We start from the raw sequence: 70,866 nt of genomic DNA, 5'->3' as shown, positions 1-70,866 counted from the left end.
CATCCAGATGGTTGCTCCAGAACCAGATCCTCTTGACGGAGAATCCTTCAGCCCCAGCTCTCATGTGCTACATCCTGAGCTTTCGTCTGCGTTGTCTCCGAGCAGTGCAGCTCTCGTGGAGTTTCACAGGTTCACCATCCTTCCTGTAGCTGGGCTTGGAGCAAGTTAGGACCAAAGGCCTAAAACTGGGATGAGACGCTAACTGGGAGCCAGTGAAGAGAAAAGAATCCAGGTCTGATACGCTCTCAGCAGCCTTAGCCAAGGAGAAGTGGACAGTAGCAGACTGTACCAGCTGAGGCCTGGGCATCATGGGTCCATTCGGCTTCAGACACAATAAATTACAGTGGTCCAGCCCAGCAGGGACGCATGCCGGGATTGCAGGGGCCAGGGCCTCGTGAGGGAGGAAAGGAGGAAACCTTTCCTAGCGAGCTGGAGGAGAACGGAGCTATTGGGAGGAACTGATGCTACCTGAGGAGTCCGACACTTGGCTGCACTCTGACAAATGGGAGCTGTGCAGCTGTGATGGGAGGCACAGGCAGACAACGTCTTGCCCAGCTCTTGGAGGCATTCCCATTTCCAACTAGCATTGCTCGGTCTTGCCTGGGTTCAGCTGCAGCCAGCTGCTCTTCATCCCAGTGCTGATTTCCTGTAGGCATCCTGACACCCAGCAGTGGCTGCTCTGGCAGCCAATGAGATGGCCAGCTGAGCCCAGGGCGTCTCATTGTCTCTCCCAGCCATCGCATGCAAATGTTAAAGAGAAGCGGAAAAAGTAATGAATCCCGCTGGGAGCTCCCAAGCTAGATCCTGCAGAGATGAGGCGCAGACGCCCATCAGCAGGCTGAGTTGCGCTGGGGTCCAGTCACCCCAGCCGCTATAGCGCTGGGCCATCTACTCCGATGTCTTGTAGGCAGGTTGTCAGTGTCTCATGGACATGGACTCACAGGTTGCAGAGAGGCCTTCCTGCGTGACCAGGGAGATCTCCCCATGACCATGACCATGACAGGCCATCTTCCAGTGTCTAGTAGCCAATGACGGCCGCTATACCCCGGCAACGTCCCCTGACTGGTACCTTGTGTGAAGTACGTCCCTGCGTTTGTCTTAAATCTGCTGCCTCCTAATTCCATCGGCGACTCCAGCATAGAGGCCAGGCATGCCCTGCCCCAGCAGCCCCTGCGCTGTGGTCTGTCCCAGGCAGCAGAAGACTGCAGTTGGTTTAGAGAGATCGATAGTGCGAAAGGGGGAAGCTCGAGTGACCAGAGCTGTGGTACGTGTAGTGCAGGAGAGGACGCCCACAGACAGACTGGGACAACATCACTGAGGGAGCACAAGAGGAGGTGTCGAACCTGTGGTGCGCTGGTCCCCAGGTAAACCAGAAGGGCGTGCCACCATTGTGAGGGGAGTGAACTCCACGCTCAGCCCTTCCTGTCCCTAGCTGAACAGACCCACTCTCGTTCTCATGCCTAATATGGAAGTTGTTCCAGACTCTTAATCAGTTTCGTGGTCCTTTTCTGTCTCTTTTCCAAGTCTAATATGTTGTTTTTGAGATGGGGTGACCGGCACTGCACACAGTGTTCAGCTGCGGGAGTGCCATGGCTTTATATAGAGTGATATTTATGATATTTACTCCCTTTCCTAGTGTTCACAACATTCTGATTATGGGGGGCAGGGGATGGTGACTGACGCTGCAAAAAGTGGATGTTTTCGGAGAACTAGCCAGAGGACTCCAAGCTCTTGAGCGGTAACAGCTCGGTTAGACGCCACCATTTTCTACGTCGAGGTGGGATTGTGTTTTCCAACGTGCATTACGTTGCGTTTAGCACCACTGAGCGTCATCTCCCGTTTTGTTGCCCAGCGATGTGCCTTTGTAATTCTGCACAGTTTGCTATGGACTTAGCTTTCCTGAGTAATTTTGTATCACGTGCAAACTTTCCTTCTTCGCTGTTTACCCCTTTTTCCAGATCACGTATGAATATGTTGAACAGCGCTAGTCCTAGCGCAGGCTCCTGGGGGACACCACTGTTTACCTCTCTCCATTCTGAATACTGACCATTTAGGCCCACCCTTTGTTTCTATCTTTTAACCAGTTGTCAACCTATGAGAGACCCCTCTTATCCCATGATTGCTTACTTTGATTAAGAGACTTAAGAGACATCATCAAACGCTTACTGAATCTCCAAGTACACCGTATCCACTGGGCATCCTGCCTCGACCACCCTCAAAGAACACTAAGAGATTGGTGGGCCTAAACGAAAGCTGCTCCCCCAACAAATCATGTTGCTTATGTGTCTGATAATTCTGTTCAACCAGTTTGACAGGCATAGAAGTAATTGCCAGGATCGCTTCTGGAGCCCTTTTAAAAAACTGTCATCGCATTAGCTCTCCACCAGTCCTCTGCTATGGCAGTGATTTACGTGTTAGCTTATATGTTCCAGTTAGTAGCCCTGCAGTTTCATATTTGGGTTCCTTCTGAGCTCTTGGGGAATGCCAGCCAGTCCTGGTGACTTACGGCTCTTTAATTGTGTCTATGTGTTCCAAGACCTCCTCTATGGATGCCTCAGTCTGAGCTAGTTCCTCGGATTTTCCATCTAAAACGTACGGCTCGGGTGTGGGTCAGGGCCGACAGGGCCCAGCGCTGGCACAAGCCAACCACTCACCCAGCTTCTTCAACCAAGCTCATCTCACCTAACGCCAGCTACATCTTGGCACTGAACAAACCACTGCAGTGGGAGCAGGAATGAGCACAGGAACTGGCCAGATGGGCAGAGGGATTGAGGCTTGCAGAGAGCGGGTCCTGGCAGACATCCAATGAGAAGCAAGAAAAGCCTCTGATGTACCAGGCGGGGCCAAGCACTGGCCTCCCCATCGCCATCTTGGGCTGGGTTGTGTGTCTGGGGCTGTCATTGGGCCCCAACAGTCTATTTTATTTGCATTTCAGCTGCCAAAAACAGAACTAGTCACTGGAGCCACAGGAGATGGGTGCTGGGCCTGGCACCCTGCCCAGCTCAGGTGCCTGGGACCACGCACTACAGAACTCGAAGCATTCCTGTGCACCATGAAGAACTCACCACTGGACATAGGGCCACGGTGGTGGGGAAGGTGCAGCAGAGGCAGGGAGAGGAGAGAGGCAGTGGTGAGGGGGCCTCATTTACCACAGGAAGAGTAGAGCTATTTAGAATATAAAAGAACGCTACCTGTGCCCCCTGCTGAGCTGCGCCCCTGGGGCCCTGGGGACACGGGAAGCAGGGCAGCAGCGGGTCAATAGCAGAGCAGGGGGCATGCATACGACAGAAGATGTGACGGCCCTGGTGGGACAGAGGCGTGAGGGAGGGCAGAGACGAGAAGAACCTCCACGAGGCCTGGGTGAGAGTGTTGTCAGACCTGGGGAATGTGAGGAGGAAGAGGAGAGAGTATTGGACCTGGCGGGGGCAGGAAGGGGCCAGCGAGGCCTGTGTTCAGAGGGTGGGCACGTGATGGGTGCCTCTTGGCGGCATTACAATTCCTATGCAAGCAGGAAGGCCTGGGGCAATGAAGGGGTGCCTGGGCCGCACAGAGGCCCGGGCAGCGGAGAGACAGAGCACATGGTGGGAGGTGCTGAGGCCTGGTCCCCAGTCCGAGCAGGAGGGATTAGTGCAATAACAGCGCATGGAAGAGATGCTGAGCGTGGAGGGGGGGGCGAGGGCTGGGCACCTCCCGAGGAGCCTGGATGAGCCCTTGAGAGGGAGAGGAGAAAGACAGCGTGGGTCGGGGATGTGTGGGGAGGGGAGGCGGGAATGGGGAGCACCGTGGGCTCTGTCCTTGCGCTCCTGGGGAGACCGAGAGGCCAGTGCTGGGGGTGGCTGCAGTACCAGCTGGCCTGGGGGTATCCAACCCGCGCCTCCCGGGGGCTCGCTCGCTTTGCTCTCTTCCATGGCGCACCCGGGTCCCCTGCGCTCCGCCCGCCATTCCGCTGCTGGTGTGCGGAGGAGCTGTCAGAAGGCATCACATCAGCACATGGTGCAAACCACCCGGGAGGGCCCAGCGCCATCAGCTGAGCTCACCTCTCTGAGCAGCCGTGCCCTTCCTCGCCATGCACGCAGCCCGGCAGGGTGCATACACGGTGTGCACTCACCTCACACGCTGAGCCCACCGCGGCCCGCAGGGAGAGTCTGCAGCGGAGGGACAGCTGAGGCTCCATTGCTGGGCGAACTTGACACAGGAGCGAGTCCTGCACTGGGGCCAAAATCTTGCAGCAGGGAAACATCCCAGGGTGGCAGATTTGGTGGCCGGAGGAGACGTGTGGGGGAGGCATTGGGCGGGGTTCTGCAGCAGTGTTACACAATCACTCAGGAGTCTTTGCAATTCTGCAGGTGCACCGCCGGTGAAATGCCCAGCGGTGTACAGCAGCTCTGGCACCGGCCCGCAGCAGGGAGCTCCTGGCGCTGGGGCTGGCCGGGGGCGTGCCGCCGCAGGAGTCCAGAGCCCGCGGGGGAACACTGTCCTGAGCTGGGGATGGTGATCTGCAGTGATCTCTTGGGCTGAGAGGCTGTAGCTCCCTTCCCGGTGGCTCAAGGATGCCCTGTACTTCAGATGTTACCGGCAGGTGACCAAACACACTGACAGGCAGGGATGCTCCCACATTCCCAGTGTCTGAAAAGAAACCCTCCGGGACAATGGAGCACCCAGACTTCCCAGGGCCCGGGCTCAGGGCACTGACTCGCTCAGAGAAGGATGTGCCCACAGTGACACCTGGGTCTGTGTGGGAGAGCCTTCGTCCTCTCATGCCTACAGGTGGCCCGGCAGAGCCCGGGTGGCAGAGGCCCTGGCTGTGGGCAAAGTCTGTGATGAGAATTACCTCCCTACCTGGCAGACCAGGCCCTCCACCAAGAGCACAGGGAGCTGAGGCCTGTAGGCTGAAATCAGAGACACCAGCACTGCCAGTCTCTCCCAAATCACCTGGGATAGCCCAGTCCTGGCTGGAGGCTCCCAAGCAGGTGAGATGAGATAAGAATTACAGATGATGACACGGTTAGCAAGAGCCTGATCCCCATTAGGCCACCGGCCAGCACCTGGAGGGGTGTCCGTGTCAGGCACTTGATCAAAGCCAGTGCAGGGAGCTGAAACTACATGAGGAAGGAGCAGGGGCAGTGGAGAAGGGGCCTGGGACCAGAAGGAGAGCCAGGTGAGAGGCAGCCAGGGAGTGTCCTTTCTTGGGCTGAAGGCAGAGAGCTGCCTGGGCCAAAGGCGGCTTATCCTGAGCCAGGAGAACGCTGGCGGCAGCGATGGAAAAGCCTTGCAGGTGTTTGAGAATGAAGAAGGGCACTGGAGAAAGAGAGAAGGAAGAACTCCGCAGCCTCCCTCGGGGGCAGAGCGTGGAGAGGCCGACAAGGTCAAGGGGGAACCTGTGGGGGTGTTGCGCCCTGGATGTTCTAAGCAGCCGCCCCAGTGGAGAGCCCTGAGGCAGGGCAGGCACTGGACTTTCCGGGAGCGAACCCAGGGAAGGGGTGAGCTGCAGAACAGAGGGAAAACTCAGCGTGAGGAGGCAGCATGAGCTGATATTTTACCTGTGCCTGGGATTTTGCTGGGAGATTCTCAGGGGAAGCCTTGGGAGATGTGGCCCTGAGGAAACTCCCCCTACAGAGGCTGTGGGGAGACGGCCTGAGCAAGAGATGACAGCAGGAATGGAGGGGGTGGCAGCTGTCAGCAAGCAATGTGATGCAGCAGACCTTGGGACACGGTCTGCCACTCGGTGTAGCGGGTGGCGCTCGGTTCCCACACTGGCCACCAAGGAAGGAATGAGGCCCCCCTCAAGGACACTGGAGAGCCCTGAGAGATGGGCGTGAGGATCACGAGTCCTGAAGGTGGAGCCAGCACGACTGGGTGTTGGATGCTGCTCACCAGAGGGGCCGCGAGGTGCTCGGGCCAGAGGGCCAAGTCAGGAGAGGCGGTAGGGCCGGTGTGACCCTCAGCAGCAGAGCCCATCACCCCACACCCAGCCACCAGGGGCAATCTGCTGGTGAGTCAGATCTGCCACAGGGGGCCAACAGTAAAACCTGGGGAGCTGGGCAGGGCAGCCACGACCCAGCCAGTTTTCACCCAGACACTCCGGGTTTCGGCCGTGCATCTGGGGGATGCCCCTGGACCGGCCCTGAGCAGTGTTCTCTGTATGCTGGGCATTTGGGCGGCCACCCAGCAGGGAGTCAAATGCCACTCAGCTGATTAGCAGAGCTCCTGAAGACGGCAGTATGTTTCTACCGGCGGTGCTCATCCCCACGTGCTGCCGCACACAGAACAAAATTTATTCCACACATGGCTGGGAAAAATTAGAGGAACATTGGCCATGATGTCCCTTTGTGGGGAGGGGAGCTCTGTGGAAAAGGGGATTGTGATGGGGTTCCGGGGTCCCCATGCACTGCACCCCGTCCGCAGGCAGGAGTGACTCTCACTCAGCAGGTAGAACACGAAGTTGATTAGGCGACAGATGCCCAGTTTCTCACAGAAGAGTCAGTGCAGCAGTCAGAGACAGTCATTCCAACCCGTCCTGGGGAGAGGAGCCCGAGGGGTGCCCCTCTGGGGTGTAGCTTCCCCCCCTCGCCAGGCTGGCTGCCTTCCAGCTCCCTCTCCCCTCCAGCTTCTAACTGCCACCCCAGAATCGAACCCAGCTCGGCTCCTCCCTCCTCTTTGTTCAGGGCAGAGGTGTTACCTGCCCGCCTAGGTTATAGCCCCAGGGTCATCCTTAGCCACTGAGAGCTGCTCTGCTTGTCTCACCCACATCCAGCCTGAGTCTCGCACATGCACTCCCCCTACTCCATCACAAGGATCTCTCAGCAGAAGAAAGGAGCACGAGGTGCCGCCTGTGGGCCAGGCTGTTCTTGTGGCCTGTGCAGGCTCTAGGTGCAAACCAGGCAAGCTGGGCCAGGCTGGGGAGGAGGAAAGCAGGGCCAGGGCCTTGCTGGGGAGAGCGTGGGGCCTTGGAGGTCTGCTTAGCAGCTATGAGAAAGGCGGGAGCCTCAAAGCCAGGCCATGTCTGGAAATGAAGAGCTCACTGTGCTGCAAGGGAGATCTCTGGCACGAGCGGGGCTTGACACAAGCACCCAGGGTGTGGCCCTCACCCAGCTGGGGGGCACTTTGAACAAGCACCAAACATCAGCTGCACTTTGGAAGTTGTGCCCCACCCAGCCTGGGCTGCTCTGGGGCTCACCTGGGGGGGCAGGTTCCAGGACCATCAATCCACCCACTTTCACCAGCAAGGGATTCACTTTGAACACGACCGGCACCCCCTTCCCTGCAGGGAGATCCAACCCTTCCCTTCCCTTGCAGCCCTCAGTCCCGAGAGAGACCCCCGGTTCCCCGAGGGGGACACGCTGCTGGGGAGAGGCACAGGGGTACAGGGAGGCTGAGGGGCCCCTCACTGCAGTGGCAGCCGCGCTCCTTCTGGCAGAGAGCCGACTGCATTCCCCAGGGGATGGAGAAAAGCTCCTGCCTGGGTCCTCACTTCCTTAAAAGGGGCGGCCCGTCACTCCCACCCCATCTGGCTTGTCTCAGCACTGGGGGCCGCGGGTGGAAGGAACTTGGAATCGCTCAGCATTGGCGGCGGGGTGGGCATGCCATGCTCCCCTCCCCCAGTGCCGCTCTCTCGGCTGGGGGCCTGGGGAGGCAGAGGTCACCTTATCTGCTCCCTGTCCTTGGATAACAGAGTGCTCAGAGCCACACGTCCCAGGGCTGGGACCAGCATTCCCAGGGTGTGGCTAGCACCGCTGACCATCCAGCCGCGGTTTGTGCTAGAGACAGGCGCTGCCAGTTTGCTTAGGGCAGCCAAAGCTCAGGGGGAGGGGGGTGAACAAAGCACCCGCAGAGCCACGGCCCTGCACGGGGAGCGGTGCCCCAGGGCGCTTGCCAGAGAGGCCGTGCCTGTGAAAAGGAGGAGGCTCCCCTCTTGCTTCCTCTGGGGCTGGGCAGGGAGCGAGATAGTCACACCCCAGGAGAGCAGGTCTGGAAGAGGCAGAAGGGGCGGGGCCTCTGGCAGAAGGGGCGGGGCTAGGGACAGCCAGCCCTCCACACTGCTCAGCCCAGAGCACCCCTTCCCCACCAGCCCTTAGCATTGCTTGGAGCAGGCTATGTGACACTCCCGCCGTGATTTAAAGGGCCTGGGGCTCTGGCCCCTGCCGCTGTCGCAGTAGTGGAGGCTGCAGCCAGGAGCCTCAGGCTCAAGGTTCCCTCTTATATTTTCCCCATCCATGTGAGGAGTAAATTTTGTTCAGTGCACGAGATGCATGGCTGTACATCACCAACATAAACACCTGCTGCCCCTGCGGGCATGGTGCTCACTAGCTGGGCAGCGCCGGAATCTCTGCTGGGCTCCGCTCACAGGGAACGCTGCCCCTGCCCCTTTGAATGGCCAGGCCATGGGGCAGCTGTTGCCCCATTTCCCCACCCGCCAATAGGCCTGGGCAGCAGTGAGTACGGTGCACAGGCCATGGTACCAAAAACCACATTAGCTCCTCACAGGGATGGAAGAAATTGAGGCTGTAATTTTGGGTGTAACCAGAGCTGTGCCTGCGCTACAGCCGAACGCTCAGGGGCTGTCGCAGAACACCTGGAAAACCCCACAGCCCCAGGGAAGGGCGGCGCCCCGGGCCAGCAGGGCAGCCCAGGCTCTCAGGAGAGGAGCGTGGCTGATGGAGGGAACGGGGAGCCCGCCGATGGCAACGGGGGAGCATCTGGGCCCTCTCCCGGTTCGGACAAGGCTGTGGGACAGCCCAGCTCCCGTTCCTGGTGATTTCCTCGGAGCTGCCCGCACCACCCCCAATTCCCTGAAGCCTTGCAGGAGCCAGTGGGGTGCCGCAAACGGGGGCGGGGGGGGCGGCTTTTATCAGGAGGAGGCGGGGCTTTCTTCTGACATCACCCCTCTCCGGATGGCCTGGAGCCTGGCCCCGGCCTTGGCCATACACGGAGCCGCTCTCCTGGGAGCCCCAGCGCAGGCGTCCCAGCTCCTCCTGGCCATTGGCTGGGCACTGCCGAAGGGACAGGCAAGGCTCACGTGTGCATGAACATGGATGGTAGGCGGGAGAGGGCCTGGCTGTGCTCCTGTGCCTTGCTGCAGAGCCTCCCCACTCTGCTCGCCCCCCCAAAGACAGCAGAAGAGTGCAATCTTCCGCTGCACGCCTGGCTGCAGCCGTCACATCCCATAAGCATCAGGCGGGCGCGAAGCACTCACTCTCTACTCCCAGGGCCCCGGCTTCACCAGGGAGAGCTGCTTTCCAGCTCGCAGGAAACTTCCTTGGGCTGGTGCAATTAAAGGGACAGGCCCATCCTTGGCAGACTCGCGCGCCCCCTCCCTCAAGCCTCTTTACAAACCCAGAACCAGCTGCAGCTGGCTCAGCTCCTCCAGCGTCGGGGGAAAGGCAGGCACTTGGCTCGGCCCGGCCCCTACCAGCGCCTCGCGCTGGTTTGCTGTCATCCCCCCATGCCCAGGGCTGGGCTCTTCACAGGAAGTGGCACAACGCCCTAATGGGGCATTAGAAACTTGGACAGTCTCTGGGGCCCCCCTGCCACAGTGCCATAGCCTGGCGGGGCTCAAGAGGGGCCTCGGAGCCCCAGGAATGGGGTCGCCCACCCAACAGCCTCCCTTCCTGGCCTGGCCGGGGTCGCGATCAGCACAAGGGCCATAAGGGTGCAATGCCGGCTGCTAACACCTCCCCGGAGGCGCAGGTGGGAGGGACCATCCAGAGAAGGCCCAGGGAGACGTGGGCACAGAGCTGACTTGGACAAGGAGCGAACCCCTCCCTGGGAGAGAGGCGCGAGTCATCGAGTCACCAGGAATACAGGCTGCATGGCCCCTGCACTCCAGTACGTTGGGGCAACGCTCCCAGGGACAGCTCTGGGGCTGGGGTGATTGGCCGTGGTCAGAACTGATCAGTCCGTGTCCCAGGCAAGCACTGGCCATATGGGTCCACATGGGGAAGCGGGGCTGGTCCCGCAGGACACCCAGGCTGCTGCGATGATGGCAGCATGTTAAACTTGGGTCTCGATCACTCTTGAAACACTGCCCAGTGCAAGGAAAGGCTGGAGACCTGGCCAGCCTCACTAACTCTAGTCCACTGACGTGTATCCCCCCTTCAATCTCCAGCAGCTAATGTACTCACATCCCATTGCTAGGAGCAGTTAAACAGCCGCGAGGTTCCACCCCAGAAGTGGCTGCATTTTGGCCAGCAGCAAAGTGGTTCTTGCGCAGAGCCTGTAAGCTGCTTTGGGTCACTAGGAGGACGCCACTGGGCACAGCCGCCGTAAAATGATTGGAAATGCTGAGTGTTTCGACCTTCCAGCCTTTCGGCTAGATGTGGACACGGAAACCACTCTCCCTCCATCAGCGGCCGGTGAGCCGGCTGGGGTCACCGGGTCACGGGGCTTGTGCGGTTCAAGGTGGTAATGGCTGAGGCAGCTCCGTGGGCCCTGCAGCAGGCGAACACCCCCGTGTGCCATGACCCACTGGGGAGAAGCAGTCCTTGCTGGCCTAGGAGGGAGGCCCAGCAGCACACAGGGGCTCAGTGGAGACTCTCCTGTGTGACCACAGAAAGGGGGACGCCCCCCCGACCAAGATTTTCCGGAGGGGGCCAAACTTGAGGCAATGAGGGCACAGGGTGCTGGGTGCTGCCTAAGGGCCTGGCTGCTGCAGGGGAGGGGGATGGATGGTCAGCACCCTCTGCCAGTGAAGCCCCTTTCAGGGGTCTCAGGCTGGGCCCCCAAAGTCCCTCACTGCCGTTGAGAGCCTTGGCCAGGTGTCCAAGTGGAGAGCGCTGGAGCTGGACTGCACCCCTGGCTCCCGCCAGCTGGGGCTGGCACTGCCATCCCGTCCCCAGAGGGTGGCGCTCCGAGGCCCCCACCGTGGCAGACTGGGGCCTGTGGTGGCAGGACCCAGCTGGGGTGGGAGGTGTCCTGCTTCCACTGCGGCCACCTGCCAAGGCGCTGCCAGTGCAGGCCGGGTCAGGTTTTATCCCTCCCGTGCCCCCTGCCTGGCTGCTTCCAGCTTACAGGGTCTCCACGCGAATCCTTCCCATCCAGCCCTCTGCAAGGGACAGCCCGTGGTGTGTCCTTGGCCCTCAGGACCGGGGGCTCTGCCAGCCCCATCATGCCTAGTGCAGCCAGGCACCCTCCTGTCGCCAGAGCAGGTTCCTCACCCCGAGTCCACCTCCGCCCCCTTTACTGGCTGCCTGCCTGCTCCTTCCCTGTCCTGCAGGCCCCCCTCTCTGCAGCTATATCATCCCCTGCCTGACTGCAGCAGTAGAAGCCTCTTGAGGCAGATGCCCCTGCTCAGCTGGCTCTGGTGGAGCAGAGCCAGGCTAGCTGGGGGAGGCATGGCCTTGGCACAGCTGGCCTGCCAGCCAGCAGCCACAAAGGAGCCCTCCTGCACGCCGGAGCGCTGGGACATCGGGCCAGTGGCCAGCATCAGCTACACATGGCCTGCATGGGAAGCAAGCGGTATGAATTCATGACTTACTGCGTGAACCAGGCCAGCTCCAGGGCCCAAGGGACGCAGTGGGGGAGAGGGCATCTCCACGGGAGGAGGGGTGCAGGGGAAGGAGTCCTCACCACCGGAACAGCCCGGGGGCTCTAGGGTCTGGCTTCCAGCTCTCACCTGGCTGGGTCATTGCCTACTGCAGGCGAGGCTGGGTTGCGAGTCCCCCTCCTGCCTGGCAAGCATCACTGCCAGTCTGAGCCTGGGCACCAGGCCACTCATCTGGCCGTTTACATGGCAGCCACCAGGGGGGAGATTCGGGTGCCACCCAGATGCTTAGCAGAGTGCCCAGAGCTGGCAACAAGTATTGCAGCTGGTGGTTCACAGCCGCACGCATGCACACACGCCTCGGCGCACATCACAAAATTTATTCTGCCCAGATGGACAAAAGTCAGAAGAAACCTGGCGGCTGATGGCAACGCCCCTCCCAGGTGGCCCACTGACCCACACGCGTTCGCATGAAGCGCTGGCTGAGCAGTTACAATTGAGGCCCGAGCAGGTAAAACCTGAAGGTGGATCAGCTGCCTGGGGCTGGCATCCATGTTACAGAACAGGCCGTCGGGGAGCTAATCCAGGGACCCCAGGTGCTGAGCTCCCAGAGCTGGGGGTGCGGTTCCTCTTGGCTGAAATGCCTTTGCTAATCCCAGCAATTAGAGCGCTCTCTCGTTTGCAGCTGGAATGGTGCTAACTCGCCCGTCACTCACGCCCCTGCTCTGAGCCTAACCTCTGCACAGCAAGCAGCAAATCAGCCTGGCCGGGGCCTCTCTGAGGCCAAATAATATTTAGTCCAATGCTATGGTTACGTGACTGCCTGAGTTACTGAATAATCTGGCAAGCATGTGCCTGGCTGGAGGAAGAAGTGACGGTGACTTTATTCAGCACAGAGACCCCGATGGAGAGCAGTGTAACTAAGCGGCACAACAGCCGTATAGGGCACCCCCTCCCCTCCCTTTGATGCCCAGGTTGCATGAAGTGTTAGGAAAGGGTCTCAGTGTGAACCTACTGGATCCGTCCTCTCGGCCTCAGCTCCAGGAGCAGAGGAGAGAGGAGCATGCCTGAGTCCCAGAGCCTCTCAGGCTGGTGGTTGTCCGTGAACGGGGAGCTGGCTCAGAAAAGCTGCAGAGCTGGTGTGGCCGGGAGGGAGGGCAGGCCTATGTGAGCAGGGCCCCGGCCTGCAGACTGCAGGAGCCAAGCACAGAGAACTGGCTCAGGCAAAGCCAGGCGGGGAGCGAACTGGAAAGGGTGGACCTGAGGCTGAATAACTGACGGATCGGCCAGCGCAGGGAACAGTGTCCCACGGGACAGACAGGCTGGGAACGCCCTTGCGCCAGTCCTGCAAACCAGGCCTGCCAAAGCCCTGGGGACCACAGCACAGAGGAGACAGCTCCCAGGGAAGGGGAAGGAGCGAATGCAGCCGGTGCCTCCAGTTCCCAGCCCTGCTTTCTGTTGAGAGAAGGCAGGAGGCCCACTCCCGGGTCCCTGCCATGCGGCGGGAAGGACCAGGCCTCTCCCCGGCCAGCCGTGGTAACAGCTGATTCACGCCAGCTCCAGGCTGAGCAGTCAGTAACAACGCAAGCGTGCACACCGGCCCGGCTCGGGGCTGCACGGCTCCGAGGGGGCAGCTAACCTGCGGGGGCCGAGCCAGCTGCCGGAGCGCCTCTCCACGGCATCGCCGGCGCACGAGGAAGCTCAGTCAGTAGCTGCCATCGGCCTCGCCGTTCCCCTCCCTGCTGCATCTCCTTCTCTTCTCTGCCCTAGGCTGGGCCTCAGAGCTCTGGGAACGTCTGCTTGGAAAGGAGCACGGCAGAAAGGGCAGCACGCCCCCCCATTCCCCGAGGTAGGGCAGAGTGCCCCCGCCACGTCCCCATTCCCCAGAGCTGCCTTTGGGCTAACGGCAAACAGCCCCCAGGGCTGGAATTAACTCCCCAGGCCAGCGCCAGAGGAGGAGCTGGGGACCGACTGATGAGGGACAGGCTCCCCGGGGCTGCTGGGGGAAAGGGGCAGTGCTCCACTGGGGCCACCCTGGATTAGAGACCAGCTGGAGGGCCGAGCCGTGACGGGGAAGCTGAGATGAGGCGGTGCGGAGGGCTGCAGACCCAGCCCGGTGTGCGGGGAAGATGCCCTGGGAGGGAGAGCACAAGCTGGCAGAGCTAACACCCCGGATGGCCAGCGGGAGGCGCTGTGAGTGGCGCGCCCCATGACAAGGGAGAATGGAGGCTTGCGTTGCTCCGCTGCCTTGGGGCAGGACTGGGCAGGGGAGAGCTGCCTGTCCTGCCTCAGCCCAGCCCGTGCAAAGACAGAAGGCTGGTCTCCCGCCCAAGCCTTGGCAATCCATGGCCTGGTCCGACCTGCCGCACTCCCGCTGCAGGGGGCTTGGCTCTTGGGTGCACAGGGCCTGCTGCTCTGCCTGGGGCCCCCAGGCCACCCCGCCATGCCCGCTAGCTACGGAGCTCAGCTCCAACGCGCCGGCAAAGGGCAGCTGGGCTCACGCTGAGAGAGGGGCGCTCGTGCCCCCAGCCACCCTGACTTCGGGGGGTCACAGGTGCCACGCTCCTCCCAGGGACGCGCATTGCTCAGCCGCCTTCCCCGCTCTCCAGGCCGGGGCCGGCCAGGCTCTCCAGCCAGCTCTAAATTTGGACGCCCAGCCCCCGCCGCACTGGCCCTGTTACTGATTCCCATCGCAGGGCCCCCCCACCTTCCCGCCCCCACGTTTCCCTCCCTTCCCCTGCTGCCGGGCCAGGAAGTTCCCAGATTGTCTCCCTGTGCCTCAGGCCCGATTTCACACGTGACGTCAGGACGGCCAGAGCCCTCGAGGAGCCAATGGGGCTGCAGCCAAAATCCCAGCCTGCCCGGCCTCAGCTTCCTGCTCCCCTGCAGCCAGAGAGGCAGCTGCTCAGACCTGCTGGAGGGGTGGGATCTGACCCTGCAAGGCCAGGTCATTTCAGTCCTGGCCCATAGCCCAGTCCCCCTGCCTGGGCACCCCCCAGCTCTGCCGGTACCCCCTGTCATGGCCCACACCCCCATTACTCCAGCCCCAGTCGCCCCTTTTCTGCTGGAGCTCCTCACTCCCAACCAGCACCCCCTGCTAGCCCAGCCCCGCATGGCTCAGGCCTGCGCAGCACATCCCAGGCTGCTGCTACTCCAGCCTGTGACTCGCAGCAGCCTGGCTGCCAGGGGCTGTCACGTGCTCCCCCCAACACACACACACTAATGGTGGTCACAGCACACCCCTGGCAATCTGGGGGTCCCCCAGCTGGGCTGTGCCCAGAGGGATGTGCTGACACACTCACCCTGCCTGTTTATGCTGGTGATTTCACGCTCAGGGCTCCACAGGTGAAGGCTGCTCCATTAACCCCCTGGGTGCCCTGCAGCATTCCTGGTCCCGCTTCTGGTGCTCCAGTTCGTTAGCATCTGCACTTGGCTAGAGGGTCCCAAGGCCCGTGCTCACGCTCCCACTCGCCCTGTGCCCGACGGTTCCCAACCCTGCTGAGCATGGCTCGTCCCCCACTGACTCGCCCTCCAGGGCAGCAGCTCCCAGCCCCCCAGGTTAGATAAACACCCTGCTCCTGTTTATCCTTCTGGCAGGTTTTAATGAAAGAACAACATGGGCGTTCGCACAGCCCCTCTCGCAGCCCCTGACTGGCTGGGCTGCGGACAGGCCTGCCTGGCTGGACTGAGCTGCCCGCTCCTGGCTGCCCGGTTACAGAGCAGCTCCCAGGCTCAGGAGAGGCAGGAAAAGTGGCCGCCCATGTGGAGGAGCTTAGCAGAGAGAGGGCTTGGGCTGTGCCTCTGTGGGGACCTGGGTCTCCAGGGCCCTTCCTGCTCCACGCTCATGAGCTCAGCGGAGGTTCCTTTGCCCCCAGCGTCCTGTGAAACAAACCCCCAGCTCCGCAGCAGAGGCGGGCTGGTCCTTACGGGCTGTGCGCTCAGGCTGCGCCAAGTAGCGTGCTCTTGTGTCTTCCGCTGTCGCACGCCCGCCAGGATGGTGATGCGGTGCCCGGGCAGCGGGTGGTGTGGCAGGGGAAGGCATTGCCTGCCCAAACAGGCACACCTAGCCCTGCCCCTGCTCCACCGAGCCTCTTCCCCCACCCTGCTGCAGCAGAAGGGGCTGGGCCTTGGGCCCAAGGGCTGGAGCCGGGAAGCTTACCTCCCCAAGCCAGTCACCCACTGCCCCCATGGGCTGTGACTTTGAATGAGCTGGGCCCCTGCTCACTGGCACTCCTAAGCCAGAGGGCCAGGCCTGGCCAGTGCTGGGGTGGAGCTCTCTGACCCCAGGAACTGATATTGGGGCCACAGTCTGGTGCCAGGAGCAGGGCTGTGCCAGGGAGCGGGTCACGTTGCGATCAGAGGTCAAAGCACGACCTGGCCCATGTGTGCTCCTTGAAGGTCCTGACACACAGGCTGCCAGGCTGGGAGCGCGGGGCCCACGGCCCTGCCAAATCTGGGTTCCGGGGGTTGCGCTCCACCCCTTAAACTCCCCCTAGACTGACCTGGACACAGGCGTGCTGCTGGCTGCGGGGCACCCTGGCCCAGAGAGCTGAACAGGACAGAGGTCAGGTCCTGGCCTTTTAATCCTCTTGGGGCCACCTGCTGTCTGTGCCCTCTGCAAACCCCTCCACTTCTCTGCCTCAGCTTCCCTGTCGGTGACGTGGGGGTAGGGGAGCCCCGACTTAGCAGCGGCCCCTGAGACTCCTGCTCCCTTGCCCCGGCCCAGCTGCTGGGGAGGCAGGGGCATGTCACAGGGGTGCTGGCTGAAAGGCAGCGCGTGCACCAGGTAGCCGCAGGCCAGGCAGGAACTGGGCCATGAAATATTGAGCAGGCTGAGGCCTCAGTGCAAGTGGGGCTGATTGGATGTGACCAGTGACAGTAGCGCGGGCTGGAGAAGGAGGGGGCACCTGGCTGTGCTTCCCCCTCTGAGCTCAGCCCATATCCCCCACCAGACTCCTCCTGGATCCTGCCCACATGCTGTGCGCCTGGTAGCCAGAGCCTTCCCCCTGGCCCACGGGGCTTGTCCACTGCATCAAGGCAGCAGCCAAATCTGGCCTGGAAACTGCCCTGCGCGACAGGCAGGTAGATACATTGGAGGGTAGGGACAGGGTCCAGGTGACCTGGATAAAAGGGAGGACTGGGCCAAAAGAAATCTGATGAGTTTCAATAAGGAGAAGCGCAGAGTCCTGAGCTTGGGACAGCAGAATCTCAAGCACTGTTACAGGCTGGGGACTGACTGGCTAAGCAGCAATGCAGCAGAAAAGGACCTGGGGATTATGGTGGATGAGAGGCTGGATATGAGTCAACAGTGTGCCCTCGTACCCAAGAAGGCTAATGGCATACGGGGGTGCATTAGGAGGAGCATTTCCAGCAGATCTAGAGAAGTTATTATTCCCCTCTACTCAGTACTCGTGAGGCCACGTCCTGGAGCATTGCATCCAGTTCTGGGCCCCCCAGTAGAGGAAGGAGGTGGATGCATTGGAGCAGGTCCAGTGGAGGGCAACAAAAATGATTCGGGGGCTGGAGCACATGAGCTATGAGGAGAGGCTGAGGGATTTGGTCTTGTTTAGTTTGCAGAAGAGAAGTCTGAGGGGGGATTTGATAGCAGCCTTCAGCTTCCTGCAGGGGAGCTCTAAAGAGGATGGAGAGAGGCTGTTCTCAGTGGCAACAGACGGCAGAACAAGGAGCAATGGGCTGAAGTTCCAGGAGAGGAGTAGGTTGGATATGAGGAAAAACAATTTCCCCAGGCGGGTGGTGAGGCGCTGGAACACGTTACCCGGAGAGGTGGTGGAGTCTCCATCCCTGGAGGTTTTTAAGTCCTGGCTTCACAAAGCCCCAGCTGGGATAATTCAGATGGGGTTGATCCTGCCCTGGACAGGGGGCTGAATTGGATGACCTCTTGAGGGCCTGTCCAGCCCTGGGATTCTATGATTCTACAGGGACTTGCCAAAGGGCTCAGGAACCCCCCCGGTGGCACAGAGCCTGGCACTGTCAGCCCAGTGACCGAGGGGAACAGCCAAGGGCTCAGTCACAGACAGTAAGGGCTGCTCTGTGCGCTGGGAGAGCCCAGGGGTCTGCTTAACCCCATATTGCCCAGCATGGGACTGGGGGGAGCTGGGTTCTCTTAGCCCATAGGTCCCACGTTTTAGCTTCCAGCTGCTGGGTGTTTTAGCCCTCAGCTAGCCTGACAAGCCCATTACGAAACATTTGTTCCTTACAGAGCTGCTTACAGACTCTCAGCAAGTCACTCCTTTGCCTGCTCTGGGAGCACAGCGTTTCCCAGGGCCTCTGCTGGCTTCCCACAGGCCCAGCGTCTCTAGGCCTTGCAGGGCCTCTGCTTTGGTGCTGTGGTTCTCATTTCGAGGCAGGGTGAGGCTGAGGCACAGCCCGGCAAGCTGGAAATTGCCTGCCCAGGTGTTCCAGCCCTGGCAAATCTGGCCAAGTTTCTCATTGGACACGAGGTGGGGGGGGGGCGGGATTGCCACTGCAGCCTGACCTGTCACCCCTCTGCCATGGGCAGCAGCGACCCCCTTAAGCCCTAGCTCTACTTGACAGGACGAAGCTGGGGGTTGGGATGGAGGGTGTTGGCAGAGTGGGGCCTACTAGGACAGCAGGTCAGGCTTGAGGGGCAGCAGCAGAACTCCTGGCCATGTGCACAGGCCCTATGCTGCAGGCGTACCCCGAGCAGGTGACGCAGAGCTCCCTGAAATGCTGCCAGCTCCGAGCCAGGATCAGGTGTGTCCCCTCCTTCGAGGCCAGGCACCACTCTAACAAGCCCCAAGCATCACCAGCCGGGTGGCGCCCTACTCTGACACCCGCCCTGCATGGTCTTCTGTCTCGGCCACGCATCTCCCCGTTCCTGCCCATGCCGTGGGGCAGAGACATCCCAGCGGGTAGGCCTGCAGGGCTCAGCATCCACCCGCCTGGCCAGCTGCCCCGTGCGCCTGGCACAGCTGGGGAAATAGGGTTGACAACAGTGCCACCTGCTGCGGAGACAGGGCAGCTGCAGTGTCCTGCCCACGTTCCCGGCTGCTGCCGGGCGCCTGATTTCAGCCTATAGTGTCTTCTCCTCCCTGGCATGGATGGGGCAGGGACCGGCCACGTTGGGTCTGTAGAACTCGTCCCCAGGGGTTGCCAGCGTGCAGGGCAGGTGCTGGGCGTGTAGCTGGCACATGGAGGCATGGGAGGAATTCGGAGCCTGCACGGATGCGCCTGGGGCTTGCAGTGGTTCCCACAACTCAGAGATTGGCAGCGCTCGCAGAGCCCTGGCCAGGAACCCCGCTCCCCCATGCCAGCTTCCCCCACCCACTGCTTACATTTCCAAACACACCTACTGGTGCCACCTGCCAGGCTGCCCCCAAGGCTTGGGACCTCCACGAGGCCACCTCAGCAAGTCCCTCTAAAGCCCCTGAAAACTCCCTTTGCCACGACCCCTGCACAAAAATAGCCACGGGCTGGGCTGCTGAAACCACAGCCTGTCCTGCTGCCTGGTACCCATCCCTTGGGCTCCACTGGCCCTTTGCAGCTGGTGTCGTCTTGTGTCCTTAGCCGCACCTGGCACACTTGGGCTGTGGGCCACGACTGATGCTTTGACCACCTACAGAGTTATTAACAGTGGTTTGTAACCTATCCTTTAAATCCACTTTGGTACCAAATGACTGGAAGACGGCCAATATAACACCAATATTTAAAAAAGGCTCTAGAGGAGACCCTGGCAATTATAGACCGATAAGTTTAACATCAGTACCAGGCAAATTAGTAGAAACACTAGTAAAGAATAAAATTGCAAGGCACGTAGAAGAGCACGAATTGTTGGGCAAAAGTCAGCATGGTTTCTGCAGAGGGAAGTCGTGTCTAACTAATCTATTAGAATTCTTTGAAGGGGGTAATAAACATGCGGACAAGGGGCACCCAGTAGACATAATATACCTAGATTTCCAGAAAGCCTTTGACACAGTCCCACACCAAAGGCTTTTATGTAAATTAGGTGGTCATGGGATAGGAGGAAAGATCCTTTCATGGATCGGGAATTGGTTAAAAGACAGAAAACAAAGGGTGGGAATAAATGGTAAATTTTCACAATGGAGGAGGGTAACTAGTGGTGTTCCCCAGGGGTCAGTCCTGGGACCGATCCTGTTCAACTTGTTCATCAATGATCTAGAAAATGAGGTAAGCAGTGAGGTGGCCAAGTTTGCAGATGACACCAAGTTGTTCAGGGCAGTCAAAACCAAAAGGGATTGTGAAGAACTACAAAAAGATCTCAGCAAACTGAGTGATTGGGCAGCAAAATGGCAAATGAAATTTAATGTGGGTAAGTGTAAGGTAATGCATGTTGGAAAAAATAACCCAAATTACACGTACTACATGATGGGGTCAAATTTAGCTACGACAGATCAGGAAAGGGATCTTGGAGTTATAGTGGATAGTTCTCTGAAGACATCCATGCAGTGTGCAGCGGCAGTTGGTAAGGCAAATAGGATGTTAGGAATTATTAAAAAAGGGATCCATAATAAGACAAAAGATATCATACTTCCCCTATATAAAACTATGGTATGCCCACATCTTGAGTACTGCGTGCAGATGTGGTCTCCTCACCTCAAAAAATATATATTGGCATTAGAAAAGGTTCAGAAAAGGGCAACTAAGATGATTAGGGGCTTGGAACGGGTCCCATATGGGGAGAGGCTAGAGAGACTGGGACTTTTCAGTTTGGAAAAGAGGCGATTGAGGGGCGATATGATAGAGGTATATAAAATCATGAATGGTGTGGAGAAAGTGAATATAGAAAAATTATTTACCTTTTCCCATAATACAAGAACTAGGGGACACCAAATGAAATTGATGGGTAGTAGGTTCAAAACTAATAAAAGGAAATTTTTCTTCACACAGCGCACAGTCAACCTGTGGAACTCCTTGCCCGAGGAGGCTGTGAAGGCCAGGACTCTATTAGGGTTTAAAAAAGAGCTTGATAAATTTTTGCAGGTTAGGTCCATAAATGGCTATTAGCCAGGGATAAAGTATGGTGCCCCTAGCCTTCAGAACAAGGGCAAGAGATGGATGGCAGGAGATAAATCACTTGATCGTTGTCTTCTGTTCTCCTTCTCTGGGGCACCTGGCATTGGCCACCGTCGGCAGATGGGATGCTGGGCTCGATGGACCTTTGGTCTGACCCAGTATGGCCATTCTTATGTTCTTATGTTCTTACATAATAGTAACGATTACCAGGAGTGCCTCGGTGGGCCGGCAGTGGAATGGGGCACATGTCTGAATGCTGCACAGGTTCCTCCCCAAGACAGTGTGCTCAGGCTCTCTCTGCTGAGGCAAATCCAGGTCTGGAATGGCAGGAACAGAAGCGCTATGTGGCAGGATTGAGGGGCAGCAGCAAAGGGTTGGGGGTAATGCAGGGGTGGGTCTGCAGGTCCTGAATAAGAGTCCTTAGTAGAGTAGTACATAGGGAGCCCCAGGCTGGGGCAGCTGGGCTGCAGATCAAGTTCTGCTGGGAATGGCTGGAAAGTGGAACATTGGCCTGGGGCCTTGATGCCCTGAGCAGCAGACTCCCAGAATAATGCCACACCCTATGATTGCCCCAGGTCAGGCGTGGGCTCAGGAGCTCTCTGGCTAGGGCTGGATAGTCAGCACAGCTCAGCTTCAGTAACTCCTGCCCCAGCACCCAGCCCTGTGCTGCACAGAGGATGGGAAGGACCACGACGAGGCCGGAGCTCAAGGCAGGGAGTGGGTGGGAAGGGGCTGTGGACAGAGCCTTTCACTTCGCCCTGCCCCGCACAAGTGGCTCTGACCACGTGCGCAACAGGCCTGTTGGGATTCACAGCCAAGCCTGGTGCACGGCCATGGCTAGGGCAGGTGTCACCAGGTGGTGCTGTTACACACACACACGACCAAGCCCTTTTTCTGAGCGGGTGAACTAGTGCTGAGCACTGGGGAGCCGGGCAGGGATGCTGGTGGTTCTGAATCACGCCAAGCTTTGCTGCAGAGGCAGCTCTGGGAGCAGGGTGAGGTATCAGAGGACAAGAGCAGGGGCTTTTGCTTGCTGCCAGGTGCTCTGGTTGGAGTCTGAGCTGCTTCCTGGGAACCAAGCATTGAATCTGGGCTGCAATTCTGTGCAGAACTGGCCGGGGTGTGTCAATAAACCATGTTACACACAGAACAGAGCCAGAGCCCCCACACTGATCTGTGCTGGGCTGCGATGCTGCCAGGCCAGGCCAGGGAATCTGCTGCTGCTCACGGGGAAGGTGACCATGGGGTCAGACCAGGGCACTAGTGTCTGCAGCAGCAACACTATAAGCCCCAGGCCAAGGCGGCCAGGCGGGCCCGAGAGCTGAAACACACGCGCATCCCGTAGGGCAGCATCTCGCTCAGCATGTTAGAGTCCCAGAGACCAGGGCCCTTCTCTGGCACTGACTCCTGGGCTCACAGGCACGTACTCGCTCTCAGCCCGGATCTGGGGTAGCAGCGTGGAGCTGCAGCCCAGGTACCACAGGTGTTTGAGGACCAACTCCCGCTGATTTCCTGGCTCTGCTCCTACCAGAGCTGGTGCCTACGCCCTCTGAGGACCCGGTCCTTAGAGCACGCAGCCTTTGGAAGGGCTTGAGCATGGCTGGCACACATGGAGGATGGGCCCGCACCTGAATACCACACTCTCGGGGCTGTCGCTCTGGTTACGCTCCAGTGCTGATGCCCAGAGGTGAGCGGCTCTCCCCACACTGCCTCATGCCCACAGAGCCACCAGCACCACCCCAATGCTCCAAGGGCCACGCATGCTGTATGTTAGCAAACAAAGGTCTCACGCACCTGCGCCACATTGCCCAGGGTAGTGTGTGTCAAACCCTGGGCACCCCTCACCTAGCTTGCACCCTTTGCACCTCTGCCCGCTCACCCTCCAGGGTTATCCTGGCAAATACTCTTAGGGATCCCTGGGCAGGCTCCCAAGCAGGGTAAGAACCAGGGAAGTGACCTCAATGCAATGGGATCTGAGCAAGGGGGAAGACGTTCCTCTTGCCATTCCTTAAGGAAAAGTGTGAGTGGCATACGTGCGCATTGTGCTCTGCTTAGGCACCATTATGGGCCTGGCGGCTGTTTGTCAGGTGACAGTGCGAGGGGGTTTGAGGTGAGCGTCTATGACTCTATGAGGTGGTGGTTGCAGTATGGGGGTTGGGGTGTGAGGTGGGGGTTGGGGTGCGTGGCTGTATGATGTGGGGGTTAGGGTGTGTATGGGGGTTGGGGTGTGTGTCTGTATGAGGTGGGGGGTTGGGGTGTGTATGGGGGGCAATGGGGTGTGTGGCTGTATGAGGTGGGGGGGTTAGGGTGTGTATGGGGGGTGGACTATGTGGCTCTATGGGGGGCAATGGCGTATGTGGCTGTATGAGGTGGGGGGCTGGGGTATGTCTGGGGGGCTGGGGTATGTGGCTGTATGGGGGGCACTGGGGTACATGGCTGTATGAGGTGGGGGGCTGGGGTGCGTCTGGGGGTTGGGGTATGTGGCTGTATGGGGGCACTGGGGTACATGGCTGTATGAGGTGGGGGGCTGGGGTATGTGGCTGTATGGGGGGCACTGGGGTACATGGCTGTACGAGGTGGGGGGCTGGGGTGTGTCTGGGGGTTGGGGTATGTGGCTGTATGGGGGGCAATGGGGTGTGTGGCTGTATGAGGTGGGGGTATTGGGGTATGTGGCTGTATGGGGGCAATGGGGTACATGGCTGTATGAGGTGGGGGGCTGGGGTGTGTCTGGGGGTTGGGGTATGTGGCTGTATGGGGGGCACTGGGGTACATGGCTGTATGAGGTGGGGGGCTGGGGTGTGTCTGGGGGTTGGGGTATGTGGCTGTATGGGGGGCAATGGGGTGTGTGGCTGTATGAGGTGGGGGTATTGGGGTGTATGGGGGCTGGGGTATGTGGCTGTATGGGGGGCAATGGGGTGTGTGGCTGTATGAGGTGGGGGTATTGGGGTATGTGGCTGTATGGGGGCAATGGGGTACATGGCTGTATGAGGTGGGGGGCTGGGGTGTGTCTGGGGGTTGGGGTATGTGGCTGTATGGGGGGCAATGGGGTGTGTGGCTGTATGAGGTGGGGGTATTGGGGTGTATGGGGGTTGGGGTATGTGGCTGTATGGGGGCAATGGGGTACATGGCTGTATGAGGTGGGGGGCTGGGGTGTGTCTGGGGGTTGGGGTATGTGGCTGTATGGGGGGCAATGGGGTGTGTGGCTGTAGGAGGTGGGGCTGCACTGCCTATGGTGGGGCTAAGGTGTGCGACTGAAGGGGTGGGGATTGCAGCACTTGTGGTGTGCACGTGCGAGGGGAGGAGGCCTGTCCCTCCATGCCCATGCCTGCTTGAGCCATGCCAAGCGTTCCTGGCTGTTGCACACAGTTGTGTGCGCCCACCACTGCGTGCATGAATGAGTGTGCGGCGCACGGGCATTCGCCCAGCGATCCCAGCATTCTCTCACTCCCTCGCCCTGATTGTGCTGGGCAGGGGAGGGGTGGCAGGCAGACGCAATGGGGAGGAAGTGGGACAGCGGCTCTGTGCTGACTTTGGTTGTGCGCCTGCAGAGAGCTCTTTGCTCAGCGCCTGTTCCCACGACCTCCTGCACTTCCTGTTGCTCCCCAGCCTTGCCAGGCCTTTGGCAAAGGCTTCCGGAAGTGTGGGGGGGGGGGCAGCATTTCAGTCCTTTTGGAACAAGTGACATCCCTGGCCAAGAGCTGGCTCTGGAGTGGGAAAAGCCTGTGTGCGGAGTTCTCTTGCAGAGCTGTGGCAGCTGGGCTGAGGGCCAGGACATCTGGAGGCCAGTTCCGCTTGGGCCCCCCCCCACCCCCGCATTGTTCTGCGCAATCCCTACTGCCAACACAGAGCAAGAACACCTCCCGCAGCAGGTGGCCAAAGCTGCAGGCCCTGCCGTGGTTGCCCCGGGGGCCCCAGCCATGTTTTCCTCAGGAAACAGAATGGGGGGGTCAAACCACGGGGGGGGCAATTGGGGAACAACATAGGGTGAGACTTTTAGAGCAAAGGTGGGCTGTGTAGCACCACAGGAAACACTGAAAAATATTTCACAACCATTTAATTCGCTTTAACACGTTTTTAAATCTTCACAGTTGTTCAGGTTGGCTGCATAAGCCTACTCTAGAACCACAGAACCGGAAGGGACCTTGAGAGGTCATCAAGTCCAGTCCCCTGACCTCACAGCAGGGCCAAGCACCATCTAGACCATCCCTGGCAGGTGTCTGTCTAACCTGCTCTTAAATACCTCCAGCGATGGAGATTCCTGCCAGGCAATTTACTCCCGTGTTTAACCACCCTGACCATTAAGAAGCTTTTCCTCATGTCCAGCCTAAACCTCCCTGGCTGCAGTTTAAGCCCATTGCTCCTCATCCGGTCCTCAGAGGCCTAGAAGAGAACAATTTTTCTCCCTCCTCCTTGTGACACCCTTCTATGTACTTGAAAACAGCTATCGCATCCCCTCTAAGCCTTCTCTTTTCTAAACTAAACAAGCCCAGTTCTTTCAATCTTCCCTCATAGCTCCTGTTCTCCAGACCTTTAATCATCCTTGTCGCTCTTCTCTGGACCTTCTCCAATTTCTCCCCATCTTTCTTGAAACGCGGTGCCCAGAACAGGACACAATACTCCAGCTGAGGTCTAATCAGCCCAGAGCGCTGCTCTTCTATCCTTCTTGGTGTCTCCTTGTAATTTGGCACATCTGTTAACGAGCTTCTCATCTGCAGTGTGGTCATTTTCGGTGGCGTCTCACGGGTCCAGTCCATGAAGTTGTCCCCGGTGCTCATGAGCATGCAGAAGGTGACCTCCTTGAGAACCCAAAATGAGGAAAATGACTGCTCAGCTGACTGCAGTTCTTGTGACTGGGAGTAGAAAGAGATGAATTCCTGCTTCTTTCATGCCAGAAAAGGTAGTCAAGAAGTTGGGTGGAACCACTTGAGAAAGAAGAACATGAAGGTAAATCTGCATTTGCTGCTGCTACTTGGGTCGTGGTGGTTTCTCCGTTGCTGACCATTTTAAAAACAGGAGTTGGTGCTTTTCTAGATGATAGTCCCTGCGGGTTACTCGGGCGGCAGGTGTCTGGCCTGCAGGACATGGGAGTAGCGATCACAAGGGTCCCTTCTAGCTTTGGAATCTATGGAGAGGCCCAGGACAAACAGAGCCAGCGGGTCTGAATTCACCTCTCCTGTAGTGTAGTGCCATCTTGTGGGCCCAGATGGCATCCAACAGCCAGGGCGCACTAGCCCTACAGCAATGGCCGGAGATGGCCATTCATCCAGCTCATCCTGCTGCAGACCTAGCCACAGGGCCCGCCAGTGGGGAAACCAGCATCTCTCACCTGCCTTCTGCCAAGCTGGCAAGCCTGCTGATGCACAACCCTGCAACCCCAGGTGCTTGCCTGGCAGCCTGTGCTGAGATTGACTGTTGGGGTGTCAGTTGCTAGGAGACAGCCTGGCTGCATCCCTCCAGAACAGGTGGACAGTGTCAGTGACACGTGTAGCTATTAGAAATAAGCGGTGGGAAGCTGCTCTCCAGTTGATTCTCTTCTGAGTTACTCGGTCCAAAGCCGGGCTGAGCACTTGCTGGCTAATTAGCAGCTGTAACATTTTGCTTTGCAAAACTCCTCCCAGCCCTGGGTGCCAAAGTCTTTTCCTGCCCCTAACCGCCCTGGGCTGGGGCAAGTATCACAGCCATGGCCCTTGGCTGTCAAGGATCTCCACAGCAACATGCTTGTGATGAGTGGTGTACCCCACCGGTGCCCAGAAAGGATGAAGGCTGAGAGATAGGAGCCAATGAACACAGCAAGAGGAATCAGAGGGCACACAGTTCCATGGGGGGAGGCCAGCTGAGAGGAACCAGCTGCGCAAGGGCTATAAAGACAGGAAAGTGACAGCAGAAGGGGGCTGCTGGGGAAGGGTTTGGTCACTCCTGGGAGAAGGGGTAGTTGGGCTGGCAGATTTGGCAAGTGGGTGGGGGGCAGTGTTTCCTGTAAGCTGAGTGCTTGGGCAGTCACCTAGGAGAGAGTCAGGTGCTGCCCAGCTGATTAGCACTGCACCTACAGCCGTCAGTGTGTTTTTCTATCAGTGGTGCAGATCTGGTCCATTACTCAGTGCACATAAAATTTATTCCACCCGTGGATGGAAATCGAGAAGGCACGGGGTGGGAGTGTCAGGAAGGTAGAACAGGGCTCAGCGAAAAGCAGTGGGGTCCAGGAGGGAACAGCCCTTGAGCACTGGTTGGAGGGTCCCCGAGTGAGAATCTGGACTAGAGGGTCAGCCCTGGCTCCCCTACCAGCACCAGAAACTCAGTGAAAGGAAACACCTGGCTACCCTGGAAGGAGCATGTGCAGATAGGGACCTGCTTGGAGGGCTGAGTCTTGAAGAGGCAGTAACAGCACATGGCATGAGAGAGGGGTCTGGGGTGCTGACCTCATGAGCTCTCCCCCCAGGGGACCCGGAGGAGGCACCAGCCTCTTGGCGCGTGGAACACCCTGTCATTGTGCTGCACATGATGGCCTCTGAGCGCCATAGCTTTGTTGGGGACTGAAAGCAGCTCTTCCTGCTCCCTGAATCAGGAGTCCTGCTATGTAAGCGGCAGGAGACTCTCCAGGAGGTGCTAACTTTACAGAGCCTATGACACAGGCAGTTTGCTGAAGGGCCGAGTACTACCCCCCCGCCCCACAAACACCGCCCCCCCAATTCCTTCGTAATGAATTCTCCCCTCCCCCCAACCGTCCCCTGCCAGTAAGATAAAACTCCTCAGCTGTCACAGGAGTCCAAATCTCACTTCTGCCAGTGGTGTAACAAACCCACAGTGCACTGGGGCTGGTTACTGCCCTGCTCACCATCACCACTTGCACAGCTTCACAGTGAAACACCTAGGTCCTCCAGCCGCACAAGCACAGCCCTCTGAGTGAACGGCTGTTACCAGGGTAGGGCCTTTGACACACAGTTGGTCGGGTCTGATGCTGACCTGCAGAGAAGCCAGGGAACTACCGCCTGGCCAGTTCAGCCCTTTTGCAGAAGGGGAACAAGAGACAGAGCAACAGGTCCTGGGGAAGACCAACCCCAGAACACCGCCCACGCCCAGCTAAGAGAGGCTGATGTGCACACGAGAGGCAGCAGCATCCTCAGGGGAGACCAGCGCTGATCATGTTTAATTGGCATGAGTGTCTATTTTGGCTGGAGAGCAAGGAGAAGTCAATGGCCCCAGCAAAGGGCTGAATTCTGCCCCACTGTTTGGGGATGAGGGTAGAGAAGAGAGCAGCCCTGAACTCACAGCCCTAATTGCACAGATTCCAGAAGAGCCCTGGAGGGGGCATACAGCTGTGTAGTTCCTAGGCTCTGGGGTCCAGCTACTCGGCACCTCACCCTGCCATTCAGGCACACGGGCAAAGGATCACCCCCACCAGAGAAGCAGCCCCCTGCAGCAGTGGGTACTGCCGCATGGCTGTAGAGTGGAGGCAGCCAGGGAGGGGGTGGGGAGCTGGACAACAGGGACATAAATAAGGGGAGATTCACTATGACCCAGGAGGTTCTCCCTGTCCAAGCAGACAGCCGCCAGCAACATGAGAAGAGTGTTGAGTCACCAGAGGTCCTGCCTCACCTCACCATCACAGGAAAGGCCGTTATGACCCGTGTTCCCTGTAAGCTGAGCACTTGGGCATCCGTTCAGGAGAGATTCAGGTGCAGCCCAGCTGATGAGAAGAGGTTCCCTAGCCACCTCTGCTGGGCACCATGTTTCTATGCGCGGTGCACCTCTGAGCACACCCTGGTACATGTAACAAAATGTATTCCACACAGGAAGGGAAAAAATTAGCGTGAACACTGGTTATGACCTAAACCTCTGTCCTTCCGGGGGCTGGCCTGACACCTCCTAGCCCATGGACGGAAGATGCACCTTAACTAGGGAGGGGAAACCACAGGATCTGCTGTACATTCCAGAACCAGTGTCTGGTGAGTACCCCATGGTCCCAGCCCCAGATGTGACAAGGCCTTGCAAGGAAATGTGTGACAGTTTTTAAGTCCTCCTACCCCCTCAGCGATCTGCACAGGGACTTGTTAAGGGAACAAAATGAGGGTTTTACCACTGCTCTGCTCTGTTTTACCAGCCTAGAAATCATATTACCACCCCCCTGCCCCACCAGGCAAAAACCAGTTTAAAAAGCACCCTTAGGCAACCCAAAAGCAAACTGAAAGTCAGAGGCAGCTTGGGGGACAAAAATGAAACTGAAATCAAGGATTGGCTATAAATCAAATGTCAGCCACGCAGAGGTATGTGAAGGGTGTGCTCCTGGAACTCCCCGTTCAGGGAAAGGGACGAACACACGAGCAGGCCAGCCCAGCTCTATTTGTATCTTCCTTGTGCCAACACTTATCAAAGCACAATGCCTGTAGCTACAGCACGGCGGGCCCTGGTTAGCCACAGCCACATGCCCCTGCTGGGCTCCAGCATTGGGTTACGTGTGAAAACCGTGGTGTTTAATGGGCCTGGTACCAACTGACACTGTCCTCAGGCGGCTCCTATGCCCACCCTTTGCAATCACGGGTGTTGTCAGGGGTTACTACCATTGTGCGGTTGTCATGGCATATTTCTAGGGTCTCACCTGATGGCTGTGCTGGAGGAATCCTTGTTTCTTGGGTCTCAACTGTGTCTTCCTGATCTCCTTAACTGTGGTTGGCAGCGAGAACCAATTTAGGTGCATCTCTATTTATTCAACAGGCTGTTTCAAACGGTGCAAGCTTCTTTGGAGTGCGATGGTTGTGCTCTACTTTGCCATCCAATTGCTTATAAGCAGAGTTTTGCCAGTCCACGGGCTTCCCCCTGTAACCAGGAGGCCTCCTGACCAGGTCAGAATAAGGTGTGGGTCTGCGTTGAAAGGGGAGGTGGCATGGCTGAGACATGTGTATGCTGAGTTTCATCTATCTCCATGTATGTATTTTAGAAGGCATCTGCCTACCTATGAGCCCGTTCATCCAGAGGGCGTCTGTGAATCTGGTTGCTCAAGAACTCCTACTAACTCATAAGAGATAGGACCACTGAATGTGGTATGCAGCCTCCTCAGAACCTAAAGGAGGAGCCACCTCTCATCACTGTCACCCTCACCTCCCTGGTAGTCCTGCATCCCCCACCCCCTAAGTACCAAAGAGTAACAAGCAGCCTCCTGGTTTGAATCTTGGGGGGCCATCACACATCCCCACACCTTCCCTAGCCAGCACCCTTACCCCCCTACACTCCCTCATGAACACATACCCCAACCTCCTTCCTCACACCCCAACCCTGACTCCTGCCCCCACCCACACTTACATTTCTTACAGTACTATCCTATCACAGCCTCCCGCCCAGCCCCAAGCACCTCCCCTCAGTCAGGGTGCTACACCAGCACCTGTCAGAAATGCAAGTTACTTTCATGTCTGGGGTGGGGTGGGCGCTCTGCTTGTGCTTCCGCACTTATGAGCCTGGCTCGCACCCATTTCCCCAACTAACACTAGCTTCACTCTCCAAATACATCCTGGCTGCACTCAGGCTCTATGCTGGCCAGCAGGGAAGTGCAGCCTCCTAGACATGCCCAGGGAGCAGCCTGTAATCTTCCCAGGTTGCTGGGTAGGGCTGGAGCAGGTTCTGTATTCTGTTGTTGGAAAGAAACTGCGAGCTATTGACCCCGGCCCTCCATGCTGCTGCCCCAACTGGCAGAGGGTTCCCCTGCTCTAGGGTTGGGAGTCGTGGCTGTCAGGGGCCTATTGGATCAGATTCCTGCCCACTCTTCTCCCCTGCACCCTGTGTCACCCCTTGTCCCCTTCACTTGTTGGCTGTGTGCAGGATTCACCTCCCGAAGCTGGGCTAGTGGAGGGGTGCTCTTGCAGGCTGACAAGCATCAAAGAGGTGGCCATGTTAGTCTGTACCTTTGAAAAAGAGAAGTCAGCCTGTGGCACCTTATAGGCAGACATATTTTGGAGCATAAGCTTTTGTGCATCTGACAAAGCAGGTCTTTGCCCACGAAAGCTATGCTCCAAAATACATTAGTCTGTAAGGTGTGTGGCAGGGCTTGCCATACTCCTGGGCTCCGGGCCTCTGTTTAGTCTACTAACTCCACAGCCAGGATACCATTGCTCTTCTTGACACAGGGGCAGGGGAGAGAGGATGGTGGCCTGGGGGGAAATGGGACCTCACTCACTCATTCCAAGTTCCAGCCTGGAGACCCTGTGTGGCTGCTAGTGGTGGGGGAGAGCTCCCCTCACCACAAACACCGCAGCTCTTCCCCAGGCCACTTCCCCAGACGATTCCCCCAATTCCCCCTACCCCAGCATACCTCCTCCAGGCAGTGAAAGTAGCAGCCCTTCTCCCTCCTGGGTTGGCTCCTCCCATGAAGTCAGTCTGCTCTGGCCTTACACCAAATCTCAGGGCCTTCCAGGCAGGGGCCTTAACCAGCTCAGCTCAGCTCAGCTCAGCTCAGCTCCTCTGGTGCTAGTAGAAAAACCCCTCTTGGTACCACTCCTCTCACCTTCCATTCTCTCCTCTACTACTCCCCCATCCTGCTGGGCAAAAGGTTCTTTTAAAGGCAGGTTTAAGTGGGACCAGCTGGCCCCACTTGCCCCAGGGCAGCTTCCTCCCCAGCTGTTCACACTCTGCTTGTTTGCCTGCCCTGCTTTTCCCTCTTGTGCTCACCCCCTACCAGCCCTACCCTGGCACAGGTGCCACAGGACTTCTTGTTGTTCTTGCAGGCTGAGGGCTGTCTGAAAGGGCTGTCTGATTGCCTGAATGACAAATTGACGTCTTTTCCGTCTTCCCTGTGGGGTTCTTATTTAGTTCGTTAGTTTTTTCCATTACACCCATTCCCCAGGTTTTGCTGTGCCCTGAGATCATGGTTGGAAGGACTTTCTTTTTCCAGGACCTTAGTAAAATCCTAGCAGGCCCTGAAAGGCAGCCAGTCCAGCGCTTTGCTGCAAGAACATGAAGGTGCCCAGCCTAGACGGGGTTACTGGGGGTGAGAAGGGACCCAGTAAACCCCAGTGGAGGGGAATTAGGTGGCCTAAGTAACCCCTGAATGAATGGAGCTCAGCTGAGAAGGAAGCAACCGCAGGGGCTGGGACAAAGCCAGGCAGCTGGCAGCAGAAGGGAGTGGCAGTGAGGAATGTGAAGAAGGAAGGAAGGAAATTAGAGGAGGAAAAGGCTGAGAGAAACAGCAGCAGGCTTTGACAACACAGACAGAGGATTGCTGAGCTTGGGCATGGAGTAGAGAGAGGAGCTGGGTTTGCCGGCCAGACACTGGGGAGGTGGCAGAAAAGCTGCCTGGGGTGGTTCATTCTGTGGAGAGCAGCTAGTGACGTGGCCTGAGGGCAGAGACATGCAATGAGAGCACCCTGTAGCATGCAGGGAGGGGGCGCCAGGCTGCAGAGATGGGTGTCGGGCGTGGAAGGAGTGAATCCTTAGAGCAGCCAGGAGGAGGCATTCCAGCAGCGAGAGTACCCCATGAGAGCGTGCCGTACTGGATTAGATCAATTGCGCACCTTGCCCCATGTCCTGCTCTCCAACAGCAGCTGTGCCAGGTGGTTCAGAGAGAAGGAACAGACTAGATAATCATCCAGCAATCCACCTCCGGCTGTCCAGTCCCAGCATCGGGCAGCTGGAGAGTTAGACGCCCAGGTTAGGGCCCGGAGTGTCTTGGCCAACACCTTTTGATAGACCTACCCTCCAGGAACTTGCATAACTTTCTTTTTAACCCAGTTACACTTTTTGCTATCACAACAATTCCTGGCAAGTTGACTGCCTTGTGTGAAGAAGTACTTCCTTGTGTTTATTTATAGTTTCCTTGGGTCATGCCTCATTCCTGCGTTACACCACTTCCTTGTTCACTTTCTCAACAGCACTCATGATATTAAAGACCTCAACCATATCCCGCTTTAATCCTCTCTTTTCCGAGCTGAACAGTCCCAGTATTTTTAATCTCTCCTTCTGCGGAAGCTGTTCCATACCCCTAATCATTTTTGTTGCCCTCCTCTGTATCTTTTCCAGCTCTAATATCTTTTTTAAGACGGGGTGACCAGCACTGCAGTCCATATTCAATGTGCGGATATAGCGTATTTACATAATAGGAGATAGGAACAGTTAGGAGGAATAGATAATAAAACAGAAAATATTCTAATGCTCTGAAAACAGCAGCAGTAAAAAAAAAATAAAAAAAAAAAATAAAAAAAACCCCCAAAACTAAAGCTAGCCACGATGACTCTGAGTTTTCAGGAACGGTAACAACTCATTTAGAGCCCATCATTTTGTATCACTGACAAACTTTTCCAGATCTAAATGATTGTTGAAGACCACTGGCCCTCATACTGATCCTTGTGGGATCTCACTGTTTAATTCTGTCCATTGTGGTAACTGATCATTTCTTTCTACCCTTTGTTTCCTATTTTTGAACCAGTCACTGATCCATGAGGACTTCCCTTCTTATTCCATGAGCTTACTTAGCGTAAGAGCCTTTAGTGAGGGATCTTGTCAAAGGCTTTCTGAAAGTCCCAGTTCATGGCCACCACTGCAGCACCCTTATTCACACACCCTCCAAAAATTCTAGTAGGTTGATGAGGCACGATTTCCCTTCACAAAAGGTTGATGGGAAGCCTAGACCTTGAGACTGAAAGTCCCCAGGAGCAATGGGGAGAGGCCAATGCTCCAGGTCAGCCTGATTAACAGCACAGGCAGGCTAATGAGGGAATCAGGAGGTCCGGGGGTCCTGTCCTCCATGTGAGCAAGAATTGCCTGGAACTGGAATTGTAGGACTGAGCTGAGCTGGGGAGGAGGGCCAGACCAGCCAGAGAAGTAGCCCAGGGGGCTGGATGCAGAATGGTTACAGAGTTGGGGCTGGTTTGAAGGCAAGGGCTGAAGCAGTCTGGAGCAGGATGCAATGAGCAGCTGGGGCAGGGGAGGTATCCTGGGCAGATAACCTCAGCTAAGATGCCTTCCAGGCCAGACTTGGACAAAGGTTGTAACCCTGATGGGGGAGGGGCTGATACTGGGAAGATAGGGCCTTCCACTTAAAGCCTGAAGCCATGTAACCACCACCAGAGAACATGATGGACCTGCAGCATCTCTGCAGCCTAGCCAGGGCCTCCTGTGAAGACTGAGAAGTAGACTGTGAGCTGCCTTTACATTCTGTGCTGCAGAGTAAGGTTCATGGGCAGCCAGCGAAGGCCCAGGTGGGGATGGAAAGTCCAAGTCCCACCTCTTCCACCCAAGAGGCCCCACCCATCCGCCCCGAAGTCCCACTCCTTCAGCGATCTTTTCCCCTTCCTTCTCCCCCAGACCCAAGCCCCTTCTCGGGGGCTCCTCACTGGTGGCCAGGGATTGTAGGCAGTTTTATTGCCTTCCCTCATCTACATTACCCACCATCCACAGCAAGGTGACACGTCATCCTCTCCCCTCCCACACTTTTTCCTTATTTGTTTGATTGATTCCTGTCTAATATCTGATTTGATCAGTGGGTCATGGCAAGCATCTGGTTCAGCGTGAGCCCTCTGGCGTGGGGACACCCAAGCCCCTGCCCTATGTGAGCTAGACAAGGTTGGGAGTCAGTCCCCCAGAAACCCTCTACTTTTCATATGTCTCTTAAATGTCTCGATTATTTGGTGTCAAACTGGTTGACGTGGCACTGGTCACCTGAGGCTAGGCAGGACCTCAGGGCTGACTCAGTCAACACGGAGAATATACACCGATGGAGAAAGCATTTTGTTTACTCTCTGAAGCAGGTGGACCCTTGAGTATTTATAAAGATAACTGAGCCCCAGAAGAGTTCTCTGAAGAACATGTTAATAAGTATGTCTTGTTTTCCTTTCACTAGTAACTAGGGGTAAGCAGGATCTGAATAAGCTCTCCCTGGACATCTAGGCTGTGGTCAAATCATCGCTTTTGGATGGGGAGGACTGTAAATTACCTGGTTATTGGGAAGCAACAAGAAGCCCTGTGGCACCTTATCCTTTCAGGAGTGCTCAATAACCAGTATCAGATGGGAAGCGGAGTTAGTCTATATCTTCAAAAACAACAAGAAGTACTGGGGTACTGTGCAGATTAACAGGTATTTTGGAGCATAAGCTTTCATGGGCAAAGACCTGCTTCATCAGATGCATGAGTCGTCTGTTTCATCAGGTGACTCATGCATCTGTTCAAGCAGGTCTCTGCCCACGAAAGCTCATGCTCCAAAATGCCTGTTATTCTACACAGTGCCCCAGGGCTTCTTGTTGTTTCTGACGATACAGACTAACTCAGCTACCCCTATGATACTAGTTATTGAGCACTCCTGGCAACAGCAGGGAAAATCTTAGCTTGAATCCTTCAAAACCAACTCCTGACACTCTCAGAAGAAGTTCTCCCAGAATCCCAGTGCGGCTTCTGACCACTCTGAGGAACAGCAGGCATTAATTAAAAAATTAAATTAAAAATGTCTGCCACAGTACTGAGCAACAACGGATCCCAAAGCAGCCCCCGAGGTCAAAAACAGGAGTCAAGCAAGGCTGTGTCATGGCCCCATCACTGTTCTGCATCTTCATCGCCGTGACCCTTCACCTCATTGATGGCAAGCTTCCAGATGGTGTGAAGACTGTCTATAGAATGAACGGGGAGCTTTTCAATCTCAGGAGGCTGGAGGCTAAAAGCAAAACCTCCACCACCTTGATCATGGAGCTCCAGTACGCAGATGACAATATGGTTGTTGCTTTCTCTCCCACAGCCCTTCAGACCATCTTAAGCCCCTTCGCTGAAGCATATCAGAATCTTATCCTCACACTTAACATCAAAAAGACCAAGGTGCTCCACAAACCTTGACCGATGCAACAATCTCATGCACTTTCTACTGAAGTCAATGGAGAACAGCTGGAAAATGTCATCCTCATGCAACTCAAGGGCAGCAGAATTCTGCTTGGTGTGCCCTGATTGAGGGGTTCACTCTCAGCTGAACTGCTCTTGTTCAGCAGAGGGTGGGGTGTCAAAGCCCAGTGGAGATGAGAAGTACGAAGAGGTGTGTTTGCTGAGTGGCATGGGCTCAGCACCGTCTGGAACCCTTTTCCTCTCCTGAGGAAGCACAGATCTGACTAAGGCTCACTGAAGAATCTTTTATAAGAGGCTGGGGAAGCTAGGTCCTCCCCCAAGAGGCTGGCCAAGAAGAGGCCACTTCTTTGGACCCACTACCTTTAGAGCACCAGAAGAGACAGGACATGGACACCATGGACAGGACATGCAGGACAGGTCTCAGGGGAAAAGGGCTACAGTCTGGGCACCAATGACCCCTCCACTGCTAGAGAAACTTCTGGTGCTCATGCGTGAGCCTCCTGAAATGGACAACTTATGCGCCACCTCAGGTTGTGGGTCAGCAGAGCAGAGATCACTGATAAGCAGGTTTAAGTGTTAAAGCTTAGAGCTGTTTATGCGACAACTGTCTTGGATGAAATACTTCTCAGCCTGCTCTAGCTGTGAGGTGCCCCCATACTAACCACTGAGCTGGTACGTGGTGGGACTTCAAGACCTCCTAGAGGCTGCAGTAGAGAGACTGGTGGAATGAGCTGCCAGCAACTGAGCAAACAGGCTGGCAGCCGCAGCTAAGGCATGGCTCAATGCGCCTCCCCGCCCCAACTGGAAGATGAACTCACCTGAATGCATCTCTCAACTCTGAGTCATTGCTGACCAAAGACAGCAGCTGGGAATGGGGTATGACGTAAGGAGAAGGGAGTGTCCTGTTAAAAGGCTACTTCCTCGCCAAGACACCTCCCTCTAGGAAGGAGTACTGCAAAAAGTGATTTAGGGGTCATAGTGGACCATAAGCTAAATAGGAGTCAATAGTGTGATGCTGTTGCAAAAAAGGCAAACTTGATTCTGGGATGCATTAAGAGGAGTCTTGAGAGCAAGGCACGAGAAGTCATTCCTCTGCTCTACTCAGCGATATTAGGCCTCAGTTGGAGTGTTGTGTCCAGTTCTGGGCACCGCATTTCAAGAAAAAGGTGGAGAAACTGGAGAAGGTTCAGTGAAGAGCAACAAGAATAAATAAAGGTCTAGGGAACAGAAGCTATGAGGGGAAACTGAAAGAACTGGGCTTGCTTAGTTTAGAAAAGAGAAGACTGAGAGGGGACATGATAGTGGTTTTAAAGTACCTAAAAGAGGGTTACAAAGAGGAGGGAGAAAAATTGTACTCCTTGGCCTCTGAGGACAGGACAAGGAGCAATGGGCTTAAACTGCAGTGTGATGGAGTGGGGGGGGTGCATGTGTGAGTCAGGCTGGATGTCCGAGGCAAGCAGCAGCTCCCAGTGGCTAAGGATGACCCTGGGGCTACAACTGGCAGATAACACCTCTGCCTAAACAAAGAGCAGGGAGGAGTGTGATGGAGTGGGGGGAGTGCATGGGTGAGTCAGGCTGGATGTCCGAGGCAAGCAGCAGCTCCCAGTGGCTAAGGATGACCCTGGGGCTACAACTGGCAGATAACACCTCTGCCTGAACAAAGAGCAGGGAGGAGCTGAGCTGGGTTTTGAATCGGGGGCGGCAGTTAGAGGGAGGAAAAGGGAGAGCTGGAAGGCAGCCAGCCTGAGGAGGGGGAAAGCTACACCCCAGAGGGGCACCCCTCGGGGTCTTCCCCCCAGGACAGGTTGGAAGGACGGTCTCTGGCGGCTATGCTGTTGCTTCTGTGAGAAACTGGACATCTGTTGCCTAATAAACCTGCTGTTGTGCCTGCTGAGTGAGAGTCTCTCCTGCCAGCGGGCGGGGTGCAGTGCAGGGGGACCCCTGAACCCCATCACATGCAGCAAGGGAGGTTTAGGTTGGACATGAGGAAAAACTTCCTAACTGTCAAGGTGGTTAAACATGGGAATAAATTGCCTGTGGAGGTTGTAAAATCTCCATCGCTGGAGATATTTAAGAGCAGGTTGGATCGACACCTATCAGGGATGGTCTAGACAGTGCCTGGTCCTGCCATGAGGAGGTTCTTTCCAGTTTTGGTGTTCTATGATTCGATGAAAGGGCCGGGGTTTTGGACTCTCATGCCACAAGTTGAGACTGTGGCAAAGGACACTTCCCAGTGTCCTCCGAGCTCCTGGTCACGTTTTCAAGTCATGCTTGTGGGGGTCTTCCCAAATTAGTGGCATGTCCCTTTTCTCCCTTTATTAAAAAGCCTTCCATGCAGATGCAGTGCTTGCGAAGGCAGTGCTGCCTCTTAGAGACGCCCAAGGATGGTATGTAGTTTTCCCAAATTACTGGGTGGGGCCTTAAGCCAGTTCTGCGGTGTGTGGTCAAAAGGAACCACCAGATACCAAACCCAGCACTTGCAGCTGCAGACACCACCTGCCAGAAGGGTGACACTTGTGTTCCCAAACGCTTTGGCTCATTCTCTCAAGCTCTCTTTAAAAACCTTCCCATTTGGTTTTACAATAACCCTGTCTATGTGCCTTGTGCTCAGGAGAGTGTTAAACAAAGGTAAAGCCAGTGGGGAGGGGGGTTAGGGAGGCAGCTGATTGGTACAGGCTGCATGTGTGCAGGAGACAAGAGCCTGAGTGTAACAGAGTAGGGTGTGAACAGGGAGCCCAGAGCAGAGTGCTTGTGTTGCCAGCTACTGATACTTGGGGATGGTTTCCCCTGGAGGCCCCCCAGGAAAGCTCTGGCCAGCCAAGAGGACCCAGAACAAATACATTCAGAATAGCCGCTAGCTGCCCCACTTAACTGCACCAATGGCAGGAAAGTCGTGTGACAGACACATCCAGGAAGTAATCACCCTGTATCTGACTGCCTGCTCAATATTGCCTCATAGGGGGGTCTGTGCTGAAAGCTACGAACCAGCTGCGTCTTGTAGTCCTTGTGAGGTGTTCGTACACGAAGGAATTTGAGACATGGAAAACATTAAGTATCAGCTGGAATGCTGTTGTTGTGAGATTCCTCACCTGAGGCAAGATGGGTTGTGGTGGGGCATCTATATACCCTGCACCAGCAAGGAAGGGGTTAAGGAGCTGCTCTGGGTAGGCAGGGCTTGCCCCACCCCTACATGTGCAAATCATGCCAGGACTGGAGGAGTTAAATGGAGGCCCCTTGGCTCAGATGGGAGCAGGCTGCTGTGCTTCCCAGTGAGAGTGACAAATAGTTCAGCCACTGCCCTCACAGGCAGAAGACACTGTGCCCCAGGCAGAGGAGGTCTGAGGCTTTCATCACAGGCCACCCAGGATTTTGAGACGCCTTTTAACCCCTTCCCTGTCTCAGCAAGAGAGCAGAGAGCCCTGTTTGTGCTATCAGGGTGTCAGCACCCCAGAAGGCCCCCCTCTTAGCTCTTCTTGGATTGCCTGGCTTGCCATCAGCCCACAAAGTAAAGGGTAACTTTAGATGAACTCCAAACCCCCTTGAAGAGCACCGCCCGCAGGATGCACCCCTATCACAGGACACTCCACAAAGCTACCAAGTTCACAGTCTCCAAAGAGTCAGGGCACACGGAGGCCAGCTTGGCTCTGCTAAGTCATCACCCTTCACATCCCACAGCACCAGTGAGTTTAATTCATGGTAAGACCAGGCATGTGTTTGTTAATAAGGACTAGAGATGTGATACTGAGCAGAGTAGTGGAAACAAATTGATTACAAATGCACCAGAAACACCATGTGCTTCTAAGAGCAGGTCAGAGTCCTTAGCAGACGCTGTTCTTGCTTCTCCATCCGATGGCTTTGCTGCAAGAGACAAGAGAAGCCCTTGTGGTTTCAGTCATCGTCTGCCCAGGCTGATTTCACGCTCTGCCCAGCAGCCTCACTTTGCCTGATGGCTTGCTGCACGTGCAGCTCCCGTGGCATTTTGGCTTTTACGGTGCTAGATTTACCTCCCAAGACCTGCGCAGACAGGTAAATCAACATTCCATTGTGGAAAGCAAACTTGTTACCAGCCGTGTCTGGTCACGTGCCTTCAATATATTTGTAGTGAACATACATGCATATGGGGGGGTATAATGGAGATGTTACAACATGTAACACTTATGGTGACTTTTCATTGGATTCTTCTCATGGCCTTCAAATACCAGGGCTGTGATGGGTTGGGTACAGTAGCACGCCAAGATACGCTCACTTGACTTGCATGGAGCTTGGGTTAATGCAACTTTGAGTGGCAGGAAGCTGTCTTCTGGCTCCAGGCAGCCAGAGGAGTGGAGAAGCTGACCAGCTGTTGTGCTGGTCAGTTTCCTGGTTCCTGTGGGGCTGGCAGCCCAGAGCTAGGCTGCTATTCATGACAGGAGTAGGGAAATTGACCAGCGATGTGGTGGTCAGTTTCCCAGTGGCCACCAGCACAGGACAGCTGGGAGCCAGGCTGCCCCCTGGTTCCAGCTCCTCCCAAGTCGCACAAAATTTGAGCTTTGTGAGGTTGCCCAGGAAGGCAACTTTCATGTAACTCGGGGGTCTACTGCACAATGAGCTTGTCAGACCTGAGGGGCCTTACTGACACAGAGCAGTAACCCTCCAGTGCATCTCTGGGCTGAAGGAGGAAAATAAGACCAGCACTGGAGACGAGGTCAGAAGGATCATGGCCAAGATGGTAACAGAACCCAACTACCCCATCCCCTTCTCTTTCGCTCAGCAGAGAAACCAGGAATCCTGAGTTTCAGTCGTCTGCTCGGCTCCCTGGAACACACGCTCACCCAGAGCACAGAACAGTCCAAAAGGCCTGACTCCCATTTCACACCCCTGCCAATCGCCTCTCCCAATGGGTCACCGGTCCCCCGTTAAAGCCATTTCTACCCACTATGTCCACTTCATTCAATGAGAAAGGAAACCACAATATAGATGTTCAGACAGCAATTAATAACATCATTGGAAGATAGTCAATGTAAAAGTAATAATGGATTGTAACTTTGTGATTTATTTGCAACGTATTTTCTACGATCATTTTAATTTCTTCTTTTTACGCCCCCCAGACCCCTGAAATCCCCAGGAGTCTGCAGACCCCCAGGTTGGGAACCCTTGCACTAGACGATACTCTTCTCCCCCTCTTGCAAGGCAACTGTGAGGCCATCTGAGCAGCCATCTGAGAAATAAAGCCATCCGAGAACTACAACTAGGAGTAAACAAACAGAATGTCCAGTGTGCTTCCCTTGGCCTGGATGGGGACATAGAGTAACATGTGTAAAGGCTTTTTCCCATGAGGATACAAAAATAATACCCAGAGCATTCCAGCTTCCCCAAGAACAATTAGCTTGAGGAGCAGGCACCGTGGGAACGGCTCAGTTTGTTTTTCCTGGGTATTATAAATAGCATTCCGGTGGCAGGCACAGCATTAAACGAGGAAGTGGAAAGGGCCATAATGGGCTCCATTTGAACTCAGATTTTGATTAGCTTTCAACTTCCTGTGAAGTTACTGGTCACTTCCTGCTGGGGTGGGAGCCAGCAGGCCCAGCCATAAGCTGTAAGACCCTACGGTCCTTTGGGAGCAGCACAATACAGGTTGTCCCCGTTGTCACATGATCTGAGCACTGGGAAGTCTATTCTATTCCCAACTCTACCTCTCCATTGGGATTTTGGGGTTGGATGCTGAGAGTCTTTCCACTTTCCAAAGGCAGACCCAGTCACCGCAAAGGCACCTCTGCTTCCATCACAGCATAGGTCTGCTCTCATGACAGCTCTCGATTTCAGCACCACCTCTGCACCCAGAACCTTCCTCCATGAAGTCCCACAAGATTCATTTTAGACCTTCCCACTTTGCTGATTATCTTCTTCTGTCTGGGGTCTCCTTTAACTTTGTAATTATTTCCCAGGGTACATTAATGGTCCTCAGGTGTGTATAAACACACTCCTGGAGCTTAGGTACATCTTATTTCTCTCTCTTATACGTAAAAAGAATATTCAGGTGGCAAAGCCAAGCACTCAAGTAGCAAATCCCAGAATGAAGGCTGCCCATGCAACATTATTTCAGTCCTCTGTTGCATTATGATAACTAATGATATGATCATATACTGTTTTTCACAAGACCTACATCCTTAGCCCCAGGATGTTTGGTGCTCACTCAAGCTACAGAGACACAGCCAAATTCTTTCGAGGTAACAGCTGTCATTTCGAAATCACTTTGCTGTCCTCTACGCTACACACATACTATTTCAAAAGAAATTGAAAATAGGGGTGTATGTTATTTTGAAATCTCTGCAAAATCTCATTGCAGGGAGAATAGTGCCTACTTCAAAGTTACTATTTCAAAATAAGTGCTGTGTGTGCAGACTATATTTCAAAATAGCTAAGTACTATTTCAAAATGCATTTTGTGTGCAGAAGTCCTATTTAGAAACAGCTATTCCAGAATAGCTCATTTCAAAATAAGGCTGCTGTGTAGATGTAGCCTCGGAGACTATTCAATATTTTAGTTTAGCCTCATAATTGAATAGGCAGCTTGATGTATCATTTACTGACTCTATTCAAACCCTGCACTGAATGCAAAATTATTGTTGCACTCTGGCTTTTCTATGGCATGCATGACTATAGCCGATGAATGCTTTGCAAGCATTAGTGAGTTTATTTTCAAAGGTAGGCTAAAAACTTACTCATTCAAAAGCTGTGAGTCTCCGCTTGCCAGCAAGATGCAAACGTGGTGAGACTCCTGAGAGCTGGTGACACTGACACGGTCTAATTGATTTATGTTCTGCACCTGCACTTGGATTGAAATCAAGGAGCCTCAGGAAGTGCACGGATTTAGCAGCAGCACAGTTGTATAATTTTTGATAGGACCCAGAATGATCCCCAGTCCTGCCCCCCACCCACACTTACCTTATAAGTTGATACATCTATCTAGATATAGATATTTGTAAAACAACAAACATGGACTTGAAACAATCCCGCTCCCAGTACACCACCAGGGCCCCCTACACTCAGATCACTTCCTCACCCGGGCTGTGCTGAGGCATCAGCCGCTACGTCCTCCTCCGTTTCCTTGTGCACTCTGCTTTGTGCATCCAAGTGGGTCAGTTTCTTCACACGGTTGCAGGAGCAAGAGGCAGGTGTGAAGGTGCCCAGTGCAGGGCGGAAGGTGCAGGGTAGGGGAGCATAAGGAGCCTATGGCGGACCAGGGGCAATGAGGGCACACCACAACCACAGGAGCCAAGGGCTCCAAAATGCAAATTTGCCCAAGGTGCCATCTTCCCTTAGGCCAGCCCTGTGCAGGACGCTCCTCCAAGAAGCGCCCTTTGGCAGCTGGTCAAGTGCAAGGTCTGTCCTCTCCTCTTGCTGTGCTCACTTAGGGGTAGCAGAGGAGGGGAGGGGGGCGACTGCCAATCGCGTCATATCCTCTTCCCCCTCTCCCTCCTGGGGCACAGGCAGAGAAGCCGGGGACCGCTTCCTGGGGGCGCCTGCTGCCCCAGACACTGATCAGTCTGCGTGAAGCACCTCCCAAGCACCGAGACACCCGGCTCTCTGGACACTAACGGAGGCTGAGCCCCAGCAGCCCACACGTCGCTCCCCGACTATGCGTGGGCAGGTCACAGGATGCTCCGGCTCCGCCAGAAGTTCAATGCCCCGCGGAGGGGCCTCTGGGCCGCGCCCTCTGCCAGACGAGAAGACGTTTGCGAGACTCGCTCCTGCCCCGAAAACTGACTCGTTAGTTTCTTAGCCGGGCTCGGAGGCTCATTACCTCGTCCGCGAGGCGATCCGCCCGGCAGGGGCTACCGGAGGGCTCGGCTCGGCTCCGCTCCCCGAAGCTCGCAGGTGCTCCCCGAGCCCGAGCGCGGCCCTGCGCGGGAGTGGGGGGCGGGGGGAAGCAGGGGAGGCGGCGGACAGAAGCGCTGCGTCATCCCCCCTCAGCGCGCCCCCCAGTTCCACCCGCGGGGCACCCGCCAGCCCGCAGGGGCGGGGACAGCAAGAAGCCCGGCGGCAGGGCCAAAGCCCCCAAGGCGCTGCCACGCGCTCGCGCTCAGGGGCCCGCGAAAGTTCCGGCTGCCCCGCGAGGCTCTCGCCCGCCACAGGGCGCCCAGGCCTGGCGAGTCCGCAGGCGTCGCGAACCCGCGAACGCCGAGGCCCGGTCCCCCGCCGCGGGGCGCGAAGGGAGCCGTGTGCGCACGCGCGGGAGGGAAGCGGGGGTGGGGGGGTCGGCGCCTTTGTTGAGGCGGCGGTTTCCCAGGCGCCCCGGCGGCGGGGGGGGCAGAGGGGGGGGCGGGGCCGCGCGCGCGGCGGCTCCTCAGTCGGAGCTCGGCGCTCGGAGGGGGAGGAGCTGGCGTGTGCGGCCTGTGCGCGGAGCGGGCCCGGACAGCGCGAGCCCCCAGCAGCCCGGCAGCAGCAGGAGCCGCGCGGAGCCGCCCACCATGATAAACACGCAGGACAGGTACGGGCCGCGGGTGGGGGGGGGAGTTCGGCCTGTGAGGCCGGGCCGGGATCCGGGGGCGGGGGACAACCGGAGCCCGCCAGCCGGGCCCCTTGGCGGCGAGCCGCTGCCCGCGGTTGCGATGAGCCTCCCTCAGGCCGCTGCGGGGGAGGGGCTTGTGAGCGGCGCGGCGAGAGCCTGTCGAACGGGAGCGTCCGCACGCGACAGCCCCGTGTCGAAATAAGGGCAGGGAGGGAGGGGCTGCCCCCCCCCCTCCCGCGGAGGCCAATTAAGCCCTAATTAAGGTGCCAAATTGCCGCTGCTTTGCTCTGTGGCACCGGGGAGCCCCTTGCAATTGAAGGGGGGGGGTGGTTTCTAGCAAAAGTCGTTTGGTTTGGTGGCTTTATTGTTGTGAGTTAAATCCCCCGTTGTCCCAGCTTAATAAGCTTTGCCGTGTGGCTGCGAGGGTGGGGCGGTGGGTTGGTTTCCCCCCCCCCGCAAGAAACACCCCCCCCACACACACACCCAGTGTAAACAAGCCCTAATTTGCATCTTGGGAGAGGGAGCCGACTGCAGCTCTGGCTCCTGTTTTTTGGGAAAATCGAGTGAGAGAGTCGGGCAGCTGGACATGCCAGTGGAAAAGGGTGTAATAAAGCCGCCTGCAGTCTGCGTATTCTGCCCCGGCGGGGCCTGAATAAGTGCTGCTAAACGTAAAGTGTAGTGAAACCACAAGGACTTTGTATATGAGACTGCTCATTGTGGAGGTTTGGGGAAAAGCCCTCAAGACCTTTAAGTGTTACATAAACAATACTGTAATTCCAGCCAGGGACCTAGGAATCGGGTCAGCTGTTTGTGGGGGGAGGGATGGGGAGTGATCTTCCCTTACTTCACTAGAATTAGGTGTGAACTGTCTGTCCGGTTTTTGAGTGCCCATGAAGTTAGTCTTTTATTTTCAGTCTGGTCAGTGCCATCAGAAACATACTGTTGCTGTACACAGGTTTTTAAAGGCTTGTTACTTAACGTTTCACTTTCCTTTTAAACTTAACTCTAAAAATCTAATAGATAAATGTATACATATATACTTGTTATCTGGCCTGAAGGTATAACTCAGTTCAACGGATCATTTTAAACACAAACAAAAAAACCTACCTCTAGAAAGATTTATAGGGCCCTATTTTTTAAAGTCATGCCATGCAATTTAACTGCATATGTTTGTGTGCCAGGCTAATGTGCCCGTGCATGTCAAGTTTTTTGTGTATGCCTTGTTGGTCCCAGGATGTTAGAGACAAGATGGGTGAAGTAATAGGATTTATTGGACTAACTTCTGTTGGTGAGAGAGAGGAGAGCTCTTTGTAAACTCCAAATCCTTTGTGTCTCTCCAGAAAAAGTAGATCACATAAGACCTGACCTCACCTCATTTGTGTGTCTTAACGTTTTTGTGTGCTTGTTAGCATGTCTCACCTTGAAACTCTAAGCTGGTCCAGGCCTTACAGAACTAAGATGATGTCCTTCACTAATTTTATTATGAGAGCTAGTGATTAGAGATGTAACTTAATGTGTGTGCTACCTAGATACAGGTATTTACTAATGTGAAACTGATAGCGGTAAACTGAAAACCAAAATGAGGCATCCACTATTGAACTCTTTCCCTCAGTTTTTCCGGTTCTTTAAAAACTGATCTTTTGTTATCTAAATGTCTCCTTATGAAAGTGTACCCAGTGGTATTCTTTTGTATCTTGAGACTTGAGCCTCTGTATTTCTTGTTAAATACCAGTTATCTTAAAATGCTTTTGTGATATTGTCTGTCTTGAGGTAGGCATTGTGGGTACCCAGAGGGGGGATGGCTGTTTCCTGGGAGCAGCCTGTGTGTTAGAGAGTGCAAGAAAGAGGTGATTAAACCTTTCACTAATGGCGATTGCTTATGTTAACATGGGAAGACGAGAGGCTTCTCAAAAGGCATTAACGTGCCACAGGAGCAGTTTTAGTTCTGGCTCACACAGTGTGTACAGTGAGTTGACTGTCATATGACTCGCCTGTAGCAAGTAATAAGAGACCAAAAAGCGTTAAGCTGTTGGTAGTCTTAAGCAGAGCGCTGATGTTATAAAACAAAACTTTTACAAAACGGAATCAGGGCTGCTTCAGAGTAGGATAGTCTCTGTCTTCTACAAATTTGGAGTAAACAAGCTTATTTTATGCATAAATCATGCCTGCATGTTAGGTGACAGTACGTGGAGAATATATACATTTGAACTGGGGGTTGTAGTGGGATGATGCAATTAACTTCTACAGTTAAGATATATGGCCTACTGCATGCCCCGAGAAAAGACTAGCAACTTTTTGTTTGTTTTGCATTCTAAACTAGATATGGAATGGTTATGGAATCTTCTCAAGGTTTTCATTCATTTTCTGCCATGCTGTGGCCGGTCCTGTTTGTTTTCACGTATCAAGATAATATAAAGCAGATGATCTAGGAGTCATCTTTTTAGCTGGCAATTCTTACCGACTTAATTAAATTTTACTCATTAGATGGTGAGTAAAACTTGAAAGAGCAATTCTTAGCTTCTGACCAAGCTCCTAAGGAGAAGTAATTTTCAAGCAGTAGGTATAGAACTCTGTGTGGACACATTTTGGTTCCACATTCAATCTGGAACCAGAGTCTGCAGAAATTCACAGGTTTTCAGGGTTCCAGATACAAAATTTGGATCCGCTCCAAATGTGATCTGCGGATATTCGCACATTTGTACTACTCTATCTTGTGAATAAAGATTGATCCAGTGTGTCAGCTGACAAAAGCCCATAATCTGTAGTGGTGCCTTTGCCCGGCTACATCAAGTGTAGTACAGTAAACTCTTTCATAACTGTCTTTCTACCACCCGGAAGTGTCAGATAACTGGCATTTTAACCATAAGTTAATTTTAGTTACATTCTCCATGGGTATAGTATAGTGAAAGTAAATGCAAATAAATACAGCAAATTCAGTATAAGTTTACAGTGTATAATGCTACTGTTAGTAAATAAAGCACTCTGCATACATTTTTGTTTCTTAATATATAATCTTGTTTTTCTTTAGTATTATACATTGCTAGGTGTACCTCTCTGTTATCCTTCCAGCATATTGAATATCCAGAAACCTCCTAGTCTTGGGGCTCCCAGATCTGAAAAGTATACCCTAGTTTCTTTTTCAGTAAGGATATTTTATTACTTGGATCTACTCAGTTTGACAGCTATTTCTTAAAGTATCAGAATTGTGCAGACAATGAGAGATGAGAGCGTGTTTGACTTACTTGCTGGAGGATGTGTTTGGAGAGAGATTCTGTGAACGTGTTACTCTTTTTCGTATTATTTAAAGAGACAAATGAGGCACTTCATAAACTGGCTTGTTATGCTAGTCCATTACTCAAACCTGTCATCTTTTTAGGAGTGTGTTCAGAAGAGCGGGGTGGGATAGCTCAGTGGTTTGAATATTGGCTTGCTACACCCAGGGTTGAGAGCTCTATCTTTGAGAGGGCCATTTAGGGATCTGAAGCAAATAGATTTAAAAAAAAAAATCTGTCAGGGATGGTGATAGGTCCTGCTGAGAGTGCCAGGGGCTGGACTTGATGACCTGTAAGGGCTCCTTCCAGTTCCATGAGATATTCATGTCTCCATATTTTTAATATAGTTGTTGTTGTTATACATCTCCATGGTAAATTTTAGCATAGTGCTGTGGCAGTTGAAATGGAATCTGTGATTTGGCACATGTGCACATCAAATGGAAAAGGTTCCTTTTCAGGTTCCACGTGGTTCTAGCTAATTACATGGATTTCAAGAGCCAGACAGATGAGCCTGGATTAGAAAGCAACCTAGGCACTTCTGGTGCAATGTAGCCATAGGCCACTGTGCAATTGCCCCAGTCTGAGATCAAGAGCTGATGAGCTATCCAATCCAAATGCTGTCAGTTGTCCAAGCCAAAGAAGTTTGAGGAAGATTGGTAGCCAAAATACTATTCAGACAGCATTTTAGACTATCTAAAGGTTGAATTAGCAGGATAAAATGATGCCCACTGCACACTTGAAGATCTCATGTGAAATATGAGCTTTGACACGAAGTTTATCTTAAAAGCTAGGAAGTATATTACATATGCTTTTTAGACAATCTAGTGTCTCTCTTAGCTAAGTCTTGGCATTAAAAAAACACCTGTATGTTGGCGCTAAAGGAGTGCAGTTCTTTACAAAGGCAGAGCCGGCACCAGGAGAAGGAGAGGCAGAAGCAATAGACAAGAAGGTAGTCATTATGGTGTTCACTAAATGTGAGAGGTTTACAAAGCCTATCACAATTGTTTTTATAAATGCTGGGAACAAGACTGAATGTTTCTCAGATAGTTTGAGGCAAAGACTTGTATACCATTCCTTCCAAGGGTGCCATTTGTACAGATTTGAGAGAGTGCTTTTTAATATGCTCCTTCTGCACCTACTTCCCCCTACCAGGAGAGCTGAGTTGCCCTATTGAACTGTATCTCATGCTATGCAGACACAACCAGCGTAGCCAGCTTTTGGGTCCTAGCTAGACTGGTTTGGGTCTCTTTCCAGGGGCATAAATAGAGGGGGGGTGGAGAATGGGGGTGTTGCCTAAATGTGCAGTCCAAGAAAACAGAGCCATCGAAAAGGTCTAATAATCTCTTATGTAAGTGCTGTGGATGATCATGAAGAGTTTGGCATAGCATAGAGGATTCCTAGTACGCTTTAAGGGTTAGCAAGTGTAACTGTCCTTTGTGTAATGAATTCCACACTTACCAAGGGAAGTGAAATTAGGGCGTGTTTCTTGTGAGGTCCTTTGGGTGAAAATGGTTTTCATCATCATATCACTTCATTACTCAGCTACTTGAAGCAAGGGTTTGACTTGAAGGGGGAGTTATCAGCATTGTTCCGTTGTGAGGAGGAGAGAATGACATCTGCCAACAACATGGTTTGCGGAAGGGAATGGGCAAAGCATTTTGTCATGCAGCTCTGCTTCTAGAGAGGTGAGAAGATCCATTGTTCAGAGATGCGGATGATGAGAGAGACCTAGGTTAATACACAGCGCAAGTGAGCATATGCGTAGAGAAGTCTGCCGTGGGACACTGCTTTGTACCTTTCAAACAAGAGTTAATTTCTGCCCCTCCAGAAGAGTGCCAAAGCTTGTTATACGTTAGAACATTTGGAATGGTGAAGGGGAAGACTATTTAATGTCAGTTGTGAAGTTGCCTTCACAAGTTAAAATTTACCTCTTGCAAAGTTTCATCCATCAGCTCTTCCTCCCCTTCTTCCACTCCCTTACGCAAACAGACTTCTTTTGGATAGTCCTAAGGTACAGGATCATTCAGGTCTCTGTCCTTGCAAACTCAAATGATTCTTGCGTAGCACAGAGGGGAAAAAATCTGGAAAACATTACTTTGCAACTAAATTAAGCTGTACAAAAGGTGTGGGAGGATCTACTGCAATCTCAAGATTTTTGATGAACATGCTGCTTTATGTGTTTATATATTTAGCTTGTTATGTCACCTACTGGACTGTGTGTCTGAGCTACTCAAAACACCCATTGTTTTCAGTGGAACTATGTAGGTGGTATTGCTAACCTCATGCTGGGGTTTTGCATAACAGGAATCCTGAAGAATCTGCTTCTTTGCATGGCTTTTTCAGGTTTTGTTAGTGTAGTGTTAAGCTATGTCCAAGAAAAAGGCACTACAGTAAACTTTCATATCCAGCTGCACTGGGACCAGGAGGTTGCTGGATATTCAAATATTCTGGATAATCGAGAGGTATACCTAGCAATGCATAAGACTGAAGAAAAACAAGATGAGATATTAAGAAACAAACAAAAATGTATGTGGAGTTCTTTATTTACCACTAGTAGTATTGTATACTATAAACTTATACTATGTTTGCTGTATTTATTTGTGTTTACTTTCACTGTATTGTACTTATGGAAAACATAATTAAAATTTACTTATGGTTAAAATTCCAGTCGTTTGTGGGTTCCGGGTGACAGAGTGCTGGATATGAAAGAGTTTACTGCATTACATTGCCAGTGGAAGAAATAATGCTCCATAAGTAAACTCTTGCCCTCATTGACTGGCTAGAAGTCTTGGAATATCTGGTAAAGTATGAAAGAGACTTGGGCTATGTGTACATTACAGCTTTTGTCAATGTAACTTCTGTTGCTTGGGGGGTGTGAACAAATCGCCCTTCCACGCGATAAAAGTCACTGTGACATAGGTGCTCGTGTGGGCAACATTATGCTGGCAGTTGAGTTTCTTCTTTGATATAGCTACTGCTGCTTCCGGGGTTGGGGGGAAAGAAGCAGAGTAGTTAAGTGGCTGGGAAAGCTCTCTTCCATTGGCTTTGTCTCTGTTTTTAAACTTTGAGACCATGCAACACCAGATGATATATTTTTTTCTAGAAAAAAATTGTTGCCATACTGGGGGCGTGGAACCAAACAAAAACCCAAACAATATATACAGTAAAACCAAAATGAGGTAATTTAGTTGGGTATCATGTCAATGAAGAAGTAACAGTGTATCAGTTTTTAATAACAGAAAATATAGGCCATCAGTGTATGATATCAAAACATTGTCAGGCGCTCGTGGCACAGCTGCAAGTTGTTCACAGAACACCAGTGTTCTGTGGAACGTGGCTTCAGAAACACTGGCTTAGGCCTGGTCTACATGTGCAGTGGTGCTGCTGCAGCATGTCTGATGAAGATGCGCTGTGCCAGTGGGAAGAAAGCTTTTCATTAGCATAATAAACCCATCTCCACAAACATTAGTGGCTGAGTTAACAAGAGAGACTCTCCCACCAATACAAGGCTGTTCACACCAGAATTTACACTAGTGCAACACGTGGCTGGGTGGTTGGTTTATTCACACTCGAGAGATGTAAGTTGTGCCGACATAAGGTGTAGTGTGGACATAGACGTAGAGGAGCTGGCTCAAGTTTACAGCATAAACCATAAGAGAAACTTTCTTACCCCAAGTCACAAGCATTTAAACTCTTGAGCTTGCCCCACAAGAAATCAACAACAGGGAAGGCACCAAGGGCACATGGGAAACTTGGTCCGTGTCCTTTAGCCTGACATTGGTTCTCATGTGATGCTTCATTTAACTATGAAACTGTCAGCACCTTAAACATTTTATAGTACACCTAGTGTTTTGAGAGCTCATACTCTTATTCTTCCCCTTTTTAAAATGTGAAATGTAAACCTCCTCCTTCTCGATTCTGTCTATTTGAAGGTGTTTATAGAAAACCTGATCTCATCTGGTCTTTCCTTTCCAGCCATCTGTTACTGGCAATCTTCCAAATCTCCCTTATTGGTGGGAGGTTGCTCAGCACGATCCCAACTATTCATACAAAGCTCCTCCCCCATTTCAAATAACACTGCAGTTTTTCTGGCAAAACAGAGCTCCGCTATCTTGGATTTACACCTCCAAGTACGAGAAACATGGAATTCATCACTGACATTCCATCAGGGGTCTCTGAGGTGACCGTTCTGGAATCGTTCTTAGTGGTTCAGCTGTCAAGGCTCCGAAACATTTGCTAATGTAACCTGGTGCTGTTTTTCTCTTTTGCAGTAGTGTTTTACCTTTGAGTACCAGTCCCCAGCTACAGTGCTCCAGGCACATCGTTCCAGGGCCTCTGTGGTGCTCCTGATGCCCCTCACCCACTGTCGAAGATCCCCGGTGGGCGAGGGAGTGGCAGGGATCCTTCTCTGATATATAAGGTGAGCTGGATTTGTTATCTGCAGAACTAATTGCTTGTTATAACTGCGAGCTCTGGGTTCTTCTGTGCGCTTAGATATGTTACTGGTTTGTTATAAGCAAAGCTCAGATTAGCTGAGTTGCGGGAGGGCTCTGCCTTAAGACTTCTCGGGGCTACCCCACTTCTGAGTTAATCAAAGGGGTAGTGTTTAGTCCCTTCTCCCTATGCAGCCACGAGCAGGACATGAAGGTTGGCAGGTATCACTGCCTTGTGGCAGGGGAGCTGGGGCACCACAAGGGGATGGTCTGCAAAGAGAATGGAAAGCTCTCCTGCCTGATCAGGCGCCCAGTGCTATCGCTTTCCTGGGAGGAGCTTGCCCTCCTGCCCCGCCCAAACAGTGCTTCCCTGAAGGGTCTCAGATTCTGACACTTTTCTCTAGAGAAGCTCCTTCATCCCATCAGAAGGCAAGAAGTGCTGCTCAGCTGCTTGGCAGAGGTCAGCTTAGGGCCGCTGTATTCTGTCTAAACCATTCCTCCTTTGGCCATGGGCTGGGAGGAGAGATAACGAGGGGTGGGCAGAATTAGGCAAGGCAAGAAGGGGGAAAGAATAGGGAATAAGAACTGCCGCAACAGGAGATGAAGGGGATGAAAATCTAGCTCTGCCCGCCCCCTACCCATGCCTTTCCCAGTGTGTAGTTCTTAGAAGGGGAAGTCAGTGGGAGGGGAAACCCACAGGTAGGGTTTAGTGGGGCAGGGGAGCTAGGAGCAGTCGGGTGGGTAAAGAGTCTGAGGAAGTCAAGGGCAGTAGGTGAGGTCAAAAGGCTGATTGGGTGCGAATGGTGGTAGCAGATAGATGGGATACTACAGGGGTGGGGGGAGAATTATGAGTGGGAGAAAACGGGACTCCAGGCCGACAGTAACAGGTGTGATGGTGGAATATAAGGGATTGGACAGGGAGGTCAGTGTAGGGTGGGGAAGGGCAGTTGGAGTTCGAGGCAGCGCCAAAGCAGGGGAAGGGAGGACAAGGGTAGAGGGGGGGAAAGGTGGTTTTGTGCAGCTGAACTTGGCTTGGCAGTGCAGAGGATCCCAGCACAGGGACGGACGAATGAATACCACAGCATCTTGCTTGTCATTCAGCTCTATTTATGAATAGCTACCCTCCGTCTTTCCCCTATAATTTAAGCACTGCCTGTAAGATAACGAAAATAGGCAACTAAGGTAAGACCCTTAAACTAAAGTGACTTAGGTAGAAATGCTGTTCTTTGTTTAAAGAAAAAAACACCAATTGCTAATTTAGAAACAAAGGAGTTTCCAGGTTAGTCGTCTTTGAGTAATTAACTCACCACTCGTATTCCCTAAGCCCTGGGTTCCTGCTGGTACATGAGAGTCTGGTGTGTAAGCAGATGACATAACTATCTCAACATCTTCCAAGTTATAGGAAGTAGGGACCAAAAGATCAAATACTAAACTGAAATGACTGCCAATCTTCCAGGTGAGGCAGAAAGCTAGGAATGCTGTGTCCTGGAAGTTGCTGATTATAGTCATGTGGAAGCATAGGGTTGCTTCCCTGCTGTCAAACCCTACCCTAGGTATTGTTTAAAATGTTCTTAGGAGAACGCATAAGCCTCTGTAGCTGAATCTTTTTGTTTTAGGGCAAACTTGGAACCATTAGTGATTACTTTGAAGAACTCATGGAGGATGGATTAGGAAAACTAGAAGAGGATGCACATAGCACCTGCTTTAAAAATGAGAATAGGGGACCTGGGGATTAATAAATCAGTTATCCTAACTTGAGTACCTGCAAAGATACTGTAACAACTTATTGAACAGTTTGGTTTAGGGGATAGTTCTCATAAGTGAGCGAAGGAAACGTGGTCTACCAGATCTGCATTTGCTAACATGTGCTTCTTGAAATCCTTTTTCTTTATTTTATTGTTCTCCCTCTACCATTCCTTAGAACGGGAGTGCAAACTGGAGAGAAGCATGAAATTTTATAAGGAGGGGTTGCAGCGTCATGGGGTTTCCCTTTCTCCACAGCCTCCATTTCCTTCCCTGCAGCCACTCTACTCCTGTTATGCTGATTTCTGTGGAGAGCTGCCTCCTGGCTTCCCCCCACCCTAGGCAGCAGCTCGCTTGGGTGCCTCTCCTGGGAGGAGGGATGTGGCCTATCTGCAGGAGAGCAGCTTGATTAATGGCCCTCCTGCAGGGAAGTGAGCTGCAGCTGAGTGTTCAGGGGAACTCCATCAACCTTCCCACTGCACACAGCCAGCCCCACATCTCGCAATAGGCTCTGCTTGTAGCTACCAGCAGGAGAGGCTGAGGGACAATATTGTTAGAGAACCAGGAGGGCTTCACACTCTGTACAGTCTAGACAGCTTGGCTCCCAGGCCAGACTGGATCAGCACTTGCAAGCTACTCAGTCCCTGCTGCCACTAGGCAGGGCCAGCAGGAAAAGTTATGTCCCCCTTCAGCAGCATGCTAAGATCTCCCAAGCACTGGCTCTGGGCTCAAGCTCCACCAGCCGTTTGCTTAACAAATGCTAATTCTGTTTTACAAGTCATGTTCAGACTTAGTTCCTTGAGGCACCCGGGGCTGAGCTTGCTTCGAAGCTTCTGAGAGTTTGATATATAGAGAGAGGCATCTATTTTCTTTAAAATTTCATGGCTGCTGAGAATCTCTTACGGGGAGAAGCAGTGTAAGTTACAAAACCAACCTAATTGCTATCGACCTCTTTTTGTTTAGTGCCAGGGTCAAAGAAATGATCCCATATGTCTTGGGGGGGCGGGGGGATGGGGGACTTCTAACCCTTAGAGCAGTTTGGGGGAAAAACTGCTCCAAGGGTTAAGATTTTTTTTTTTTTCCCCCACACATCCAAGCGATTAAAAAAAGGAACACTTTAATGTGTTTTGTTGGTCTTTCTTCCTGGAATGAACAAAAAATAGAAGCCAAGTCTTTTAAAAGAGAAGGTGGAATTCAGACAGCTAACTTACCTGCTGCCGCCGCCGCCTCCACCACCACCATTGCCGAGGGACTGCAGCACATCACTTCCAGGAGACTACCACTCACTGTCAGTGGTGTCCTGGGGGGGTCTCCTAATTCCAGGGACAAAAAGTGGGGCCTGATGTGAGAAGTTTGCTGACCCCTGCCTTAGAATCGTGGCTGCTGTAATTTCATGATCACATTTCATCCAAGCTGCCTGCCACTTTCAGATTCTCCATTAGTTCCTCACTATCGTTAAAAAACAAATCAGGTACAGCCCCTCCCAGCAGCTTACTCCACTCTCTGAAATAAACAGTCTCCAATACATTCTAAGACTTCCTTGGATAATCTGTGCCTGCTGCTGTTTTCCCATCGGAAGTCGCCTATCAACACCAAGTCCTGTGCTTTGGATGGTTTCCTTAGCCCTAAAAAAGAGTCCTGTCCACCTCTTCTTCCTGGTTAGGTGGCCTGTAGTAGGACCTTACCATGAATCAGCCTTGTTTTTTACCCCTTTTATGGTTACCCAGAGACTCTCAACAAGTCTGTTTCCATCTCAGCCTCAGTCCAAGTGTATTCATTTGTAATATCTATGGCAGTGCCTCCTCCTTTTTTCTCCTGCCTGTCTACTTAAGGTAGGTGCACAGCTGGTTGGAAAGACCATAATCAGATTAATTGTCAGTGGTTTGCTGTCAAATTTGGAGACAATCTGGTGAGATCCCACAGGGGGTAGTCCTGGATCTGGTATTAGTCAGTTCATTCTAAGCACACTCCCCTCTTCATTACCCAAATTATTAAAGTCTGCAAACGACACCAAGCTGAGCAGGGTTATGTGCACTCTGGAGGACAGGATTAGAATTCAAAAAGACCCCAACAAATTGGAGATGTGGCCTGAAATCAGAAGCTGTAAAATCAGTAAAGACAAGTACAAAGCACTAAACAAAAAATCAACTGCCCAGCTATGAATTGGGGAATAACAGACTAGGTGGTGGTACTTCTGAAAAGGATGTGGACGTTAGTGGATCACAGATGAGTCAGTGATGTGTGAGGCACTTGCAAAGATGGCTAATAACCATTCCCTGGTGTGTGTCTGTGTGAAATGCAAGAGAGAATTGGCCCACCGTACTCGGCACTGGTGGTGAGATAAATCTGTGATATGCCCACATCTTTAATACTGCCTATAAATGAGGCCACCTCAGATCAAAAAGGATATTGCTACTGGAAAAGGTTCAGAAAAGGACAGCAAAAATTATTAGGGGTTTGGAACAGGTGCCATATGAAAAGAAATTAAAAAAACTGGAACTTTTCCTCTTAGAAAAGAGGAGATTAAAGTGGGGTGGGGAATACAATAGAGTCCATAAAATCATGACGGGTATGGAGAAAGTGAGTAAGGAAAGGTTATTTACTTGTTCCCATAACATTAGAATTAGACGTCACCAAATGAAATTAATAGGTGGCAGGTTTAGGGTGATAAAAGGCTTAGAAATCATGACCTAGGAGAATTGAAAAAACTGGGCATGTTCAGCCTTTAGAGAAGGTGGGGGCTGATCAGTCTTTAGGTGATGGGTTGTTATAAAGAGGTGTTTAAACAATTGCTCTTCCTGCTCCTTTAAGGTAGGACTGGAAGTAATGCATTTAATCTGTAGCAAGTGTGATTTTTAGGTTAGATACAGGACAGGGTGTCCAACCTTTTTTCGTCAGGGGCCACATGGCAATTTGTTTTACATGTTCCGGGGACTGAACACAAAATAACCTCAAACCGCCCCTGTCCCCAGGCTTAAGTCCGTCACAGCCCCAAACTGTTGCCCCTGCAACCCCCACACTTAAACCCCTCACAGGCCCAAACAGCCCACTCCACTCCCAGACTTCACCCCTCGCAGCCCCAAACCCAGATTAATTTACCTTACACAGGAGCTCCAGGTTCTGCTATCCCCCCCGCTGCACCTTCGCCAGGCCTCCGTCTCCTCCTTAGCAAAGCTATGCGGCTCCCCACAAGCCTTCATCTTCCCTCCCCCGTATGCAGCATATGTGGGTCTCTACTCTGCCCCAGTGAAGTAATGGGACTCAATTTAATTGGTTTAATGGCCATATCCCTCCTGCCACCCATTAAACCAATTAAATTCCCTTTTCAGTGCAGCAGGGCAGGAAGCCAGAGGAGTGAGCGAGCGGCGACAGTGGCAAGAGCCACAAATGGCTCCTTTAAAGGGCCACATGAGGTTCAGAACCGCACAGCCAGCTTTCAAAATGGTGTCTCTGCCAGCTCTGTGGGCTGGATTCTGGCCCGCAGGCCATGTGTTGCACACCCCTGTACTAGGCAGCGCTTTCAAATCATAAATGGAGTTAAGTGCTTTTAACAGGCTTCCAAGTGCGATTGTGGAATCATCATCATTGTCAGTTTCTAAGATTAGATACAAGCCTGTTGGTCCAGTTTACATAATACCTCCCCCGTACATGGGGCTGGACTTGATGTCTTCTCAGGCCCCCTCCACGCAGTAGGTTTCCAATTCTGAGAAGTAAGCAAGCTCGTCTGTGTCGTAAGTTTCAGTTTGTGCCTTCAGTCCTACGTTTTCCCTTCCGTTTTCAGCCAGTGAGAATTGGCGCTTTTCCTAGTAAATCAATAGCATGCTCCTTAATTCCACAGGGTGATCTTTGAGTGAAAAAATGTTTCTCCTTTGTGGGATAATTTGCCCCAAGACTGCTTCCATCAGTTCGATTTGCAAATGTTTGATTTGTGCTTTATACCAGACTGGTGGGGTAACTGTGTGCTCTTTAAGAAACATCCTCTTTGATCATTAGTAGGGTAGGAGGGGGTAGGAAGTAAGGCCTGTAGCTTCAGGCACAAAAATATCCTGCTGGAGTCTTTGAGAGTATAAGCTGCTTCATTCATTTTATCTGACCTATTTTGGTGGTGACTTCCTTTAAATTGAGCAGAGTGTACTTCTTAGCGTTTTCTTGTGTTCTGACTGGAGGAATGGTTTGTGGTTAAACATTGTGCTGTGCTATAAAGGTCATCTTTGGTACTTGGTATAGCCTTTGATCCTTCAGAGAGGGCAACATTAATACCTGCTAGATTATTAATACGGTAGTATGAATGATTCCTCAGGGCCATGTCTGTCGCAGCTCCCTTTAAATAGTTGACATAAGAGCAGTCGTTGCAATCAGTTTGGAGAGAAGAAGAGAAGAATGGGGTATCAGGAGTGGACTTTGGAGGAATCAGTGAGTATCTGCTAGAACGTGACGTGTGACATAGAAAACAGTGGGTAGGAAATAATCTGCCTTGGTTTCTTGTGTTTTCCACTGGCAAAATCACTTGGAATGAAGCCCCTCTGGAAGATGCCACCTTTGAAAAACATAATGTGGGTAGCCGGAGGCATGCCTTTTGGTATTTCAAATTTCTCTGGCCTTCTGCAGCAGGGGTGTCAGCATTAATTGCTTTGTAAGAATGCAGCGTCCCCAATGTACCTGTATTAAGTTTAATTCCTTGGATGCTGTTGGCAAAATATCTGTGTAGTCTCTGCTCCTGTAGGTTGTCACAGTCTCACAGTTGAAAGCAAATACTTAGTTTCTTCCAGTGTGGCACTTTGGTGCACAGTATCTGTAAATGAAACTTATGACTATGGACAGAAGTTAAAGTTCCTGAGAATCTGCCTGTTTGCCCACCCTGCTTTGAGACTGTAATATTAAGCACGTGATACGTATATCCAACAGTATTATAAATTACAGCTTGAGCTGCCTGTTTATTGCCATTTTTATTGTGGGAGATTTAAAAGATTCAGCCTTTTAATCAAGAGGGCTTTACCGCATAACTCAAAGTCAGCCGCCAGCTGGTATTGTATTGCTCACAGAGACTTTGCTGAAGTACGTGCTCTGGGAGGGTGAACTTGGCAGGAGATTGCAGGTGTTGTATGTGCCAAGAGGAAACTGCACACGTGGGTTCTCAAGTAATTTGGCTCTGGTAGACCTAACATCCTTTCTCCTCAATAAACTGTCAGTACGCATGGCCCTTCCTGCTGTTCCTCCTGGATTAAGAAATCTAACCAGATTAGATGTCTTGTGCGCAGTAAATACGGACTAAAATGGAAATTTGTCCTTGAACCTCGAATTCCTTAAGGGATCTAGTTCAAGATGGGTAACTGAGGTAAAGGTTTTGTCTATTTTTTTTTAAAAGGTTGTTGCTCTCTTGACACTTACGTGCAAACTAGTGTTAGAGCAGAATCCTGCTGAACTGATCTGAAACCAAACATCAGTGGCGTAAATAGAAGTTCGCTTTGAGCAGATTCCAGAAGACTCCTGATCTGCCTCCCCTTCCTGGAAACTGACTGATTTCTTCCTGGCTCCATGTAGTTTTTGAGCTGTGGAGAGAGTGATTTAATTGTATTTTAATATATGTTGATAAAGAAACAGCCGCCTGAGGGGGGCCTTATTAAAAAACTTAATTCCCAGACAGTTAGGGAAACAGGCCCCTGGTTAATTCATGTAACTAATACTACATGATTGGAATAAACTGGGCCAGGTTATGACAGTTGCATATGGGGGCTGGGGGTGTTTTACCGGAAAGGAAATCCTCAGACCTGCATAACTACTCCCAGCAGACAGACAGGCCTGACGGCGATAGGAGCTTTTCCCCTGCCGTGTAACTCTGCCGTCCTTTCTGTGTAGGTGCATGTATAGGCTTCCCTTTTCAATCTGTCCCACCAGCCTATTCGTTTCTCCCTCACTGGCCCTAATTTTTTGCCTTTGGAAACATTCTGTGTCCTCTTATTTTCTTCAGGCAGAACAGTGGGAACAGGAAGAGATCTTCCTGAAACCAGGGCTCATTTTGCATCCCAGAAACGAGCCCTGTGAAAGTAACGTCTGATTGGCTAAAGTGCTTAGAACCCAACAGTTTTAACAGTGGTTTTTAGAAAAGACACTTGTGTAGTTCAGGACAGTCCAGGGGCTAAAGCCTTGTACTACTGACTCCACAACAGCTGTTACCCCAGTAATTTTGGAAAGATTGATTGTTTCAATCAAGTTACAGTAAATGCAGTGAATGTGCAAGCTCCCTGAGGGTTATTCACTAGCATTTGCCTCACAAGAAAAGTCTTATAAATAAATGTCAACCCATCTTTCAGCCTTGCAATTCTGATCTGTGCATTTGGAACAGATGGCAACTTCCTGTGATCAAGGTGGCAAACCCAAAACACACACTCATTAAATGTGAGTGGCTGCCTGGTTCAGCTCTGTGTGCTATAATCAAATGCAGGCGCCTAAGTTTTAATAGAATTGAACACCAGTGATCTGATCGTAATAGAATCCTAGAACAACAGAGCTGGAAGAGACCTAAAAAAGCCATCAAGTCCAGCCCCCCTGCCCTACGCAGGACCAAACCCATCAGATCAGTCCAGCCAGGGCTTTGTCAAGGCAAGACTTAAACACCTCCAGGGATGGAGACTCCACTACTTCCCTGGGTAGACCATTTCAATGCTTCACCACCCTCCTAGTGAAAAAGTTTTTCCTAATGTTCAACTTGGACCTTCCCAACCGCAACTTGAGACCATTGTTCTGTGTTCTGCCATCTGTGACCACTGTGAGCAGCCTCTTTGCAACCTCCCTTCAGTAAGTTGAAGGCTGTTATCAAGTCCCCCCTCAGTCTTCTCTTCTGCAGACTAAACAGTCCCAATTCTCTCAACCTTTCTCCATAAGTCATATGCTCCAGCCCCCTATTTATTTCAGTCGCCCTCCGCTGGAACCTCTCCAGCGTATCCACATCCTTCCTCTAATTGAGGGCCCAGAACTGAACATAGTACTCCACATGCACCCTCACCAAAGCCGAATAAAGAAGAACAATCGCTTCTCTGGATCTACTGGCAACGCTCCTCTTGATGCAACCTAATATGCCATTAGCCTTCTCAGCTACAACGGCACACTGTTGACTCATGTCCAGCTTCTCGTTCACTACAACTCCTAGGTCTTTCTCTGCAGAACTACTACCGAGCCGGTCAAACTGCAGCCTGTAACAGTGCTTGGGATTCTTCCGGCCCAAGTGGAGGACTCTGCACTTGCCCTTTTTGAACCTCATCAGATTTCTTGCAGCCCAGTCTTCCAATTTGTCTAAGTCACTCTGGACCCTGTCCCTACCCTCCAGCATATCTACCTCTCCCCCTAGCTTAGTGTCATCAGCAAACTTGCTGAGGGTGCAATCCAACCCCTCATCCAGGTCATTGATAAATACGTTGAACAGAACAGGACCCAGAACCGAACCTTGGGGCACTCCACTAGAAACGGACTGCCATCCCAACATCGAGCCATTGATTACTACGCCCTGGGCCTGACCTTCTAGCCAGCTTTCTATCCATCTTACCATCCATTTATCTAATCCACATTCCTTTAACTCGCCGACAAGAATATTGTGGGAGACCGTATCAAAAGCTTTGCTAAAGTCGAGATAAATCACATCCATTGATTTCCCCCCCATCCACAAAGCCAGTTATCACATTGTGGAAACTAATCAGATTGGTCAGGCATGACTTGCCCTTCATGAATCCATGCTGACTATTCCTGATCACTTTCCCCTCCTCCAAGTGCCTCAAAGTGACTTCCTTGAGGAGCCCATCCATGACTTTTTCCAGGGACTGATGTAAGACTGACCGGTCTGTAGTTCCCTGGATCATCCTTCTTCCCTTTTTTAAAGATGGGCACGATATTTGCCTTTTTCCAATCATCCGCGATCTCTCCCGATCTCCACGACTTTTCAAAGGTAACGGCCAAGGGCTCGTCAACGACATACGCCAACTCCCTCAGAACCCTCGGATGAATTAGGTCCAGGCCTATGGATTTATGTATGTTTAGCTTTTTTAGATAGCTCCCAACCTGTTCTTTCTCCGCCAACGGCTGTCCACCTTCATCCCACAATGCATCACTTATCGCGTTAGTCTGGGAGCTGTCCTTGTCCGTGAACACAGAGGCAAAGAAAGCATTAAGTGCTTCAGCTTTCCCTACATCGTCAGTTGGTTGCCTCCCTCATCCAGTAGGGGCCCTACGCCCTCTCTGATCACTCTCTTCTTGCTGACATACCTGTAGAAACTTTTTTTTGTTATCCTTCACGTTCCTCGCAAGTCGCAATTCCAGTTGTGCTTTCGCCTTCCTGATAACTGCCCTACATTCTTGAGCTATACATTTATATCCCTCCCTAGACATCTGTCCCAGTTTCCACTTTTTGTAAGCTCCCTTTTTGTAACTAAGTTTTCCAAGGATTTCCCCAGTAAGCCAGTCTGGTCTCCTACCATATTTACTTCTCTTGCTGCACGTTGGGACGGTTTTTTTCTGCACCTTCCTAGGGCTTCTTTAAAATACTGCCAGTTTTCCTGGACTCGTTTTCCCTTCATGGTAGCATCCCGGGGATTCTGCCCATCAGGTTCCTGAAGGAGTCAAAGTCTGCTTTTCTGAAGTCCAAGGTTTGTAATTTGCTGTTCTCTTTCCTTCCTTTGGTCAGAATCCTGAAGTCTCCCATCTCATGACCACTGCTTCCCAGGTTGTCGCCCACCTCTACCTTCCCTACTAGTTCCTCCCTGTTTGTAAGCAGCAGGTCGAGCTGCGCACAACCTCTGGTCAGGTCTTTCAGCACTTGTACCAAGAAGTGATCCCCAACATTCTCCAGAAACTTCCTGGACTGCTTGTGTACCGTTGTATTGGTCTTCCAACAGACGTCAGGGTAATTAAAAGTCTCCCATGATAACGAGAGCCTGCAATCCGGAAACCTCTCTGTTGTCCAGAAAGAGCCTCATCATCCTGATTTGGCGGCCTGTAGCAGACACCAACCACCAGATCTCCAGTGCTGCAATGGAATACCATGGAAGCAAACTAGTTCAGATACAAACCTGAGGCAGACACTGTAGTCAAAAGCTCAGTGCAGTTGAGTTATGTCTGTTGTATCAACCTTACTGTATTGCTTAGGCTTTGGCCGTTGTTTGAAACTGTGCTAGCAGGACACCCAGACAGTGGCTAACACAGCCACGCAAAGAATGCAGGGCGGTGTCCTGGCAGTTGTTAAAACTATGCTGTTTGACTACTGAGGACAGCACTTCCCAAATACTGTCACTGTGGCTGTATGTAGCCACGAGGGGCTGCTCTTGTCTCCATAGCCTTCTGGGCAGCGATGGGGCAGGTGGGCAAAGCAGCAGCCCTGCTGCAGGCAGTGGCTGGTCCCACGAGGAGAGAGAAGCTGGAGGAGCCAGCAGCCAGTAAGTTCCCTCCCTTTGCAGGTTTGGTGGAGTTGGGCTTCAGCACTGGGATGGCAGGCTCTGACCCATGGGGCTATAAGCTCTGTCTCCAGAGCCTGTTCCAAAGGCATGAGGCTTTGAGCTTAATTCCCTGGCTGTGTGGTGGCAGGCCTGGGTCCTCAGCTCCCTCCCACTCCCACCCCATACCATCTCTGGCCCCTGCTGCCTGTGTACCCACCTCCCCGTCCACAGCCTAATTTGCCCCTGGACTTGCTGGGGCTGTGTAAGTCTGCTGTGAAGAGTCATAATAACAAACAAGGGTCTGCAACTGAAATAGCGAGAGAAGCCATCTTTTCAAATTCAGTTACAAAATCAATACTTCAAGAGCAGCAGTGCATAGGAATACGAGACAGTCCTTAATGTCAAACCATAATTTTTGTAACCCCTCTGTTAAGAACAGCTTGCACACAATTATTTGTAACTTCTAGAAGGTTGTTACCCCCATCTCCAGGCTTTACCCGCTTCAGCCCCCAAATCCACCCTCCTGTTGCCAAGCTTTACCCCCCATCATCCAAAACCACCCCCGCACTCCCAGGCTTAACCCCTGTCAGCCCCACACCAGGCCCCGCCCCCAGGGTTTACCTGCTCAAGATGACTGCCTCCCCTGCTGCTCCTGGCTGCTGCCTGGGTGTTTATTTTAAAGGCTGTTTGAAGGGTAGTGACTGATTTCAGCTGGGAGAAGCTGAAAGCCTGGGTTTCAGGGCAGACACCCTGCAGTGCCCCGAGGCAGGAGGGAGTCACTGTGCCAGGTGCAAACCCTGGGCTCAACACAACTGCCACAAGCTGTGCAGTCCAGCCCCACTTGCGCTGGGCTGAGCGTGGCGGGAGGTTCAAGCAGCCCTTTACATTGGACAGCAGCTCCCGTGTGATTAGGGACGGAGCCCTCTCATCCTCCCTCAGTCGGCCGGCAGCTGCTTGGCCTCCTCTTCCTCTTTTCTAATGCGGCTCTGGCAAGGCAGGCTTGGCAGCCCTTCCCCAGCATGCAGGCAGCTGCTGGCTTCCTCTCCCAGAGCTCCCTGCCACCTCTGATGCCACTTGCAGTGGCAGGGAGCCCCACTTGGATACAGAGAATTCTTAAATGGTCTAGGTGGCTAGTACTCTTGGGTGGCCTGCCACATGGGGACTAGCACGTCAGGCCTTTACTTCTAAGAGTTAAGGGGAGCAGAGGAGTAGGAGGAGGAAAGCCTGCCTGGAGAGAATGTGGAGCCAAACAGTTCTAGTACTGTGTTCTTTACCTACAGCAATTTGTAAGATGGAAGCAAGACATATTCAGTCAGCTCTAAAGGAGCATTTCTATTTCAAATGATTATAAATGTTAATTTAAAATTGCACCAACCCATTGTCAAATCACACAGAGGCTTTAACTGAGCTAAATCATGGTGGTATTCACGTTACCCAGTGTTAAAGGACATTACAATAACTCAATTTATTTTATTAGCTTGGACTGTATTTCACTCTTCCTTTTTCTTTTTTTTTCTTTCCTTCCCCGCCCATCTCCCCAATGAAAACCTGAAGGACGAGAAGCTCACTGTTAACCAAGATGTCCCAGTGCATGAAGAGAAGCCTCACGTCGTCCACTTCCAGTACAAGGTTACGGAAGTGAAGATTTCCTCCTGGGATGCAGTGCTTTCCAATCAAAGCCTTTTTGTGGAAACCCCTGATGGCTTATTAGCTGACGGGAGTAAAGAAGGGTAAGAGCCTGAAGATGTTGCATGGCACACACAGGGTTAAGCCAATGTGAGACTGGGAATTGTGTTGGCAAGATAAAGGGAGAAGGAGTTTATGCTGTACTGCTACTCTGACTTGGCAAATACTCCATTATTCTGCTCCAGGGTTGGTAACCAAAATAGCAAGAAGAGCAATTTTTTTCCAATTCGGTAAAATATTCAGTAATTGAAGAGTCACAACACATGTGAATACAAGACAATCCGTAATAAATGACCTCAATCCGTGCTTTTTGTAACCTGTTTTAAGAACCACGCCCACACAGTGGTTTGTCACGCGATACATATTTACTGCTGGATGTTCACAAACTCTTTACATATTCTGTCTCCTCACACTTTGTGTGTGTTTGTACCACTGTCTTCCTGACGTTCACTCCTCAGTCTTTGCTCTGGATGATGCTAAGGGGAGTAATCCAGCGTTTCGAGACCACACATCGTTTGCTATTTATATATGAGTTGTTCATTTTGGGGCTTTTAGAGGTTCACCATTGATTGAGAATAATCAGGTGTGTTTTTCTTTTTACTTTGCAACTATAGCATTGGGAGCCACAGAAGTCCTAAAAGAGCTGCATGCAGCTCCAGAGCCCCAGGTTGCAGGCCCCTGTTCTACACCAAAGCAGCTTTCTTGTTTTTGTAGTTTGGTGTGTATTCTTTTCCTCTGGGGATCAAGAGATTCGCCTTTCTCCTTTTTAGCGTAACAATTCGAATAGTAGAAAGGGTCAGTGTCACTATTTGGTACATGGAATTTCCCATTATAGGTCAGGCAAGTAGTAATCTTGATCTGGAAACCTGCCTCAAGCAGATAGCAGTGGACTAGAGCTTTTGTGGGAAGGGCTTATCTTGCCAAATGTTTGGCATTTAACCAATTGGACAGTTTTTGGGAATGAGCATTTTTGTTTCCCTGCAGATTGTGTCCCACGCATAATTTACCTTTTATCATCAGTTTGTGTTAGCTTGCTCTCAGTGGAGCTGGCTGTTCTCCTGTAGCCCCCAAAATCTTTAACGTTTCTCTGAATCCTGAGATCCTATAACTTTGTGTTGAAGTGGACAAGAGATAATTATAGGCATCATGTCATAGCCCAAAGAAACTTACTAGGGAGATGCTGATATGTTGCCTTTCTCCTGTGTAGTCGTCTTCATTATTTGTCTTTTATCTCATTTGTTTTGTCCCAAATGTAAACGTACGCACCTTGACAAATTTGAGCCAACTAGTGCGCAGTGTTCACCTACACTGCTTCAGTGCTGCATAAAGGAAGTCAAGAAAAACCTTGGTATCTTCTGTAATACATGAATATCCCAACTCTCCCAAGCCCACAGGCGCAGATCTTCTTGCAAGGGTGTTGTCTGCCCAAGTCCTCACAATTATTTTTAGTTGGGTACAATAGCCTAGGAGGTTTATAAGTAAACTAGATCGTTATATTAACATAAGCCCCTCCAAGTTAATCCCCATAGCGGTTTTCCAGTCTTGCTTGCTGCTGTTTAATTAGATCTTGAAATTCCTATTTGTAACTGTTCCAGGGGTATGACATTGCTAGTCTTAGGTCAGTGACTAACGGATGAGTGCAGCCTGAACTGAGCAGTGAGGTGGTGGTACTAGATTGGTGCAATTTGTATTACTAGTAAGTAGAAAACATTGGAGAGAGGTTCTGCCATCATTCTAGGATGGCACTGATGGAAAAACTGTGTTCTGTGTATAAAAAATGTGAGACACCCTCTGAACAAGATGCAAAAATTCTCGTGGCCTCAGAGGCCACTTCTTCACCACCTTCCATTCCTTTCCCATCCCTTTGTGTGTGAGAAACTTTGCTCCCTGGATCAATAGCAGCCATGAATTAGTGCTTCTGACATACGGAGCTCTTTCTTACCAAACGTTCTCTGCCAGAGTAAACTAAAAGCATGTTTGAACCTTGGTGATTTTTGGCATGGCTGTGCCAGCAAACCCTCGTAGCACAGATGCAGTCTACACCGACCAAGAGATTTTCCTCTGGGTGTAGAAACACCAGTTCCATGAATGAAGCTAGTCGTCCTCTTCCACTGACATAGCTGTGTCTTGCGAGGTCGGAGAGGGTTGTTGGCATAGCTGTTGTCAGTTGGGGGTTTAACTGGTGGTTCACACCCCTGCCTGAGTTGGCTTTGCTGATCTAACTTTTCAGCATAGACTTATTTATTATCTTGTGTTTAACTGTAGTGCCAGGTGCAGTAAAACAATAGAAAGACAGGCCATGCCTCAGCTGAGCTTCCTTGTAGGATTTCTTCCTTCTCTGATGTCCAAAGTATATAAATTCCCAGGCATCAGCGCAGAAGCCTCTTGTTTCCTTCCGAACACCTAAGCAGTTCATCCTCCTAAGTCAGGCTGACAGTGCTCAGCCGCTCCCTAGGGACTGGTAGCTTGGAGTGACTTTTTCCTCTTCTCCCCAACAGGTTGCTTGCGCTGTTGGAATTTGCCGAAGAGAAAATGAAAGTGAGCTACGTCTTTATTTGCTTCAGAAAAAGCCGAGAAGACAGAGGTGAGAACTTCAACCTCAGTGGCTTTTTCAGCCTTCAGAATAGAGTGAAGCTGCTGCTCCGCAAAGTCCTCTGTCATCTGTAGGGTTTCACCAGGCCACTTCCGCCGAGAGGCAGTTTCCTGTTGCGATCTCTGCACAGCAAGCGCAGTCAGAGCTCTTGTAAATTACTTGCCCCATAGGACATTTTCTGTTAGTTTGCTTGAATGCCGTTATTGCTTGTGAAACCAAAAGATTTAGATGGCTGGCTCTGTCCTTAGTAACTCTCACATTAGTAGGAAAGATTCTCTGTGACTGGCTGTCCATAGTAACTTTCGCATCTGTAGGAACTGAGCTCTGACTGCCATGCAAAAAAGTGTCCTTCCCCTGCTACCTCATGAGCGAAATAGGATCACTTTAATCAAGAATCACTAAATGTTTCCTCCTGATAAGAAATGAAACCGCCAGGTGCATGTGATTTAGAGGGGTGGCTGGCCTACCCCACAGGAGATCTAAAGCTTTCTTAGAGGGGGTTGTGCTTGCTCTACCATGAGTTGGTCCCGTGCGTTATCCCTGAGTGGATTTTTAACCAGCAGATCTCGCAGCACCTCTGTTCTCTTCCAGACATGTGGATAATCTTATCCTGTCGATAGGTGTGTATGCCTTAAGGGGGAAATGCTAGTATCTGATGTGATCAGGAGCAAGGAAACCTGAGTGAATTTATAGAAAAGCAAAAGGTTATGACTGAGCAAGTATTAAATATGTAACACACGAGTGTCTAGTAATCAGACTGCCTTGGGATGGTAGGAATGATGAATAGCTACAACAAAATTCTTCTTTCAGTTCTAATTTTAATTCTCAGCTTTTCAAAAAGGATTATTCTGTGTTTTTGTGCATCTCTGGTTTATCTTCCGATTAGGAGGAGCCCCTCCTTTGCGCTAAACGTAGGGAAGTATTTTTAAAAATAGGCTAGCTGAACAGTGTCCTTCTGGAAATGAGGCGTTTTTGTTCTCATAAATAGAAAGCTGGCAGCACACTTGAGTTACCCGCTGTGAAAGCCAGTAATAGCTGGTTTCTGGGAGACGTGCACAAAGGCAACTAAAAATATTTTACCTTGCAGTGAAATTTCCTACCCAATCCTGATGCAACTGTCAGTGTTCAAACTTTCTTCCTCATGTGATTTCGTGTGCTCTGAAGAGCACGTTCCAGTTGCTGAACTCTTCAGTATGCAGAACAAATATGCCTCAATGATTCTTTTCTAAAATCCTTTGTGACCGTGTCAGTTGTTACTAGGATGCTAGTGAAGGAGTACTTGTATCCACACTGGGGTGCCTCCAACAGATGACAAGGCTTAGTAACCAGTGTATCCTGTTACTTGCCTTTGTCCATAGCTTGTCAGAGGTTGGTTTGTGGGCTGACCCCATTCTTCATGAGTTGTATCAGGATCCTGGCCTTGCTCCTGGCACTGTACATACACAAGGAGGTCTAGTCATAGGAGAGGAGGAAGGAGGAAGATGGAGATGCAGCATAAAGAACAGACAAGATAAAGGTGAAGGACAGTAGACGTGGGGGAAGGACAAGGTTAACCATGAATCTTGGATTTCATAGGTCAGCCCCTCCTCCAAATTCCTTTTTTTAGTTGCCTGTGCAGCATGAAAATGTGGAGTTAGCCTGTGCGCATGTAGGTTCCCCACCTCAGCTAACAAGGCAGCTGATTCCTGCGATTAACAGTCTTTCTTCTCTCTCTCCTCCCTCCACCCACTCGCTGGTAGCTGCACTTCTGAAGACATTCAGTTTCTTGGGCTTTGAGCTTGTGAGGCCTGGCCACCCCTGCGTTCCATCACGGCCCGGCGTGATGTTCATGGTGTACACTCTGGATCAGAACTCTTCCTCTGATGAAGACTAGCCCCTGGGAAGTACATCAGCATGGCCTGAAGATGATTTTGAGGGGAGAAGGGGTTAAATCCCCTTCCATGCAGAAAGGGAAAACAAGATTCTCTTGGACTGAAACTGTATTTCTCATTGTTAGATTGGCTTGTATATCCTCAGAGTTGACTTTTCATTGAAATGTGTTACATAGAGAACTATATATATATATATACACACACACACACACGCACACAGAGGTAATCTCCAAACAGTAAATGGAAGATGTTTATGAACTGGCATAGAAGCTCTTTAAATGCAGCCGTGTGGTATATTTGTTAGCCTAGCAGCTCCTCGTGCTTGGGCTGTGATTGGAAGCCTAGCGTGCCGAGGGGAACACAGTGGCTGAAGCATTATCAATTTCTTGACTTTTTAAATCAGTGTTGCTTTTTTTCCAGATCACCTGATGTGTGGCGCACACTCATTTTAAAGACTTGTCTATTTTTATGTTCACTCAGACTCTTAAATGTGAGGCATGTTTTGAGTGTGGACACATAGAAGGGGAGTTAACTCGTAATGACACTAAGTTTAAAATCGTACACGTTTCCGCACTGGGTAGCCTGGGCTGTATGCTGCCTACCCTTCTATTTAAGAAGCTTCTGGCTCTGCTAGCATTGGTGTAAGCAGTGTCCTTCTGTTCAAGGGCACCATTTGTCTCAGCCAGTGGCAGAGCTGCAGTGGTACTCTCCTTAAATTGAGTGAAATGAGCCTTGGGGCACCGCCTCAGATTCAGGTGAGCTCTTTGGCCGTTGGCGCGGTAGCTGTGTGGGGCAGCCTGGCATCCTTAGGAAAGGGATGAGCTATCCTGAACGGGGCCACTGGCTTTGAAGTCCCTAGTGGGACTGGTAAGAAGGGGTAAGCTTTTTTTAAACTGATCACTTCCTTCATGATCCTCCTCCTCTCAAAGCAGATGTCAGCACCTCTGTTAGCGGTTCCAAAGAGACCCTTGCTGCTGGCACAGGAAATGTATCAAACACCAAAGGGAGCGGAATGTAGCACAGCAGGGCCAGGATGGGGCAGGGGACTCCACCTGTACTGCTGTCCTCTTCCCCGATGACTTCTGCAATTCTCCCCACCTGTCAGTGTCGGGGGGGGGGGGGGGAGGAGGAGGTAGAAGGTTTGGAGCGGAGGCGAGTGGAAGAGGATGAACTGCTGGCTGTAGTGTGTGTGTGTGTGTCTCTCTCTCTCTCCCCCTTCCCCTCCCACTCCCTCCACCATTTCTGTTGTTGGAGTTAAGCTCTTGTATGGGTACCATTTGGTTTTTATCTGACTGGCTGTCTTTGAATGCTACATGAGAAATATATATTTATAATCCTCCAGTGGGGATGCATTGTGAGCTTCCCTGCTGACCTGGCTGCCTTATCCATTGTCCTTGTGTGCTTTGTTTATGTGGAGGATGTTTGAAAGCTGAAGCCATTCCATTGACTTTCATAATCACTGTTTGTTTTCCAAGGGGGTTGGGTCCCGTGTTGTTCGTGTGTGAATAAATGGTTTTAAAGTTGATGTCTGTCTCCCTCCTTCACCCTCCCTTACCCCTGCCCCCAAGATGGAAGCATTTGGATGTCTAAAGCCCCCGTAGCATGGTGTGGATTGAGTGAGTTTTGGTATTGACAAGGGATCAACTATAATTCTACATTTCTCATTCATGTAGGCAGGCTATCCCAGGGCTAAGCTGCGTGTAAGACAAGAAAGGCATTTAACCATCTTCTAATCCATACTTTTAAAGTTTAGTATGTAGTGGAATTCCATGCTGCATTAATTCACACCTGACAGTACATTTGTTTTGCAGAGTTCAAGTAATGAGGAGATTGCAGATTCTCTCCAAACCTCAAGTCTCTTCTGTTAAAAGTCTGTTAAGCATATAGCGTAAGATGTGGCAGCTTTTTAAACCTTGTTTTCTCTACTTAAATGTTTTTTGTTAGATCTTGAGGATAAAGTTGCTTTGTGTACGTGGAGGATATTTGAAAGCTGAAGCCATTCACAGACTTTCATAGTCATGTTTTCTGGAGGTGGGGTTGGTTCACATGTTAATGTGTGAATA

At 52.2% G+C, this 70,866-nt stretch overlaps 1 protein-coding gene across 1 annotated transcript; it reads left to right on the top strand.

Moving 5' to 3' along the window:
- The first annotated feature begins 43,641 nt into the window (after positions 1–43,641).
- OAZ2 (ornithine decarboxylase antizyme 2) lies at positions 43,642–70,328 on the top strand. The gene is given in 6 exon segments (XM_075006495.1): positions 43,642–43,765; positions 51,330–51,405; positions 51,407–51,478; positions 64,208–64,383; positions 66,838–66,923; positions 68,672–70,328. Coding segments are annotated over 6 exon segments (564 nt in total). The 5' UTR covers positions 43,642–43,745; the 3' UTR covers positions 68,806–70,328.
- Positions 70,329–70,866: the final 538 nt, after the last annotated feature.

The sequence above is a fragment of the Carettochelys insculpta genome, chromosome 12 (genome assembly GCF_033958435.1).
Source record: "Carettochelys insculpta isolate YL-2023 chromosome 12, ASM3395843v1, whole genome shotgun sequence".
Taxonomy (NCBI): Eukaryota; Metazoa; Chordata; order Testudines; family Carettochelyidae; genus Carettochelys; species Carettochelys insculpta.
The sequence above is the reverse complement of the archived record's forward strand: the minus strand, read 5'-3'. Positions and strand labels throughout refer to the sequence as shown.